The following is a 72,089-nucleotide window of genomic DNA, read 5'->3' as shown; positions in this document are numbered from 1 at the left end:
GAGAAAATTCTATGATCACATCTTTCCAAGTCTTGCCTTATTCCAAAGCTCTCATATTTAAAATCAGCAATAACAAATGGTTCAGGTGTTTCTGAGATTTGTGAGTAGGAAAATAATTATTTCTGAGAGGCAGTCTATGCCCAGAGTTGTGGGGGAGTAAAAGCACTTTCTGAATATCTAGAAGGCTACAGAATGGGTGAATGACCAGGGTAAAACCGCACAAAACAAACTGGCAAAAGGACCCAATTACAATAGCAAATAAGGTTTGTGGAACTGATAGCTTTTCATGAATTGGGTGTGTAACGTGGCAAAGTCATTGGCTTGTATAATGTCATGTTTGTGTATACTCACACTTACACACGGACATGCATCTGTTGTAGTGACTCGGAAAAATACCCACAGGGTATGGAAATTCCAGCCTAGACTGGGGTTTACAGACATGCTTCCTTTATTCTCAACACCCATGCTCATGAGAAACTGCAACTTGAGCACAGACCTGGCAGGCAGAACCTGTTCACTGTTTTCTTCAACACTCTTCTTTCTCTTCAGTGGTCCCTATTTGAGGGGCACTAAGCAGACTCACGCTCGCCTCTCAGTCTTCCAAGGGGTATTGAAGACTTGTTTGGAGGACATAATTTATGCTGCGCTGAAAAAGAGCCGAGACTGTAATGGAGCCCTGAGGAGCCAAATTCTCCAAAGCCCAGGATCATATTAATATGCAGTATTTCAATTACAACCCCCTTCTAAGTAAGTTTGGGAGGATAATGCCTTGTTTAAATAATAATATGCCACATTTTACCATTCAAAGTACTTACACACAAATCATCTATCTCATTTTCTTTTTGAAACAATGAAGGAGGTAAGGCCAGGATAATTACCTACAAGAGAATCAGGAGCTCAGAAAGGTGAAGTGATTTACCCAGAGTCACACTGCAAGTTCTCAGCAAAGCCAAGATGAGAAGCTATGTCTTCATTCCCAGCTCTAGTCTTTTTACCAGAATGTTAGTGCCTGCAGCTTCATGTGTAGAATGCTGAAATTCTCAGCACAGCCTTTTGCCTCCAAGCATTCTTTTTATGGTTGGCCTTTAGCATCATTTAGATTTTGTGACCTTATGAGATGACAGGGAATTTTGAAGACAAGTTTATAATTTAAACTTTTGGACTTGAAAATCTGACCTGGAATCGTATCAATTTCTTAAACTAAATTTGCAAAATTAGATACAAGTTGCACATAATGACAGTGATTTTTGCTCTCTGCTTTTCATCCTTAGGCAAGGTTGTGAGTTTTATGTGAGATGGGAAAGAATTTGGTGGTCTCTAAAGTAGTGAACCTGGAATGTTAGGTCTATGAATCAAGGCAAATTGGAAGTGGTCAAACAGGAGATGGCAAGAGTGAACATAGACATTCTAGGAATCAGTGAATTAAAATGGACTGGAATGGGTGAATTTAACTTAGATGACCATTATATCTACTACTGTAGGCAGGAATCCCTTAGAAGAAATGGAGTAGCCTTCATGGTCAACAAAAGAGTCTGAAATGCAGTACTTGGATGCAATCTTAAAAGCGACAGAATGATTTCTGTTCATTTCCAAGGCAAACCATTCAATATTACAGTAATCCAGGCCTATGCCCCAACCAGTAACGCTGAAGAAACCGGAATTGAACGGTTCTATGAAGACCTACAAGACCTTTTAGAACTAACACCCAAAAAAGATGTCCTTTTCATTATAGGGGACTGGAATGCAAAAGTAGGAAGTCAAGAAACACCTGGATTAACAGGCAAATTTGGCCTTGGAGCATGGAATGAAGCAGGGCAAAGGCTAATAGAATTTTGTCAAGAGAACGCCCTGGTCATAGCAAACACCCTCTTCCAACAACACAAGAGAAGATTCTACACATGGACATCACCAGATGGTCAACACTGAAATCAGATTGATTATATTCTTTGCAGCCAAAGATGGAGAAGCTGTATACAGTTAGCAAAAACAAGACCATGAACTGACTGTGGCTCAGATCATGAACTCCTTATTGCCAAATTCAGACTTAAATTGAAGAAAGTAGGGAAAACCACTAGACCATTCAGATATGACCTAAATCAAATCCCTTATGATTAAACAGTGGAAGTGAGAAATAGATTTAAGGGACTAGATCTGATTGATAGAGTGCCTGATGAACTCTGGACAGAGGTTCATGACATTGTACAGGAGACAGGGACCAAGACCATCCCCATTGAAAAGAAATGCAAAAAAGCAAAATGGCTGTCTGAGGAGGCCTTACAAATAGCTGTGAAAAGAAGAGAAGTGAAAAGCAAAGGAGAAAAGGAAAGATATAAGCATCTGAATGCAGAGTTCCAAAGAATAGCAAGGAGAGATAAGAAAGTCTTCCTCAGTGATCAATGCAAAGAAATAGAGGAAAACAACAGAATAGAAAAAACAAGAGATCTCTTCAAGAAAATTAGAGATTCCAAGGGAACATTTCATGCAAAGATGGGCTTAATAAAGGACAGAAATGGTATGGACCTAACAGAAGCAGAAGATATTAAGAAGAGGTGGCAAGAATACACAGAGGAACTGTACAAAAAAGATCTTCACGACCAAGATAGTCACAAAAACGTGATCACTGACCTAGAGCCAGACATCTTGGAATGTGAAGTCAAGTGGGCCTTAGAAAGCATCACTACGAACAAAGCTAGTGGAGGTGATGGAATTCCAGTGGAGCTATTTCAAATCTTAAAAGATGATGCTGTGAAAGTGCTGCACTCAATATGCCAGCAAATTTGGAGAACTCAGCAGTGGCCACAGGACTGGAAAAGGTCAGTTTTCATTCCAATCCCAAAGAAAGGCAATGCCAAAGAATGCTCAAACTATTGCACAATTGTACTCATCTCACACGCTAAAAGCCATGCTCAAAATTCTCCAAGGCAGGCTTCAGCAATATGTGAACTGTGAACTTCCAGATGTTCAAGCAGGTTTTAGAAAAGGCAGAGGCACCAGAGATCAAATTGCCAACATCCGCTGGATCATGGAGAAAGCAAGAGAGTTCCAGAAAAACATCAATTTCTGCTTCATTGACTATGCCAAAGCCTTTGACTGTGTGGATCACAATAAACTGTGGAACAGTCTGAAAGAGATGGGAATCCCAGACCACCTGACCTGCCTCTTGAGAAACCTATATGAAGGTCAGGAAGCAACAGTCAGAACTGTACATGGAACAACAGACTGGTTCCAAATAGGAAAAGGAGTACATCAAGGATGTATATTGTCACCTTGCTTATTTAACTTGTATGCAGAGTACATCATGAGGAATGCTGGGCTGGAAGAAGCGCAAGCTGGAATCAAGATTGCTGGGAGAAATATCAATAACCTCAGATATGCAGATGATACTACCCTTATGGCAGAAAGTGAAGAGGAACTCAAAAGCCTCTTGGTGAAAGTGAAAGAGGAGAGTGAAAAGGTTGGCTTGAAGCTCAACATTCAGAAAACAAAAATCATGGCATCTGGTCCCATCACTTCATGGGAAATAGATGGGGAAACAGTGGAAACAGTGTCAGACTTTATTTTTTGGGGCTCCAAAATCACTGCAGATGCTGATTGCAGCCATGAAATTAAAAGACGCTTACTCCTTGGAAGGAAAGTTATGACCAACCTTGATAGTATATTAAAAAGCAGAGACATTACTTTGCCAACCAAGGTCTGTCTAGTCAAGGCTATGGTTTTTCCCGTGGTCGTGTGTGGATGTGAGAGTTGGACTGTGAAGAAAGCTGATCGCCGAAGAATTGATACTTTTGAACTGTGGTGTTGGAGAAGACTCTTGAGAGTCCCTTATACTGCAAGGAGATCCAACCAGTCCATTCTAAAGGAGATCAATCCTGGGTATTCATTGGAAGGACTGATGCTAACGCTGAAGCTGCAATACTTTGGCCACCTCATGCGACGAGTTGACTCACTGGAAAAGACTCTGATGCTGGGAAGGGTTGGGGGCGGGAGGAGAAGGGGACGACAGAGAATGAGATGGCTGGATGGCATCACCGACTCTGTGGACATGAGTTTGAGTGTACTCCAGGAGTTGGTGATGGACAGGGAGCCCTGGCGTGCTGTGATTCATGGGGTCGCGGAGAGTCGGACACGACTGAGCGACTGAACTGAACTGAACTGAAAGTAGTGAATAAGGAGAGCTGACCTGGGTGCTACTAGTGTCAGAAATTGTTTCACTTAATTTGTAATTTTTTAAAAACAAGTTATTTGTTTGACTGTGCTGGGTCTTATTAATCGTTGCTGTACTGGGGGTCTTTTAGTTGTTAACCGTGGCATGCACACTCTTAGTTGTGGGATGTGAGATCTAGTTCCCCAACCAGGGATTGAATCCCAGTTCCCCCTGCATTGGGAGCATGGAGTCTCAGCTACTAGACCATCAGGGAAGTCCCTGATTTGTCACTTTAGTAGTTTCAACCTGTTAGAAGTAGAATTTTGACTTGTTCACACACCGCTTTTTCACTCAAACCCACCTTTAAATATCCATGTATTATTTTGCATAATGTATAAACATATATATATATATATACACACACACACATACGTATAGCTGTATGTAAGCTAGAGGTTTATAGTACAGAACTATTTTCTTATACTTTTCTACTTGTGATCCCTTTTCTCTTTTCTCACATTTTCCCCCCCACATCCAGTGGCCCATAAAAACCACATATTCATTCATCTTTTATATATTTGACCACATCCATGTAATTGCAAAAAATACACAGATATACATACATGCATATGCAAATATATACATAATACACACACACACAGACCTATGCACATGAACAATGGGGATTTTTAAATCATTTTTATTAAGAGATTGTATCAGAACCTTTCTGCATTTTACTTGCTAAATTACCAATAACACATGAAAATACTTCTACTCTATCAAATGGTCTACTTCTATTTTCTGATCTCTGCTGCTGTTGCTGCTGCTGCTAAGTTGCGTCAGTCGTGTCCTACTCTGTGAGACACCATAGACGGCAGCCCACCAGGCTCCCCTGTCCTTGGGATTCTCCAGGCAAGAACACTGGAGTGGGTTGCCATGTCCTTCTCCAATGCATGAAAGTGAGAAGTAAAATTGAAGTCGCTCACTCGTGTCCGACTCTAAGCGACCCGATGGACTGCAGCCTACCAGGCACCTCCGTCCATGGGATTTTCCAGGCAAGAGTACTTATCTCTAGTGGCTGCATAATATTCCATGATAGAGTTACGCCACATGGATTCAATCACTGGCTTATAAGCAGACTTTCATTTGTTTCCACTTAGTCTTCTTGTTACTACTTGAAACAATTCTAAGTGAAATATATTCAAACAATGTTGCCTGAGATACTTATATAATGTATATATTTTTTTCTATAGGATGACCAGGCAGAATTTTGTATTGAAGAGTATATTTAATATAATAAGTTTTGCCGCATTGCTTTCTAAAAGAGACTGCAGTCCTTCATCTTTCCAACACTGTGTGTGTGTGTTCACTTTTTATTCAAATTGTATTATTTCCTTTTATCCAAATCTGTAACAAGTGTTCTTATTCATAACTGTGACTAGTTTGAGGGCAAATTGATAAAGTAATACATTATTTTCGCATTAAGTTTCCCTTCCTGAATGCTAGTGAAATTGAGCATCCTTTCACACAACTGTCATTTGGATTTGCTATTCCAATAAGCTGCCTACAATTATCCCATTCCTATAACTCAGTAGTTCTTTTTTTCTTTTATTGGTAATATCTCCCTATCTATGGGGCTTCCCAGGTGGCTCAATGGTAAAAGAAACCACCTGCCAATGCAGGAGACTCAGGAGATGCGGGTTCGATCCCTGGGTTGAGACCATCACGTGGAGACAGAAATGGCCACCTTCTCCAGTATTCTTTTCTGGAAAATCCCATGGGCAGAGGAGCTTGATGGGCTACAGTCCTTGGGGTTGCAAAGAGTCAGACATGACTGAGAGACTGATCATGCACCTTTCTATCACTTGTTTATCTATATATCTATCATAATGAACATTATGTATTTGCCCCTTTTTACTTGACTGAAAGCTATTTTTTCCTATTCTAAGTTGGTCCTTTGACTCTAATATCTTCTGTTTCCTGTGTTGCTTAAAATTGCACAAGGTATTCTAAATTTTCTTCAAATATGTTTTTATCAATGTATTATTTACTATTGTCTTTACTCCATCTGAACTAAATGCTACGAGACTGATTTTCTTTCTCTGTGTCATTGTCAGTGATTAAGTAACCCATTCTCTCCCCAATGAATTAAACTACTACTTTGTCTTTATTAAATTCTCATATGTACTGGAATTCTTTCACTTAATTCTCTGATGAATTGTGTGTGTGTGTGTGTGTTTTATCATCTTAAAACTGATAGAAAATATATCCTTTAATTCATAGTCTAGCACCACAATCTGCCTGATGGTAACTCCTGGAGTTTCTGGTGTAGATTCTAATAAATAGTAAAATAATTCAAGGGGCCATTCTCAAAATCCAAAAGCCTTCAATTAAAGGCAATTACCTGACAGTCAGAGGAAAATGAATGCATTACAACCCACAAATGTAAAGTATAGGATTCACATCATAAACAGCCCGAGGACAAAGAAGTGTGAGGGAGCCATATCACTGGCCACACATTTCGTGACTGTGAGCACAATAGCAGTGATCATATTACTGTCAGCCAAGACAGGGGTGTGAAGACATGTGTTGCGCTGGACCTGAGGTGACTAGCATTGTTCTTTTTGTTCATGAGTTTTGACCACATCAGTTTTTATGATTGTTTTAGCTCAATTGTGCAATTGGTGTCAGCTCTGAGGCTGGTGTCATAGTAACAAATTGACAGTGGACTCAAATATATCTTTGTCAGCAAAGATTTGACAGAGTTTTGGAATATCCTTGCATGTATCAATCAAAGAAGGGCAGGATAGATAAGAATATAACTGCCAACAAAAAGCCCACATTCCAATGCTGTTGGTTGTTGTTATTTAGTGGCTAAATCGTGTCTAACTCTTTGTGATCCCATGAACTGCAGCATGCCAGGGTTCCCTGGCCTTCACCATCTTCTAAAGTTTGATCAGATTATGTCCACTAAGTTGGTAATGCCATCCCACCATCTCATCTTTCATCGCCCACTTCTCCTCTTGCCCTCAACCTTTCCCAATCTCAGAGTCTTTTCCAGTGAGTCAGCTCTTCGTAACAGGTGGCCAAGGTGTTGATCTTCAGCATCAGTCATTCCAATGAATATTCAGGATTAATTCCTTTAGGATTGACTGGTTTGACCTCCTTGCAGTCCAAGGGACCCTCAAGAGCCTTCTCCAACATCACAGTTTGAAAGCATCGATTCTTCAGCACTCAGACTTCTTTATGCTGTCAATCAGTTAAATGAACTTGTTTTCATACTACTGCATTCTTCCCTTGGCCATGGACTTAAAATTTTTATCAAAGTCTTGCCAATACCGTTGGCAGAGTTATCACATACCTGGGTGAAAAAGAGTGGTGAGGAGTAATTCCATGGCAGGGAGAAAAATCAAGATTCAAAACACGTCCTTAGGTTATAATCAAATAGTGACATTTACTTGGGATATTAGTAGAGTTCCTCATGTCATTAAAATAAGTCACACTGCTATATTTAAAATGAATAATGAACAGGGACCTACTGGAGAGCACATGAAGCTCTGTCCAGTGTTATGTTGTAGCCTGGGTGGGAGGGGAGTTTGGGGGAGAATAGATACATGTATATGTATGGCTGAATCCCTTCACTCTTCACCTGAATCTATTACAATATTATTAATCGGCTGTATCCCAATACAAAATAAAAAGTTTAAAAAAATGTAAAAAAAGTCATGTAGGTTAACACCGCATTTGATCAAGGTTGCTATGACCCAGAATAGATATGATAAGGTTTTTATGCTTTTATGTCATCTTTTTTAGCCGCAAATGAGCTGTATATTCTGCCTAGAAATACCTAGGTTAATATAAAATTTATCTATTTCAGTTTGAAAGTATGATTCAACCTCAGTACTCTATGTATTATAGGAGATAGTTTATAAATATTTTTGTTCCAAATCATTTAATGTCAGTTCAATTGAGTAAATGTGTGACAGGTGACTACTGTGACTCAGACACTATGGAATATTCCAGGAAAAAGGTTGCGAATAAGATGTCCTCTCTGACCTCAAGGAACTCAGAGCTTAATTGGGAAGGCAGACCTGAAAAATAGATGATGTAAACATACTCACAGGAAAGGCACTGTGGTTACCTAACTATTGGTTGTAAAAGTTGTTAATGGATTTTCATTTTTATTTATTCTGCTTTCACCTGAAAGATGTCCCTGGCTCCCTTTTCACTTTGCCACTTAAGAGTGAGGCAGTGAGTTATTCTCACATGGCTATGGAGTCATAAGTCTCGCTTTCCTGGACTAATGGCTATAAAGCAGCAAGAGTTTCCTGACTAATTGGCGTTTCAAAGAAAAATAAGGATCATTTCAACATAATATATTTATTTATAAAACTATTATCAAGTACAGGTTTGGTTTGTCTGACCTTCTAGTAACTGGCACTCATTTATAATAGGGTTCGGTTCAGTTCAGTTCAGTCGCTCAGTCGTGTCCGACTCTTTGCGACCCCATGAATCACAGCACGCCAGGCCTCCCTGTCCATCACCAACTCCCGGAGTTCACTCAAACTCATGTCCATCGAGTCGGTGATGCCATCCAGCCACCTCATTCTCTGTCATCCCCGTCTCCTCCTACCCCCAATCGCTCCCAGCATCAGAGTCTTTTCCAGTGAGTCAACTCGTCACATGAGGTGGCCAAAGTATTGCAGTTTCAGCTTCAGCATCAGTCCTTCCAATGAACACCCACGATTGATCTCCTCTAGAATGGACTGGTTGGATCTCCTTGCAGTCCAAGGGACTCTCAAGAGTCTTCTCCAACACCACAGTTCAAAAGCATCAATAGGTTAGGGTGCTTCAAATACATTTATTATTATTATTCCTATGGCAAAGAACCAAAGAAAACAAAGCCAAAGAGTATGGTTGACTCTTGAACAATGGGGGATAGGCCCTGCAGTCAAAAATTCGAGTATATAGAAAACTAAAAACAGAGTTACCATAAGTGCCTGCAATCTCACTCCTGGGCATCTATGTAAAAAAATACATGCACCCCTATGTTCATAGCAGCATTATTCACAATAGCCAAGACATGGAGACAACCTCAATGTCCGTCGGCAGATGAATGGATGAAGATGTGTTACATATATACAACGGAATACTACTCAGCTATAAAAAAGAATGAAATAATCCCATTTGCAGAAACATGGATGCAACCAGAGATTATCACAGTGTAAGTCAGAAAGAGAAAAGCAAATACCATAAGATATAACTTATAGGTGGAATTTGAAATATGGCACAAATGAACAGAAACAGGATCAGAAACATAGAGAATAGATTGGTGGGTGCCAAAATGGAGAGGGATGAGAGAGAGTTAGAATGGGAGTTTGGGATTAGCAAAAAATTAGCAAAAATTGGTGTATATAGGATGGATAAACAACAAGGTCCTACTGTAGAGCACAGGAACAATATTCAATATCCTGGGATAAACTGTGATGGAAAAGAATATGAAATAAAATATGTGTATATATATATATATATATATACACACACATACCTGAGTTGCTCTGCTGTATAGCAGTAATTGACACAACACTGTAATTCAACTATACTTAAATAACAAAGAAATAAAAGAAGATACCATTTAATAATAAAGGGATCATAACAGAAAAAAAATCCAAGAATAACTTTGTAGTCTTCCTTCCATGTTGGAGGTTCCTCTCTTGCAGATTCAACCAACTGGACATGAGTTTGAGCAAGCTCCAGGAGATGGTGAAGGACAGGGAAGTCTGGCTTGCTGTCATCCGTGGGGTCACAGTCAGACACGACTGAGTGACTGAACAACAACAATAGCTTAGGTCTACTGTAACAGCAACTGTATCTTCTTGGTGGAAGTAAGAACATGAAAGAATACCTGTCCATTTATCTTAATCTCCTTTCTAAAGGGAAATTCTCACTCTCCATCAGTCTTATTCGGATGGGACATAACTTTCCTGTTATTTAAAAGGCCACACATTCATTCACCTTTCTCAAACAGCAAAAGTCTTTCAAAACCCTTTAGATGAGTATTTCCTCAATTGTTTTCTCGGAATAAGAAGTCTGAGAGAATTCAGTGGTAAATGGATCCGAAAAAGTTAGCAAAACATTAGATTTTCCTCTCTTAGAATTTCATAATGCATATTATCATATTCAAGCAAGTCATATTACTGGATTTAACCAAATATGTTCTGAAATGATATGATCAAAGAGCTCTGTACATTAAGCACCTATGAACATACTTGGGAACTTGGAGAAGCCTACTTTAGATAATAGAATATAGGCATCTTGACAGTTTGATAATTAAAGTACCAAGAAGCACTTGTGGAATTACCTTTTGATTTTGCACTGCTTTCAGAAGTTTAGCATTACTGCTATTGACTACATTATCAGGGAGGAAATTATACAGGGAAAAGTCTTCAGAATTCGCAGTGGGAAGGGGAAATTGTGTGGTGTGTATATATATGTGTGTGTGTGTGTGTGTGTGTGTGTGTGTTGGGTGGGATGGAAGTTGGGTGAAAGGATGTGAGAAAATATTGTAATTGTTTTTTCCTTTACCTCTAGGGACTTTGCTATTTATGGAAATTAAAATATGATAGAATTAAAACCAACTTAAGCTAAAGTATTTCTTTGACAAATAATGTCATTCATTTACAAACTTTTCCAGCTCGTAAAATGTATGTAGTGTTCTTTTCAATGGGTCAGCAGTCACTTCTGAAGAATGTTCAGGAACCTTAGATTCCTGGCAGTGGGTTAAAAACCAATATCCCAGTTTTGCAAATTAACAGGCGCAGAGAGGTTAAGAGACTTGCCCAAGGCCACAGAGGAAGTAACAGGCTGAATCTGGAACAAACTTTCTGTTCTCCACGCCCAGAGGAAACCACTAAACCATACTTCTCTTGACATGGAAGCTTAGAATATCTGACATGGTCATCTGGCCTTTTTTTTTTCTTCCCAATGACCATGGAAAGCCTTTCTTGATGACGTGGTTCAAAACCCATTTTTTCTTTTTCAGCCTTCCCCGCGCTTGGCTCACTGGGGCTGCCATAGCAGTCTGTGTTTCCCCTGCTTGGTTTAGGAAGCCCCTTCTTCGGAGTTTCTGAATGGCTGGCCTGTGGGTGACATTTGAAGCAATCACCCTCTCTACCTGCGACTCACATTCCTGACCTCAGTGCCCAGTGAACTTTTTATTTACATGCACAGTCAAATTAAATTTGCCCAGCCTTTGAAAACTTACATCTGTTGAGTGTCTAATTTGTATTGCCATTTGTTCCACAGATGTGTAACAAGACAAATACCTGTCCAGGCTTACATGGGATTCAAAAATGCTTACGTTAATCATGCGGGTGGAAAGGGGGTTAAGGGCTCTACAATAAATCAGCCTCCAAATGGTTTCACTTGGAAAGGCCTGGGAGAACAGGGTTATTTTTATCCTAGGATGCTTTTAATTTGAATCAAAAATGCTTTACCACATGTTCTGCCACAAGTTCAAAAGGATTGGTAACAAACATTTAATCTTTTTCTTCTCGGATTGGCGCTAAGCCCTCATCAAAAAGCGTATGCCGTCAAGTAGCTTATCTCCACGGAGCTGCTTCCCTTAATGTGTTCCTAATTATAGTCGTATATATGGCTCACTGTGGCCGATTGAACAATATGGCAGTAATTTCTTTACAGGCCTCCCTGCTCTTTGAACTGTGAGTACAGAGGGCTGGAACCGAACCAGATCAATGGGATTTGAGTGCTGGCAAATCAAGCCAGATGCGCTCCTTAGAGAATGAATCTCCAGCTGTTTCCCAGAAAGGAATTTAAGCAGACAGCTGGGGACCTTATCATTATCGTCGTGATTATGATCATCACGATTCCCACAAAGTGCACCCACACGTCTGAGAAATGGGCAGCTCTTCGCATCTCTTCCTAAATCACTACCCACCGTAGAGTCTCCTGAAGTCTGAAAAGGATGCTGCGTAACACAGACAAGGCTGTGACTGAAGATAATGCAATGGAAACCTAATAATATTATATTGACACGATATATTTGTTCGTGCTGCCTGGTGGCTGAACGCAGTCTCTCAAAGTCATTTTCAAATACCCAAAGCTCTGGGCTTCCCTGGTGGCTCAGAGGTTAAAGCGTCTGCCTCCAATGCGGGAGACCCGGGTTCGATCCCTGGGTCGGGAAGATCCCCTGGAGAAGGAAACGGTAACCCACTCCAGTATTCTTGCCTGGAGAATCCCATGGACGGAGAAGCCTGGTAGGCTACAGTCCACGGGGTCGCATAGAGTCGGACACGACTGAGCGACGGAACGGAACGGAATGCTCACAGCATTTCCGAGCATTTGTAAGAGGGAGATAAGTGAGTCCTCTCTCCTTCAGCCAAAATGGCATGTTACTGCTTTGTACATACACCTCTGTGTCCCCCGCATGACTGTCACTGGCCTTGTTTGAGGTACCATCCAATAACTCCTTCTGGAAGGACTAACTTCTCACTTTATATTGAGCCTGTGCTAATTGGGAAGAAGCTGAGCTTAAAAAATCAGAAGGAAGTTGCCATGACCATCCAGAGGGACTTTCAATCTAAGAGAATCCATGAGTTTAAAATGATTAGCAGGGATTTCCTTGGTGATCCAGTGATTAGGAATCCACCTGCCAGTGCAGGGGACATGGGTTCTATCCTTGGACCTGGACAATCACACAAGCCTCAGGGTACCTAAGCCCATGCACCTAGAGCTGAGGCTTCAGAAGAAGAGAAGTTACTGGAATGAGAAACCCATACATCACAACAGAGAGTAGCCCTGCTCACCACGACTACAGAAACCCGTGTGCAGCAGCAAAGACCCAGCATGGTCAAAAATAAGTGAAAATAAAATTAACATAAATAAAAGATAATTACTTTGAATAATTTAAGAATCATTCAAGAGAAAGGAAACATCCAACAGAAATGGGACCCACAGGGTTTCCTGCCTGCGACTTTCAGAGCTTGCTGCTGTCTGTGAAATTATTTTTGTTTCTCTCAGAAGCCTATCTCATAAAAATCCTTCACCTCTTGCCTACTCTGGCTTTCCCAGTTCCTGCCCCTGGCTTTCCTCCTTCCAGTTTTGTGTGGATATCTCATTTCTGTTGAGTTACCCTGTTATATTTCCAGGGAAGAACTTCAGAAAGGCCAGGATTAATCAAACTGTTGTTGTTCAGTCACCAAGTTGTGTTAGACTCTTCACGACCCCATGGACTGCAGCACACCAGGCTTCCCTGTCCCTCACCATCTCCCAGAGTTTTCCCAAGTTCATGTCCGTTGAATCGGTGATGCCATCCAGCCATCTCATCCTCTCCGGCCCTATTCTCCTTCTGTCTTTAATCTTTCCTAGCATCAGGGCTTTTTTCAGTCAAATTAAACTCATTATCATCCATTGTCACCTAAATAAGGTTGGTCAGGTAAAATACATACAGAGGGGGCTGAGGAGTGGCCAAAGAGGTCAAAGCAGTGGAAATCTGAAAGAAGGAGCAGAGAGGGTTAATCTTGGAGAAACTACAAGGTTTTGTTCATATCTTGCTTAAAACTTTCTCCATTTTATTTCAGTTTGCGTCTTTTTGCCACTAGCCTCTAAATTCCATAAAGATAGGAATCACCAATTCTACTTTGTTCATCACTTGATCTCATTACCTAATGTTTGAGAGAAGGAAATACTAAATAACATTTATTAACTTTTGTATCTTCAGTGGATCATACTAAATGCTCCACAAATATTTGAAGACTATATGATTATAATTTTAGCTTGACTACCCTTAATTGAAAACTCGTCTAGATTCTGATTCTCAAAAACCAACAGTCTTTAGGACTGAAAGTATATTGTACAATTAGCCCTTCCACGTGGCTTTTGGCACTGAGGGTAAAACAGTGTTTTAAATTGATTGCAAGACCTCGAGTGTGCAAGTGACAAATCAGTAAAGTTTAGTTTTATTTACTTAACTAAAAATTCAAGGAACTGTATCACTTTACATGGTTATAGAGGAACATAATTTATTTTAACCTGCCAAATATGTGTGCATGTGCATGCTTAGTTGCTCAGTTGTGTCCATCTCTTTGCGACCCCATGGACTGTAGGCCACCAGGCTTCTCTGTCCATGAGATTCTCCAGACAAGAATACTGGAGTGGGTTGCCATTTCCTCCTCCAGGATCTTCCCAACTTAGGCACTTCTCCTGTGCCTACTGTATTGCAGGTAGACTCTTTACCACCTGAACCACCAGGGAAGCCCCCATATACATATATATGCATATATATTTATTCATAAGTTGTACATGTACTTCTATTGGTATTTAATCTATTTCTTCTTTAGATGAAAATAAATTTAAATAACAATTCAAATGGCATTTGTCCACAGTCTGCAGGCTCGACTTGCCCTGTCCTGGGTGAGGACGTCCCACTTGGGAACAGACCATAGCTCTACAGAAGTGATTGGACAGTTGTGGATCTCATTATTCTTGATCCATTCTCTCTTTAGAACAATGGTAGAGAGTTAGAAAAGAGCAGAAAGATGCCTTTGGCCATGTGGAGAGAATGCTTTATTATTGAATATCTTTTTTTAATGGACAAAGAGAGAGTAGATATTATCCTGGAAAGAGTGTTTTAAACGAGAAAATTCTAGAATTGTGTTTACTAGCATAATTTAAATAATCAGATATATAGGGGTTTGGAGACACTTAAATGACTGTGAATGACTTGTTGTAATGAGACGCAACTTGATGGAGCATGTTGTTAGAGAATTTGTTCTTCTTCCTTTTATGTCCAACTTTGGAAGGGTGAACACTGTGGTATTAAAAAAATATGTTTAACTTCCTTTTAGGAGTACATACCAGTTCTTATAGCTTGTATAAATACTCTCTTTTATGCCAGTTGGATAGTCACTGGTTCTATAAAATCCTCCATTATAATTTTCATGGAAAACAAATCAATTCTAATTCAATTCAACAATCACACATTGATCTCCTAAAATGTGCCAAACATAATACTAAACATGCATTTTACAGGAAAATTGGAACTGCACTAAGATATGCAGTAAATCATCTGCAATTTTATGAAAAGGGAAGCCAGGCACGTTAATGGAGTTTGTTTTCATAAACATGAAGTGTTTGGGCATGTTTGATTTTTCAGTTGGGCTGCTCAGCCAAGCTTAGTTAACACCTTGTAAAAAGTGAGTTGCTTCTCATTTCCTTAATGGAAAGCAGGGAGAGTCATAGTTAAGATCCCCCCTATCAGCTGGAGGCCTTCTGCAGCATTCCTTAAGCCTCTGAGGTTGGATCTAGGATGCAAATCCATCTGGATACTTGAGAGCAGAAAGTATGTTTCTCCGGAGACTTCAGATTCTCTCCCCATCAATCTTAGATGAGTAAACTATCTAAAAGCAGATCTTTGTTTCAAATTGCTACATTGGAATAAAGGTGCTATTGATAAGCTTTTACATCTTAATAATTTCTTGAAATATGTAGCTGGATTCTCATTTTTACTGTCCGTTTGGCCTTCAGTACATACCATATTTCTGCATCTGTGTAGATATCACTTTTCTCAGTAATATAATGTTAACTTAATAATGTGATAAAACAGGAAACATGCTGGAACTTTTCCTTGTCCTGTGGCCTTAACAAGCCACAGCTGTATCAGCAGCTGGTCATTGAAGGAGCCTGGCCCAAGCCTCTCCCAGCATCCTTTCTCAGCTAGATCAAAAGGCAATAGATGAGGCAGAAGGTTTTATCATCAAAGCCGATAGAAATCTGTGGGAACCAATATTTCCATTTAGATTGCTTTATCCTCATCAGACTGAAGAGATTTTTCTCTAGCAAGAAGAGGCTGTTAAATCAGCCAATTTGAAAAGCTTTTTTTTTTTTTTCCTTACAAGTTTATCCTTTCTGAGTCTGTCAAAGAAAAGCAATATGGTTCCAAAAAGTTTGTTCACCTCCCAACATTCTTTGCTAAGTTGTCAGCTTATTCTCATACCAATTATTTTAAAAGTTGTATTAAATACTGCTAGTGATTGCTTGGATAGCATTTTCACTGCAAGTAGCATCCCAGAGATTTAATAAATGAACATCAAATGTCTACTGTTTCATTTGCAGGGAGAGCTAAGGAATAACCACTCTGAGAGAACAATCAGTAACGATTTCTAGAAGGAAGTCAAACAGACCGTTCATTTGAAGCTGTTAAAAATGTCTCTCAGATGACACTGTCCAAATGCAGTTGTTGGTCCATTCCCATAGGTTCAATTCAACCCATTCAACAGACTCACTGTGGCCATAAATAAATGCTGAGAAATATTGTTTACGTTTTTTGATCTTTTTTTAAAAGACTTCATTATAGAGCAGCGTTAAGTTTGCATTAAAATTGAGAGAGAAGTACAGAGCTATTTCACATACGCTTGGCCCCTACACATGCACAGCTTTCCCTATTATCAACAACCCCTTCAAATGGTACATTTGTTACAATTGATGAAGCTACATTGACATACCATCATCACCTAAAGTACAAATGTTAGGGTTCACTCTTGGTGTTGTCCACTGTGTGATTTGGGAGTTGTTGGGGAGACTGTGGGGAAATTGGAACCCTTGGACTTTATTGATGTGAATGTAAAATGATGCACATGCTCTGAAACATAGTGTGTTTGTGTGTGTGTGTGTGTTAGTCTCTCAGTCATGTCCGACTCTTTGCTACCCGCTGGACTGTAGCCTGCCAGGCTCCTCTGTTCGTGAGATTCTCCAGGCAAGAATACTGTATTGGATTTCCATTCCCTTCTCCAAGGGATCTTCCCAACCTCAGGATTAAACCCAGGTCTTCCACATTGCAGGCAGGTTCTTTGCCATCTGAGCTACCAGGGAAGCCCCAAACATAGTATAGACATTCCTCAAAAGAAAAGGTCTATAGAATTACCATATGATCTAGCAATTCCACTTCTAGGTATATAACCCAAAGAATTGAAAGCAAAAACTCAAAGATCAAAGAGATATTTGTACACCACGTTTATAAGAGCATTATCCACAATAGGTAGGGACTGCCAACAACACAAGTGTCTTATCAAGAGACGAGTGGGTCCACACAATGTGGTATATACATATAGTAGAATATTATTCAACCTTGAAAAGGAAGGAAATTATGGCACATGCTATAACATGGATAAACCTTGAGGCTATTACATTAAGTGAAAGAAGTCAGTTATAAAAGGACGAATACTGTATAATTCCACTTATAAGAGGTACCTGTAGTAGTAAAATTCATAGAGGCAGAACTTAGAAGAGTGCTTGCCAGAGGTTGAGAGGGAGAAAACAATAAGGAGTTATTGTTTAATAGGCATAGAATCTCATTTTTGCAATGAAATGAAAAGAGTTCTATGGATAGAGTGGTTAAAGTTGCCTAACAATGTAAATGTGGGGCTTCCTAGATGACTCAGTGGTAAATAAACTGCCTACCAACGCAGGAACTGCAGGAGATACAGTTCAATCCCTGGGTTGGGAAGATCCCCTGGAGGAGGAAATGGCAACCCACTCCAGTATTCTGGCCTGGATAATCCCATGGATGGAGGAGCCTGGTGGGCTACAGTCCATAGGGTCATAAAGAGTTGGACATGACTGAGACTGAGCACAGCATACCACAACAATGTAAATGTACTTAATGCCACTGAATTGTACACATAAGAACGGTTATGATGGTAAATTTTATGTTATTTGTATATATTACAATTTTTTTAAAGTAAAACAAGATCTTTAATTTTTTCACTGAAGTATGTGAGCGAAGTCGCTCAGTCATGTCCGACTCTTTATGACCCCATGGACTGTAGCCCACTAGGCTCCTCGGTCCACGGGATTTTCCAGGCATGAATACTGGAGCGGGTTGCCATTTCCTTCTCCAGGGGATCTTCCCGACCCAGGGATTGAACCCGGGTCTCCCTCATTGTAGGCAGACGCTTTACCGTCTGAGCTATCAGGGAAGCCCCCTCATTGAATTATAATTGACTCAAAATATGGTAATAGTTTCAGGTATACAACATAGTGATCCAATATTTTTATAGATTATACTTTATATGAATTTATTATAAAATAGTTGCTATATTCCTTGTGTGATATACATCATATCCTTGTAACTTATTTGTTTTATACCTAGTAATTTGTACCTCTTAATCTCTTTCAGCTATCTTGCCCCTCCTCCCATTCCTCTCTAGCAACCACTAGTTTGTTCTTTGCATCTGTGAGTCTGTTTTTGTTTTGTTGACATACATTCTTTGTTTTAAATGTTTCGATTCCATGTATATGTGAAAACATACAATACTTGCCTTTCTCTGTATGATTTATTTCATTAAGCATAATATCCTCCAGATCCATCCATGCTGTTGCAAATGGCAAAATCTCATTCTTTTATGTGGCTGGGTAATATTCCCTTGTATATGTATACCACATCTTCACCCATTCATCTGCTAACAGACACATGTTGCTTCCATGTCTTTTCTATTATAAATAATGGTGCCATGAACATTGGGATGCAAAAAAGCACTTTAAAAGCAAAACAGAACACAACATATAGTGTTCAGATCTTGTTTTTTAAATACCATTCTCCAATAAATAGAACCAAGACTCTTCTAAGGAATGGCTGTTTCTCGGACTGGACCAGTAAAAGTACAAGATAAACTTGGAGAACCATGCCAAAAACTAATGAAATATTCAAAGAGGCAAAAATAATGAATGAAACAGAATAACAGCAAATGATGGGGCATGTCAAGGGACACTGGAGTCAATTGAGAAAGCCAACTGGCCAAAACTTGAGAACAATTTGAACAATAAGATAAATAATGTAGTACTATGGCTTCCCTCCAAAATCACTGCAGATGCTGATTGCAGCCATGAACTTAAAAGACGCTTGCTCCTTGGAAGGAAAGTTATGACCAACCTTGATAGTATATTAAAAAGCAGAGACATTACTTTGCCAACCAAGGTCCGTCTAGTCAAGGCAATGGTTTTTCCCGTGGTCATGTATGGATGTGAGAGTTGGACTGTGAAGAAGGCTGATCGCCGAAGAATCGATGCTTTTGAACTGTGGTGTTGGAGAAGACTCTTGAGAGTCCCTTATACTGCAAGGAGATCCAACCAGTCCATTCTAGAGGAGATCAATCCTGGATGTTCATTGGAGGGACTGATGCTAAAGCTGAAACTGCAATACTTGGGCCACCTCATGCGACGAGTTGACTCACTGGAAAAGACTCTGATGCTGGGAAAGGTTGGGGGCGGGAGGAGAAGGGGACGACGGAGAATGAGATGGCTGGATGGCATCACCGACTCGATGGACATGAGTTTGAGTGAACTCCGGGAGTTGGTGATGGACAGGGAGGCCTGGCGTGCTGTGATTCATGGGGTCACGGAGAGTCGGACACGACTGAGCGACTGAACTGAACTGAACTGAACTGAACTGAATGGCTTCCCAGGTAGCACAGTGGTAAAGAATCTGCCTGCCAGTGTAGGAGACGTGTGTTTCATCTCTGGGTCAGGAAGATTCCCTGGAGTAGGAAATGGCAACCCATTCCAGTATTCTTGCCTGAAAAATTCCATGGACAGAGAAGCTTGGCAGGCTACAGTCCATGGGGTTGCAAAAAGTCGGATACAACTGAGCACACAGCATGTAAACTGGAATCTAACCCAAAGTATGAAGTGAATATCTATGAGTCCATACTAATAGAAACCAGTATTTTGTGAATCAATAAATGGAAGAAATGGGACCAATCTTCCTTACAGAATAATTTTAAGTAATATATATCAGTATTTTCTCCTCCAGAAGGTGAAGGTAGGCTAGATTTAATGACTGGCTTGGTGAATAGAGTATGGAAGAGGGAAGAAGTAGTAATTTTGCAGTGGGGAAACCTAGCAAACACTGCCTTAAGCAAGGTTAATACCAGAGACAAGTGAGGCTGATAGAATGTACTAACTTATATGATGTGATAAGAGGTGGGTTTGTCTGTGGTATTCTTTCCCCAAGCCCATAACTCTAATCATGAGAAAAACATCAGAGAATGTCAAATTGAAGAGCATTGATGAAAATACTTGACCAGAACTCTTCAAAGTTATCAGGTTCATCAAAAACGAGACTGGGAAATTGTCACAGACTATAGGAAATGAAGGAGACAGAGGACTAGGTGCAATGTGGTACCCTACATGGGACCCTGGGGCAGAAAAAGCAAATTAGTGAAGAAACTGGAGAAATCTGAACTAAATTTTGAATTCATTTAATGAATATACCAGTATGACTTCCTTAGTTTTGATAAATGCGCTGTGATTATGTAACTGTCAAATTAGGGGAGATGGGGTGAGGATATATAGGAATTCATAGTACTAGCCTTAGAATTTTTCCGTAAAAAAATTTTTTTTAGTGAATTTGCTTTCAAAGCTTTTGCAGAATGAAGGAAACTATAAGCAAGGTGAAAAGACAGCCTTCAGAATGAGAGAAAATAGTATCAAATGAAGCAACTGACAAAGAATTAATCTCAAAAATATACAAGCAGCTCATGCAGCTCAATTCCAGAAAAATAAACGACCCAATCAAAAAATGGGCCAAAGAACTAAACAGACATTTCTCCAAAGAAGACATACATATGACTAACAAACACACGAAAAAATTCTCAACATCACTCATTATCAGAGAAATGCAAATCAAAACCACAGTGAGGTACCATCTCACCCTGGTCAGAACGGCTGCTATCAAAAAGTCTACAAAAAATAAATGTTGGAGAGGGTGTGGAGAAAAGGGAACCCTCTGACACTGTTGGTGGGAATGCAAACTAGTACAGCCACTATGGAGAATAGTATGGAGAATCCTTAAAAAACTGGAAATAGAACTGCCATACAACCTAGCAATCCCACTGCTGGGCATACACACCAAGGAAACCAGAATTGAAAGAGACATGTGTACCCCAATGTTCATCGCAGCACTGTTTACAATAGCCAGGACATGGAAGCAACCTAGATGTCCATCAGCAGACGAATGGATAAGAAAGCTGTGGTACATATACACAATGGAATATTACTCAGCTATTAAAAAGAATGCATTTGAATCAGTTCTAATGAGGTGAATGAAACTGGAGCCTATTATGCAGAGTGAAGTAAGTCAGAAAGAAAAACACCAATACAGTATACTAACGCATATATATGGAATTTAGAAAGATGGTGACGATGACCCTATATGGGAGACAGTGAAAGAGACACAGATGTAAAGAACAGACTTTTGGACTCTGTGGGAGAAGGCGAGGGTGGGATGATTTGAGAGAATAGCACTGAAACCTGTATATTACCATATGTGAAATAGATCGCCAGTCCAGGTTCGATGCATGAAACAGGGACAAGGTGCTCAGGGCCAGTGCACTGGGATGACCCTGAGGGATGGGATGGGGAGGAATGTGGGAGGGGGGTTCAGGATGGGGAACACATGTACATCCGTGGCTGATTTATGTCAGTGTATGGCAAAAACCACTACAATATTATAAAGTAATCAGCCTCCAATTAAATAAATTAATTAAAAAACTGAATTTACTTTTCTTAGCATAATAAACTATATCCATTTCAAACCAATACCTAATCAGATACTAAACTATATTGGAGATATTTTTAAAGTAGGAAAAATTCTAGGAAATGATGAACTAATAAATAATATATAATGTTTCTGAGGCAATTAAGATGGCACCTAGCACTATTTCATGCTTAAGAAGTGATAAATGTTATCATTTAATGTTTGTTTGGATGTACTTGAATGACGAATTAATAAAAGTTATGTTTTGGGGAAGGAAAAATATTAATTCTATTCATTATTTTTATTATATATTATTTGTACACTCTTGTAAACAGTAAAGAATCAACTGACTATTATTTGTAGAAGCTACAATTATTTTAAAAGTTTAGTGAACTGACTTGGCATAAGATAAATAACATTTAATAATTTGTCTATGCTTCAGCAAAAACAATGTACATAAACATAGTAGAAAAAGAAACTATTAATTGTATTAACACAACATAATCTATCTAGAAATAATATAAGTGCCTAACAGTAGAGAAATGAAAGAAGTAATTTATAGTTTATCTGTGTGATGGAGTATTAGGCACGTATTTATACTTTTAAGGAAAATTTGTGATAGTAAGTCAGGTGTCTAAAGTTAAGTAAAAATTCAAGATTCCAAATCAAATACTAAGGACATTAACAACTGAGAGGAAATTATGCAAATATAAAAACTCTAAAATCAATCCACTTGCTACTTAGATCAAAATGGCTAAAGAGTAAAACCTCTCAGTAGTAGAGGGAGAAGAATGAATCCTTTTCAAAAAATATAAAAAATACACATGTACAATGAAGGTTTTTCATGTGAGCTGATGTGTCAATCTAGCTGTGTATAATTATTAGCTTTACTATGAATTTCAGGTAGCCAGTATAGACATGAGAAGGTGAATGAGAAGCACATTTAAACATACAATATTGAAAGGCAGTATAGAGAAGCGGATGCAAGTATGGCCTTGAAGCAAATATGTTGGTTTTGCATAAACTTTTTGATCTTTTCTTTGCCTCAGTTTCCTATCCCTCAGATGGAACAATAATCTTTCTATGTATCTGTCTGTATATGTATTTATCTTCTAAGGCTGCTGTGGGGTTGATGAGTCAGTATAGGCAAAGTGGTTCGAACATCCCTTGCATGGTGTTAGTGATCAATAAATGTTGGCTATTGTTTAAAAAAACATACAAAAGGAGATTCCAAATAGGCAATTGAGTGAGAAGCAGAAGAGAGGTCAGACCTGGTGACAGGAATTTGGATGTTACCCAGCAGTGGGAGGTTACCCAACAGACCTAAGTGAGATTCACTAACGTCAGGACAGAAAAAAAACGAGCTGATGACTGAGCCAAGATACTTCATGAATTTTCCCTTTGACTTCATCTCAATAACTTCACAGGGAAGTGGAAACACCCACTGCTTTTGCATATTTCAAATGAGCTCGCATGTTTAAAATTATGAACGATATCAGACCTAAATTGGCAAGTGTGTAAAACAACAGAAACACATACAAAATGCTGGTAGAAGCACAAGTTGGCACAACCACTTTGGAAACTGATTTGGCCTTATCCATGGATCACAACTCCAGTGTTCTTACCTGGAGAATCCTAGGGACGGGGGAGCCTGGTGGGCTGCCGTCTATGGGGTCGCACAGAGTTGGACACGACTGAAGTGACTTAGCAGCAGTAGCAGCAGCATGGGATCACAAAAGAGTTAGTCACAACTTAGCAACTAAACAACAACAGCAACTATTTTGTGCAGGCTTGTCGTTTCACTTTTATGTTTGTTTTTGTATTTTTTTCTTCTTTTGAAATATAGTTGACTTACAATATTATATTAGTTTCAGGTATACAGCAAAGGATTCAGTTATATATGCATCTCTCTCTCTGTTTTTCCTATTCTTTTCCATTATAGCTTGTTATAAGATATTGAATATAGTTCCCTGTGATATATAGTGGGTTCTTATTGTCTATGTATTTTATTATTTATAATAGTGTGCATCTGTTAATTCCATACTCCCAATTGATCCATCCCCCCTTCCCCTCTGGTAATCATAAGTTTGTTTTCTATGCCTGTGAGTCTGATTCTGTTTGATAAATATGTTTTCTATATTCCACATATAGGTGGCATCATATAACATTAGTCTTTCTTTGTCTGACTTACTTCACTTACTATGATAATCTCTAGGTTCATCCATGTTGCTGTGGATGGCATTGTTTCATTCTTTTTTATGGCTAAGTAATATTTCACTGTGTGCATGTATGTGTATATGTTTGTGTGTACACATATATATTTATACCTCATCTTCTTTATTCACCTGTTGATGGATATTTAGGCTGCTCTCATGTCTTGGCTATTGTAATAGTGCTGCTGCGAACATTGGGGGCTTCCCTGGTAACTCAGCTGGTAAAGAATCCACCTGCAATGCAGGAGACCCCAGTTTGACTCCTGGTTCAGGAAGATCCCCTGGAGAAGGGATAGTATACCCACTCCAGTATTCTTGGGCTTCCCTGGTGGCTCAGATAGTAAAGGTGCCAGGGACCTGGGTTCGATCCCTGGGTTGTTTAGATCCACTGGAAGAGGGCATGACAACCCAGTCTAGTATTCTTGCCTAGAGAATCCCCATGGTTAGAGGAGCCTGGTGGGCTGCAGTCCACGTGGTCACAAAAACTCAGAATTGATTGGGAGACTAAGCACAGCCCAGCATGAACATTGGAGTGTATCTTTTCACTTTTTTTTTTATAGTAGTACTACTCAATTTGTATCCATAGACAAAACAATAATTTACTATTATCTGTATAATTGAACTAGTTTGAATGTTCCTGCCTGCCTTAAAAAAAAATCCTTTTTGCCTAATTCATTATAGCTTCAGTTCAGTTCAGTTCAGTTCAGTTGCTCAGTCGTGTCCGACTCTCCGTGACCCCATGAATCACAGCACGCCAGGCCTCCCTGTCCATCACCAACTCCCAGAGTTCACTCAAACTCATGTCCACAGAGTCGGTGATGCCATCCAGCCATTTCATTCTCTGTCATCCCCTTCTCCTCCCGCCCCCAACCTTTCCCAGCATCAGAGTCTTTTCCAGTGAGTCAACTCGTCGCATGCGGTGGCCAAAGTAAGGAGGGGGAAAGGGGATAATAGAATGCTATAAAATCAAACCATATGATATAGTTCAAAGATTCTACAAATCCAGCTGACTTACTACAACTACTAAATTTTAAGATTTACACAGTAAGAGTTGATTAGTGGTCTACCGTTTAGTGGGCAGTGGCTGATCCAGAGACTGTAGGTTGGTTGGAGTATGACTTATATGGCAAGAACGGATGTGTTGGAGCATCTGTCCTGAGGTTGTGGCATCTATCCTGAGGTTGAAGGGAAAACTGAAGAGTGACAAAATATCTTGACAACTCCAGTGCTACCCCTCAAGCTTTGCATTTTCTCCCAAAGATTATAACATATTCATAGTCCATCAAAGTTACTTTTAGCAAATTCCTGCTTTACCAAAAGCTGACATAACGTTTTATACTAAGAATGAACAAACAAGCATTTGTACAGTAGGAGCCTCCCAGAGAAAAATCTTTGTGCCAGAGGATAAAATTGACTGAAAGTTTGTGTCCCATGCATGCACAATTTTGGCTTTTTGCAATTTCTTTCAGAAGATGTTGAACAGAAGTGGAAATTTGCTGGGACATGGATTCAATAATAACATTGTCCCTCACGTGGACATTGCACTTGAAATTAAGCTGTAGAACCTTAACCATGTGGTGCAATCTGACACTATCCCTCAAGGCTGGTCTGAGCCTTAAGTCATTACATCAGCCCAAGTAAAACTTCTCCTTTCCTCTCCATGCTCTTCACCTCTGTGAAACTTCTTTGTAACTGTGCTCTGTAAAGTTAAGAGCAGGAGAATGCCAGTTGTGCTGCAAAGAATGAAGGGTTCGTAAGCTTAGAACAGAAAGCAAATTACTAAACTGTTAAGCTTAATTAACAAGCGAAAAATAAACTAAGTGTACCAGAGTGATTTTTAATTCTGTCAAATAAAGAGGAACCAGACTGCAGGGTAAACTCTTATTTATTAGTTTTGGTTAATGAGTTTTTCCATAAGCAGAATTTCTCAAATTTTATTGAATCAATAAAATCACCATTTGGAAATCTGGTTTTTCCCACCAGAGTATGACTTTAATTGAGCATACAGCAAACACCCCAGTGCTGTAAAGTGACTGGACGCAGGTGATACTGGTCTGGCAGACAGGGTTACAGAAGTCCTTGATTTGAATGCAGTCTCTACCGTGTACCTCTTGTGCATTCATTTTTGTCTTCAGGATGATGGTATTTTCCTTTATTACCAAAGAATCGTTGTAAGAATAGTAATGTCAGGGCCTCCCCTTGATGGAGGAACACTATAGCCTCCCTTCTAGCCTCTGAGTGGACAGAGCATCCTTGATCACTGTGTAGGGCATCTCCAACCTCTCCTAAGAAGGACCAAGTCTGGGGTGTGGCTGTCTCGATATAGTACAGATGGCTTTGCTGAACACATCCAGTTCTGATCAGCTGCTTTGTGAATACCTGTTGTTTTTGTTTTAAATAACAGAGGCAAGGGAGAAAAGTGTGAATCTTTCCCCATAATTTGGAAGCAGTATGAAACCTGTGCTTTGCAGATAACTGGTCAATACAGCAGTCCCCACTCATCCAAGGGGGATACATTCCAAACCCCCAACGGATTCCTTAAACTACAGAAATATACTGTGTTTTTCCCTATATATGCTATGTTTTTCCTATACATATATACCTAGGGTAAAATTTAATTTGTAAATTAAGCACAGTAAGAAATTAACAATAACTAATAATAGCACAGAATACGGAGAAGGCAATGGCACCCCACTCCAGTACTCTTGCCTGGGAAATCCCATGGACAGAGGAGCCTGGTAGGCTGCAGTCCACGGGGTTGCTAAGAGTCGGACAAGACTGAGCGACTTCACTTTCAGTTTTTCACTTTCATCCATTGGAGAAGGAAATGGCAACCCACTCCAGTGTTCTTGCCTGGAGAATCCTAGGGACGGGGGAGCCTGGTGGGCTGCCGTCTATAGGGTTGCACAGAGTTGGACATGACTGAAGCGACTTAGCAGCAGCAAAAAGAATAATTATAGCTATATACTGTAATGAAAGTTATGAGGATGTGGTGTCTCTATCAAAATATCTTATTGCACAGATGTAATGCCTTTTCCACCTTAATTAAGTACTTATCAAGTACCATGACTGTAACTTCTGCATTTTGAAGTAAGACAGCAAAACTAGCACCAATTTCTTTTTCCTTCTTTACAATTTCATGGATGGAAGATCCATTCTTACCATGTTGTTGCTGTTCTTCAGTTGCCCAGTTGTATCCCATGGACTGCAGCATGTCAGGCCTCCCTGTCCCTCACTTACCATCTCCTGGAATTTGCTCAAGTTCATATTTCATTGCATCAGTGATGCCATCCAGCCATCTCATCCTCTGATGCCATTCTTACCATAGAACTTAGCAACCTCAGCATATGATTTTTTCTCTTAAGTCAAGAACTTTCACCTTTCCCTTAAAGAAAAGATGTTATGGCATTTCTTTGGCATAACTGAGTTGCCAGCATCGCTACTTTTGTGGTTTAGGGCCATTATCAAGTAAAATAAGGGTGACTTGAACACAAGCACTGGAATACCATGTCAGTTAAGCAGATAACACAGTGGCCACAGAGTGACTAACCAGCTGAATAGTCTGGAAAAGGACATGGTTCACGTCCCTGGCTGGATGAGGCAGGATGAAGCAAGACAACATGAGATTTTTGTCATGCTACTCAGAACGGCATGCAACTTTAAATTTATGAATTGGTTATTTCTGGAATTTTCTAGATAATACTTTCAGACCATAATTGACCACAGGAAACTGAAACCATGGAAAGTGAAGCTGTGGATAAGAGGGGATATTGTATTTTCTTCCTTGTTTCAGAAGTTTGTTGGTGGAAAATAAACTTCCTATAATGTGTCCCCAAGTCCTCACATTTGTTTGCATTATGTTTTTAAAGACCAAAAAAAAAGAGAGGTGATAAGACTTGGGGCTTATTATGTGACCCTGGACGGAGGAGCCTGGTAGGCTGCAGTCCGTGGGGTCACTACGAGTCAGACATGACTGAGCGACTTCACTTTCCCTTTTCACTTTCACACATTGGAGAAGGAAAAGGCAACCCACTCCAGTGTTCTTGCCTGGAGAATCCCAGGGACGGGGGAGCCTGATGGGCTGCCGTCTATGGGGTCACACAGAGTCGGACCCGACTGAAGTGACTTAACAGTAGCAGCAGCAGGAGAATCCCTAGACTAGGCAGAAGGCTTCTCCATGGGTCCTTTGTTAAATGAAAGTTTTCTAATGTCTCATAACAGTCGTATACCAAGGATCAGAAGAATTGGATTTTAGTGCTCTTCTCCAGATCATGTATTTACCAACCAATTGGCCTTGTGTGAATTCTACAGGGCCTCAAGCCAGACATATCAAGAAAGCAAATGTACTTCCCTTCCTCTCCGAAAACTCTCTCTGTAGTTCCACCTCACAAATGGTAATCCCAGGGATGGGTTCAGGTTTCATGGAATCTGGAGATTATACAATTTGGGGATGCTCTTCAAGAGGTTCACTTGAAATGGCTGTCTACTGTACCATGCTAACTATGGGGACAGCGTAGATGTTAGATTTGTACCACTGCTCCAGGGAGCTGTGCTGTCATCGTGCTTCCTCCAGCCTGGTAAGCCAGAGGGCCACGGTCCTCAGAAGATGTCCCCAGGCGTGAGAGGACAGTCAGGCAGGGCTGCAGCCAGGTAGCAGTGGCTGAAGGTGACAATGGCCTCGTCATCACTGCCTGCTTGAGGGTATGTGTCATCATGGAAACTTCTGTGTCCTGCATTAGGATTGTATATTTTTTTTAATTTATTTTAAATTGAAGAATAATTGCTTTAAAATATTGGTTTCATTTTTGCCATACATCAATATAATTAGCCATAAGTACATAAGTCCCCTCACTCTTGAATCTCCCTCCTATCTCCCTCTACATCCCACCCCTCTAGGTTGTTACAGAGCCGGGGTTTGAGTTCCCTGAGTCATACAGCAAATTCCCATTGGCTATGATTTACATATGCTTCCATGCTACTCTCTCCATTTGATCCACCCTCTCCTTCCTTCCCCTACCCCGCCCCCCCAACCCCCCACCCGTGCCCATAAGTCTGTTTTCTCAGTCTCTGTCTCCGTTGCTGCCCTGCAAATAGGTTCATCCATACCATCTTTCTAGATTCCATACATGAGTCAATATATGATATTTGTTTTTCTCTTTCTGACTTACTTCACTCTGTATAATAGGCTCTAGGTACATCCACTATATCTTATTTACAGAGACTTGACTGGCTCTGTTGCTAGCTTGTAAGCACATTTCCATCCTCTGGTAACTTCTGGCAAGTGTCCTCAGAGGTACAAGAGAGGCTACTCAGCCCCCTTTGTTAGTACTTCCGGGTCAAACCCAGAAAGTCAGGTTGAGAGTTCTATAGTGGCCTCCCTCAGCTACTCAGACACCCCACTGGATGTGCGTCCCAGTCCCCTGGGAACCCTGTCCTGTTACATATACTTTATTTCCTGAAAAGGATTAACTCTCATTTTACATTATAACACACAGTCATTTCAGCACTATCAAAATAATTCTTGCCTTCAGATTCTTCCACAATTATTTCCCACTGTCACTTTTTTATTCAAGAGAGAAAAGGATACTTTTTAAAAAATTCATCCATTTGATTGGAAAGGAAAAAGCAAATATCCAAAACCGGATATTAGTTTCTTATGGGTCCGTCCTTCTTTCCATGAATAACAGCTTTTTGTTTTTGCTCAGCATAAGCTAGAAATTTCTCCGCAGTCTTTCTTTTTTTTTTCCTCTCCAGCTCTTAATACTGATGTTGGTGTCATGATCGTTTTCCAAATTTGCTTTAGAAACCAGGTTATTTATTCTCAGGGTTCCTTTCCAAGACTCAGAACCTAGGGCTAATAGAAGCTTTAGAGAGGAGATGATTGGGGGGGTGGGGGGAGGTAAATATTTACATTCTAACCAGTACAGCTGAAGATGACACGTACCTAAATCGGTATCACTCACAAAACCAACTTACTAAAGTACTAACAATGCACATCACCAGCCTTTTAACGATGGGTTGCCTCCAGACTCTCCACATTGGTTGTCTGGCGTCACCCTCCTGAACCTCTGGACTTGCAGGGCCCCAACTGATAAACTGAGAAGCTTTTCATACAGTGTGAGTGCCCTGATGCCGGCCGACAACCACTGTCTCCAGCCTTGCCTGTGGGATATTCTGTTAAAGGTCAGGCCCATAAAATGGAAACATGGCTGGTATGAAAATAAACTTCTGAAAATAATTTCTGTCGCTCGAAAAAAGAAACCATTAATTCCAAGCTTCAGAACTTTTCTAATTCTGTTGGCAGCTGCGACATGAGCTCTCTCCTTTGAGGTGACGTTTTCTGCCCTCACCTTATATTGGTTTGGTTCCTTCCAGAAAAACGCACTTTCTCCAGCCTATCTTCCAACGACCTGCTAGGAAACAATCTGGCACGTATACCTTCCGGGGTTTCATGATTTCTCTAATACATTCTAATAATACCTGGAATACAAAATGGACAGATCTATTACCAGTGCTTCCTTTTTAAGTTACCTAATTGTTTGGGTTGTTCTCATACTCTTAAAAAAGTCCTTTTTGCTATTTTCTCCTACTTTATGAAGGCACTTAAAACTGAGGAAGAATACTGGACTCGGCCCCCGCCATTTTTTTCTGATTATCGGACATTACAGGCTTCTGCTATGTTTTCTCAGTTGAGCTCCTCTTTGATTTGTGAGCAAAGGTTTAAAAGGCTAAAAAGGGGGAAATTGGTTCAATATTTCAGGCACAATGAAACATTTCTTTTGTCAATTTATTTCCCTGCTGTATTAATTTGTGGTTACTCACCTTCTCCTCAGAGATCCCCCAGGAACCCCAAATCTGACTCTCTATGATCTGACACATGAACCCAAACATTTCTCCCAATAAATTACATATCGTGTGTAATAAAGCAAAACTGGCTTCTTTGGAGTCTTGAAACATGTTTCAGGCACCACTGGGCCATGTTTTCGTTTGTGGGGTCACATACATCCTGACTAGGAGGCTCTCCGTGGCCCATGCTCGCCTGGGAAGAGGAACTTTGGGTTCACTTTGCGGACCGAACAATGCTGGAATGTTTTTTTTTCCCTGTCCATTCACTTCAACAATGTGCCATTCTCTACCTCCTAAGCACTTAATTTATTCCAACTCTTTGGCCTGACCTGTAATCCCCCTCTCCTTACCACCTGACCCATCTGTGTTTCATTTCCCACTCGTCAGCGTCCAGAGAGCTAGGCCCAGGCCCTGTTTGGAACCATTAGACAGAGATTGGCTCTCTTCCCTCTTCCTGCACCACATCCTCCGCTGGAAAAAAAAAAAAAAATGACCATCAGATCAGAGAACAGAGCCTGCTTTGTCCCTTGCAATGGGGATCTGGAAGCATTTTCAATCATTTGCACTCCATACTCACTCAAACGCATTAATGTGATCAACATTGGGCCTGTTGTGGGCATTTTTTCCAGCAAATAGCTTGCTAACATTCCAGGCATGTACTCCCCTGAAAACAAGACTGAAACAAGACCCTGAATATTCAATTGGAAAATCACCAAGAGCAAAAGCTTAGCTTGGCACTGCTGGTGTTGATTCTTAATAAGTGACTTCCTAAAGCTGAGGCATGGGGCTTACAGCGTCAATGACTTGTTTGAAAAATATTTTGTAGGTGCCTCATACCACTCTATTTCCTGTGGTATGCGTCATATTGTGAGCTATTCCAAGCCAGCCTGGTTAAGCACGCTAACTTTTTTTCTCCTCCCCCTGCCCCCCAAGATTGTGGTGTTTCACTAAAAATGTCTTTATACAAGATGAGCTCATAGCTATTAGTGCTGATGTAGTTTTAACTGCTTGGATACCAACGGCCGTGGGTTGGAAATGTGCTGAAAAAAGGGTAAGCCTGAGCAAAAACATCTCTCACCCCGTCTAAAATGGCGGGATGACAGTCCCAGTGGCAGCGTTTCTTCAGGAGGAAAAAGTTCCAGATTTAAGTACAATGCATACCTTTCACTTTCATTAAAAAGACTTACTGTTCTTAGTGTATTACTGAAGTCAAGATGCTGAAGACATCTGGAACGTTGGAATAAAATTAACCCTTTTTATTGCTTGGGGTACTTTGTAAAACTTGCCCAAGAATAGAGCGAAGGTCATTGGAGAAAACAAGCATGTCCTTTCAGTAGTGTTTCCTTAAAGGAAACAAAAAGAAATGCAGAGACCTAAAGTTCTGCCTCAAAGATTAAAATATTTGTGAGTAGGATTTGTGTAAAGGATCAAATAAGATCATGTCAGTGAGGTGTCTTGACAAGCATTTAGAGTTGTAGAAATGGGGAAGGGAACTTAAATTGTTGACTGCCTATTATATGCCACATAGAACTTTTGGTACTTCTACACACTAGAGGAAGTATTCTTCGTAGCAGTTAGGATATCATTATCATTATTTTCATTTTGCAAATAAGGAGAGAGAATCCCAGAAAGGTTCTGTAAACTCCCCAAAGTTACACGGTTGATTAATTATAGAGGTTGGATTCACAAGATGAGGGTGAATATCAAGCTTGTGTGTGATCCCTTTACCTTGCTATTCACAGGTCACAGGGGTTTCACTGGTGGCTCAGATGGTAAAGAATCTGCCTGCCATGCAGGAGACCTGGGTTTCATCCCTGGGTCGGGAAGATCCCCTGGAGAAGGAAATGGCAACCTGCTCCAGTATTCTTGCCAGGAGAATTCCATGGATAGAAAAGCCTGATGGGTTACAGTCCATGGGTCACAAAGAGTTGTACATGACTGAGCAACTAACACACACACACACACACACACACACAGGTCAAAACAGTCTCATGTCTATTATGATTGTAATTGTTTACTGGTTTGAAAGGATGTGTGCCTGCCATGGTGTGAAGTGCTAGAACAGGAGATGAATACAAATCTGTGTCACGTTCTCCCCTGCCTTCCTCTGGTGAATTAGTTACAGACAGTGTCTCGTTTGGGCCCCATATCCAGTGGGTGCCCAGTAGCTATTAAGTGATTAGGCATTGTACATGCCATCTCCGAGTGATTTGTGTTTCTACAATAGGGCCTTTTATAACACAGAAGAGAGGGATTGATACTTTGGACACTGCCCGGTCTGTCTTTGCCTCTCAGGGCAAAAAATTTTCCTTGGTGCCAGGAGCAGCTCTGACGTGGCTGCTCTACCCTTGTGTGGCCTAGGGCTTTGAGTTCTCCAGCAAGGGCTTGGCTGGACCTGGGGTGAGGCAGGCCTGTAGCAAGGTGAAGCCAGGGAAGCCAAATTGTTTGTTGGAAGAGGCAAGTATGGATGCTTCTATTTCCAGGACCTTGAGGGTGCTGGAGATTGTCTCATTGGATATGACCAAGAACTTTTCTGGGACAAGAGTTATGAGACAAATGCAGTATTACAGTACTGTAAAGACAAAGAAGAGCCTGTATTTCCCTCCACACTTAGGAAAGCATGTAATGAGGCTTTACCCATGAAGTGGAAAAGGGAGCTCTGTGTTGAGTATTATCTATAAGAGATTTGGCTCTGTCAAGCTTACAGGCTGTAGAATTATGTACTGGGATGGTAAATTGTCAGTTTATCCTTTGTCTGATATTTAGTGCATTGCTGTCGTTCAGTCACTAAGTCGTGTCCAACTCTTTGGGACCCCATGAACTGCAGCACGCCAGACTTCCCTGTCCTTCACTATCTCCTGGAGTTTGCTCAAAATTCCATGCCTTATCTAAAGAAAATAACTTGTTTCATCATTGAGATTTGCAAGCTGGACTATTTTCTTTTCATAGTATGGTTTTTTAGAAATAATTTTAAAAATTTAAAATTCTAGGACCTCCCTGATGGTCCAGTAGTTAAGACTCTGTGCTTCCAATGCAGGGGGCACAGGTTCAATCCCTAGTTGGGACTAAGATTCCACGTGCTACAAGGCACGGCCCAAAAAATAAAATAAAATAATTAAACAATTTTTATAAAAGAAAGAAAAGAAAGCAGCCTTCTCTCTTGCCCCAAGCATCTTCCTCTCTGGATTCATCCTAACCCAGCCTAGAGATGGTGCCTCCCAGGTCCCAGCCTGGAGCAGAGGTTGCCACATTTGAAAAAAGAAGTTAAAATTCTGTGACTACTCCCCCATCTCCGTACAGTTTATATAAGTTCACAAAGCCATAAATTCAACATGCGTAGCTGGTAGAAGTGTGGACATGGAATTCACCTCTCCTCACAAGTACATCAAAAATACATCTACAGATGGAACAATTCACAGAGCACCTGCTGAACACAAGCAGAAAACTCGGGACACCTAAAAGGACAAGAAAAATGCTCTGGCAACTGGGTACAAGGAAAGAAAGAAAAAAAAGAAAAGAGGAATAAAAAAAAGGGAGCAGAGGAGTGCTGAAGGTAAAGGAAGGTCCCCATGCTTGAGAAACCCCCCGATGGTAGAAATATCAACTGGGACAGAAAGGGACCTTCAGGGTATCCAAGGGGGACACCATGGAGGATGGTCTGTGGAAGGCAGGACAAGGGAAGAACTGCGCATGTGGTCTGTGCCACAGCCCTGTGCATCCCAGCTTGAGCCCTGTATCTCCTGCTGCAGAGGAGGTCTGGGTGCTGGAAAGTGGGTTTGGAGAGCCGACCCAGGGAAGAGGGAGCTGTTGGCTGTGAAAAGACAGCCTGAAGGGACAGCATTAAGGATCTCCAGAATTAGGAATGTTTGTGGAAGAAGCCCAGGACACCACAGAAGCAAGGTGTCATTGTTGAGTGGCGCAATGAAGCAGGATGACCCGCCTTTCATATACCCCACCCACCACGATTGCTCTTGCACCCAAGTTTGACCAACAAAGGGGAACGCAGGGTGTGCACCCAAAGTCAATCCCCCATGGCACATAGTGAGGACAACCACGATGAGGTGGCACCTGGCCCTACAGTGGGGGAAAGGCAGGCACACCTCCATCACTGTCTCCATTCCCCCCACCCCCACCAAGAGGGCCCCTCACGGGACTTACCACCATGGGCAGGGACCCAAGAAGCTTGCTGGGAAAAGGAAATGACTCCACTGTTCAGCCTTGGGGGGACACATCCTTAGAATCGTGTGATATTTTGATATTTTCAAAGTTTCCATTGCTAATCCTTGAATGAATAGTGATGTCTCATTGTGATTTTAATTTCCATATTTATGATTACTAATGAGGTTGAGCACAGTCTCATATGCTTATGACCACTTGAAAGTTCCATAGTTTAATGAGCCTTTTGAAATCTTCTGTCAGTTTTTCCGAACATTGGCTTGCCTATTTCTTACTGAATCACAGTAGTCTTTGTATATTCTGAATATAAGCCCTTTATGAGTTATCTATGTTGCAATCATATTTTGTCACTTTAAGGCTTGCTTTTTCACTCTCTTAATGGCAAGTTTTGATGAACAGAAAGTTTTCAATTTTTTATAGCCCAATTTATTAGTCTTTTGTTTATGGTTTCTGATTTTTGTGTCCCTTAAGAAAAAATTGTTCCGCTCCATGCTCAACATCACTCATCAGAGAAATGCAAATCAAAACTATAATTAGGTATCACTCACACCAGTCAGAATGGCCATCATCAAAACATCTACAAATAATAAATGCTGAGAAAGTGTGAAGAAAAGGGAACCCTCATATTGGTGAGAATGTACACTGATTCAGCTACTATGGAGAACAGTATGGGGATTACTTATAAAACTAAAAATAGAACTACCATAAGACCCAACAATCCCACTAGTGGGCTTATACCTGGAGAAAACCATAATATCAAAAGAAATATGCATCCAGATATTTGTTGCAGCACCATTTACAATAGCCAGGGCATGGAAGCAACATAAATATCCACCAGTAGAGGAATGGATAAAAAAGATGTGGTACATATATGCAATTGAATGTTTTTCAGCCATACAAAGAAGTGAAATTGTGTCATTTGCAGAGACGTGGATGGACCTAGAGTCTGTCATACACAGTGAAGTAAGTCAGAAAGAGAAAAACAAATATTGTTTATTAACACATATATATGGAATCTAGTAAAATAGTATAGATGATCTTACTTGCAAAGCAGAATTAGAGACACAGATGTAGAGAACAAACATATGGATACCAAGAGGGGAAAAGTGAAGTGAAGTGAAGTTGCTCAGTCATGTCCAACTCTTTGCGACCCCGTGGACTGTAGCCCACCAGGCTCCTCCGTCCATGGGATTCTCCAGGCAAGAGTACTGGAGCAGGTTGCCATTTCCTTCTCCAGGGCATCTTCCCGACCCAGGGATCGAACCCAGGTCTCCCGTATTGCAGGCAGAGGCTTTAACCTCTGAGCCACCAGGGAATCGCAAGCAGGGAAAAGAGGGATGGGAAAAACTTGGAGATTGAGATCGACATGTATACACTACTGTATATAAAACACATAAGTAATGAGAACCTGCTGTATATAGCACAGGAAGCTCTACTCAGTGCTCTGTGGGGAACTAAATGGGAAGGAGCTCCATGAAAGAGGAGATATATATATGGATCACTTTGCTGTACAGCAGAATCTGGCAAAGCAGGTAAAACAACTATATTCCAGTAAAAAAAAATGCCCAGCTGAATGACAACTATGAGACTGGTTTCTGCTCTCAGGTTGTACGTAGTTCATATTTGCTACATGAGGCATTAGAAGAAAGCTTCCTTCAAGGGAATAGAAAAAAAAGTTGCTTACTATTTTAAAGCAATTCTGATTTCAGAACTTTATCACCTCTGGATAGTGATATCTGGGGAGAAGTCATATAAATCTATTGCTGAACTAAGAAAACCTTGAGAGCTTTTAGAATTACATAAATTTCTTTTATTCTCACGGCTTACATCATGGGGGTGACAGAGGATGAGACGGTTGGATGGCATCATTGACACAATGGGCATGAGTTTGAGCAAATTCCTGCAGTTAGTGAAGGGCCGGGAAGCCTGACGTGCTGTAGTCCATGAGGTCGTGAAGAGTCAGACACGACTAAGTGACGGAATGACAACATTTAATAAAAAGGCAGCCTTAGGAAAGGAAAATAGATCTTTCTAATGAAAATATATAAAGTGGGCAGCAGTCAGAAATCACTCAACTTAAGGCCTTTTGTGACCTCAATCAAAAGTCAAAATTTTTTGGTTGCACTAGATACTGTTGTATTATTGTTATGTTTCTTGAAGGCTGATTTACTCTCTCTTGTTAGAGAGATTTTCATCCTTAACAAAGTAATGGGAAGGAAACATGTAAGAAAATGTCAAAAGACTAAAATTGCATGATCCATCATGGTGTTTAAGCATAAATTTGGAAATATTGGCTGGGAACAGCCGAAGTCCTTGACTCATGACGTTTGAGCTGATTTGAGTTTTCCCTAAGCTGACTCTATAGCAGGCTTTCATGTTTACCACGGACATAAATTCACCAGGGCTCTGAAGTAAGGACTGCGTCTGAAAGAAGTGAATAGAATGCTAGGATTTTCTCCCAAGATTACATGTACCCCTTCAAGTAAAGTTCCATGCAACTTTCCTTCCCAGAGCTATGCACACAAAATTTCAGGAAACAGCAGGTCTTAATTAGGCCTCCAGTTTATAGTTTCACCTGAAAAAATACATTTAAAAAAAATCATATACGTTTGGCTGTTGAGATTTTTCACGTCAATAAATTCTTGCTAATTAATCACATTAACGGTGCTCCTTAAAAGTTGAAACAGAATCAGAAAACAAACCAAATTCCCCATAAATATCCAACATAAAGGCCTATTCACTGATGTATTTTCAGTTTCTAAGAATTTTACAAGTGTTTTTTTCTCCGTAACAGGACACACACACACACACACACACATACACTGTGACACTATCTGTAGTCATATTACATTATCCGCGTAGGAAAACAATTCTGGTGACAAATTTTAATACTTCACCATTCATTGTGTACACAAACTCTGCTGCTAAGTGCCTGTGCATGTGACTGTCTTAAGAGATTAGAGGCCCCAAACACTCAGCAGCAACATATCACCTCATCTTGGAGCCCCCTCAAAAGGAGAAATTAACAATGAAGGGGATAAAGAGATGATGAACTAACAAAGCAGAAGCTTAGGGGGGCAAATAGACTTCCTCCTGCTTGTCCACCATTGCGTTCTTCAAAAGGACCATAACCTTTGGTATAAACATGCCCCACGAATATCCTAGTGGCTGCCTTGGTCCGGTAGAGCATGTACTGTACAAAATCGGATTGCTTAAATCCCCTTTGGAAACATCAACAAATAGATCTAAAATCCCACCTCCCCCTGTGGTATGCTTTCTGAGAATAGTGCTACTGTTGTTCGTTAAGAAAATAACCTTTCACACTCATAAACCTTAAGCTGCCCAAATTTCTTTGGTGTGTGTTTATCAAGATGCTGGATTTGAACATACGCTGTAATTTCAAATCTTGTTACTACTCTGTGTTCAGTAGTCAGGCATTTCTCTGAAAGGATTTCTGAATGTGGTAGATCTGTTAGAGGGAGAGACGGCCAGTTACTGTCTTCAACAGGTAATTAATTTTTAATTCAGCAAAATGAGAGAATTCCACTTTCAAAGAAATTTAATTTCTTTTAAATGTTTCATACATTATGAGGAGGAGAAGGTACTTATTATATATATATATATCTGTAGGAGAAAATGGCTGTAAGTACTTCTGTTCTAATTCATCCCTTAAGCCCAAATAGTTGATCACAGCAAAAACACAGCCTTCTCTAAGATGCCTTTTCAGAGATTTGAGAAGATTTGCTGTTGTATTGACAAAGAGAGAAACCATATTATTTTACTTTCAGATATATGCTTTTGGATTTCATTTTTGAAGCTCAGTTTTTCCTTGAGGGGAGAACTTTTGATTTATTATTTTTTCCTGACTCCCTTCTTTGCATTTGGTCTTATATTCTAGGCTCTGCATTACCATGAAGGATGACTAGGTAAAAAGCAGAATGTCATGTTGTAAAGAAAACTTGACCTGGTCCTAGTTAAGCATCTAACTTACTATTTTACTTGGGCAATATATTTCACCTCAGTTTCTTTACCAATAAAATAAATAAATCACTTCATAGCAAATAGATGGGGAAAAAAATGGAAACAGTGACAGACATTTTTTTCTTGGGCTCCAAAATCACTGCAGATGGTGACTGAAGCCATGAAATTAAAAGATGCTTGACCGTGGAAGAAAAGCTAAAACAAACCTAAACAGTATAGTAAAAAGCAGAGACATCACTTTGCCAACAAAGGTCTGTCTAGTCAAAGCTATGGTTTTTCTAGTAGTCATGTACAGATGTGAGAGTTGGACAATAAAGAAGGTTGAGCATCGAAGAACTGATGCTTTCAAACTGTGGAGCTGGAAAAGACTCTTGAGAGTCCCTTGAACGGCAAGATCAAACCAGTCAATCCTAAAGGAAACCAATCCTGAATATTCATTGGGAGAACAGGTGCCGAAGGTAAAGCTTCAATACTTTGGCCATTTGATGAAAACAGCTGACTCATTGAAAAAGACTTTGATGCTGGGAAAGATTGAGGGCAGGAGGAGAAAGGGGCAGCGGAGGATGGTTGGATGGCATCATCAACTCAATGGACATGAGTTTGAGTAGACTCCAGGAGACAGCGAAGGACAGGGAAGCCTGGTGTGCTGCAGTCATAGGGTCACAAAAACTTGGACATGACTGAGCAACTGAGTACCAACAAATCAAGGAGATCCCTTGGTTCATTCAACACACTTTCAGTGAGTGTCAATTTTAGGCAAAGTACTGGGTTATATGCAGTTGATGCAAATATGTGTTACAGAGTCTCTAACTCTTGAGGGTCTATTATATGGGCAAATGTGTCAAAGACTGGAATGAGCATAAGTCCCCTTTTTGATCAGCAGGTTTGCTACGCTTTTACTCACCACATGGAAAGAAGACAGAAAATGTGTGTAAAGTAGTTCATGACAATTCCTGGAAGGGGGAAAGAATTGAAGGAGACAGCAAAAGAGAGGGAGGTGAGAGAGGAGCAGCAAGCTTCCTTTGTTCTTCAGTTTTTTCATTAAAACTCAAGGTGAAGAATGGAGGCAAAATAAAAATAGGTTAGCTGTGAAACCAAAGCCAGGATGGGCTTGTATCCATTTCTTTTTTTTTATTTTCAGTAGTTTATTTATTCAGTTGGCTGCACTGTGTCTTAGCTGTAACACACCGGATCTTCATTGAATCTTGCAGCATTTTTATTTTGGCTACTGACTGTCAGTAGTTGCAGCATAGATACTTAATTGCTCAGCAGCATGTGGGATCTTCCTAGACCAGGGATCAAACCCGTGTCCCCTGCATTGGCAGGCAGATTCTTAACCATTGGACCACGAGGGAAGTCCCTTGTGTCTCATTTCTGATTTGGGACTCCGGATAGAGATAGGTGGCAAATTGTTCTCTGCCAACAAGAAATAGCCACAGTGACTATAGAAGTGGTGGCATAGTATGAGAGAGAGAGGATATTCTGTTCCCTAGCACCTGTTGTTTGCACTGGGGAAATCCAGAATTTCCTACAGGTTCCCAGTGATGAGTGAGCTAGGGAGCCAGTGCTGCACAGAGGCTGAAGAGAGGACAACCTCACCAGAGGTCAGCTGGAGTCCAGGGCCAAGATTCAGATGATATGACACTGAGGAAACTGTTTCTCAGAGGAAGCTGAGGTCAGGCTGAGGTGCAGAGTGTGGACCGCTGGACCATGGCCAGACTGAGAGAAAAAACCAGCATGACATCAGCTAGAGAACTTCATGAGCAGGTGTAGAGAGGGTAGAAACCAATATGGGGATGGGAAAAATGAGTTTAGGGTTTCCCAGGTGGTGAAGCGGTAAGGAATCCGCCTGCCAGTGCAAGAGATTCAGGAGACGCGGGTTTGATCCGGGATTGGGAGGATATCCTGGAGAAGGAAGTGACAACCCATTCCATTATTCTTGCCTGAAGAAGTCCATGGACAGAGAAACCTGGTGGGCTACAGTCCATGGGGTCACAGAGTCAGATACAAGTCAGGGGCTGAGAACAAAAAATGAGTTTACCTCAGCCTAAGGCCAAGGAGCGGAAAAGGCAATGTCAAGCCACTCCAGTACTCTTGCCTAGAAAATCCCATGGATGGAGGAGCCTGGTAGGCTGCAGTCCGTGGGGTCGCTGGGGGTCGGACACGACTGAACAACTTCACTTTCACTTTTCACTTTCACACATTGGAGAAAGAAATGGCAACCCACTCCAGTGTTCTTGCCTGGAGAATCCCAGGGACGGGGGAGCCTGGTGGGCTTCCTTCTATGGGGTCACACAGAGTCGGACACGATTGAAGTGACTTAGCAGCAGCAGCAAGGCCAAGGGGGGCCAGAAGAGATCAGGGTTGGGTGAACACCAGGGTCCCTCCTATGAGGCCATAAAAATCCTTAAGCATCCCCTGTGCTCATTTGTTATCTGGGAACAGAGTGGTGGGATCTGTGAATCAGGGGTGACAGTTATGATGGGGAGTTGCAGCTTTACTTTGGCTCTGCTAAAAATGGTCCAAATTAACCTAAAAGGAGTTTATTTAAAGCTGGAAGAGATTGAGTCACTCCGAGGTGGCAGGCTTAGGTCTTCTCCCACAGTCCATTATTGAGGGGCCTCAGAACAAGATGTAGATCTGATATGAATACTATGTACATCTTTTTGCACATCTTTTGCACAATACCTTACAATATTGTAAGGTATATGGTAAAAATGTGTCCTCTTTTATGATACTATAATAACAAGTTACCTTTGATTTCTAGTTTTTCAGGCACTCTTCTATCCATTATTCTATTTAGTCCTCTTGGTAAAGATATGAGAGATTGGCAGGTGAGCAGTATCATCTCCATTATACAGATGAGAAATCTGAAGCTCAGTGAGGTCACCTTGCACCTCATCTATAACTTGTAGACAAAATACTTACTTGGCCTAAGTTTCATTTTTTTTTTTGTGAAGATCACATAGGAATAGAGATCTCGTAGGAAGATATGATTTCCTGTAACATCTAAAAGCAGATGAAGCAAGATGATATTGTAGTCAAAATGACTAAAGTGCAAATAGTGTCAGAATCCTGGAATGTTTCACCCCGTGAGAGGATACCTATAAAGGTCTCAGCATTCAAGCATGTGATGTTCTGGTGAATGCTGTGTTAAATGAAACGCTGGAGTACTGTGATTGGGTTCAAGGAAACCAATCATCTTTCATGATGTTATACAATGATTTGGAATGTCTGATTAAAGTTTTAGCTTCAGCACTTCAAGGATGATGTGTTTGATAGGGATATTAAATACATTTTTCTTGGAAGATTAAGTTTATCTTATTTTTCAGTTATCTTAAATCTGTTAAAGCTATGATAACCGCGTGCTTTTTAAAGAATGTCATTTAACTTCCTATCGCAATATTTGCAATGCAATAGAAGTGTGGTGCTCAATTAACCCAAGATTTGGATCAATGGTAGGTCAAGGCTGCCTCCAGGCATTTCTATTTTCTCAGGCTAAGCTTCTCAAGGCACAAGGAACGGAGAAGCCTCGGATCTTGTCCATTATGGCCCTGTGTGGTCTGGTCCCTGCTGATGTCTCCAATTTGATTTCACGTCCCTTCCCGTTCACTTACTAGGTGCTAGTCACAGGCCCTTCATTCTGCTCCTCGCTTCCCTGATTGAGATTTGAGTCTATGATCTTCCTTCTGCAAGGAAGGTTTTCTCTTCCCTGGATTTTTGACTCCTTCTCATACATTCGTCCTTCCAGCCCTGCCCCCTCATCAGTGAAGCCTTCTTTAATCATTCCTTCTAAATACAGTCCCTTGCCCTTCTCCACTGTAGCACACTTTCTGCTTTTATTGCACTTCATAATTTGTAAATATTTATTTGATTGACTATCATCTCACCAAGCTATAGGGGGCCAGTTTATTTCACTCACCACTGCACAACCAGCCACTGAGACATGGGACAAAACTGATGAATGAACAGGTAAGTAAATGAATGAGCCATCTGTATAAGCTCCTTCCTACCCTTGAATCTGTGAGCATTTTGTACACTATTTTATCATTTTTGTCATGCATTTTAAGGATCTGTACTATCTCACTTGCTTCACAGTGTTAGTGTGAAATTAAAGGAGAATTTATGTACAGCGTTTAGCTCACTGGCTGAAGTGTATGCAGGTCTGGGGGGCTTGGAAAAACACTGTGTTTAAAGAAGAAAAAGCTTTGCACATAATATTTTAGAGACAAGAAATTATCTACAGTTTCTCTTCTATTTCCTAAAAATGTTCATCTCATACTGCAGACTGCACACACAATAAACATTCAATTCTTCTAATAATTTCAGTGAGAGGAATATCTTACTGATTTTCTGTTTATGCAGAGCAGAAGTAGCTATAAATTGATATATAGAAATATCAGGTTAAGAGTTTAATTTCCTAGGAGCCCATGGACTAAGTGAACCAAGAGAGGAAGAGACTTTCACAAACAATTGGAAGATTTCTTTGCTACTTTTCTTTTCAATCTAATTTTCTTTCCATTGAAAGCAGCTGTGCTTTCTCTCATTCTGACAATTCAGAAATCAGTGTAATTCATTCTTCATAAATACTGTATAATATGTTGGCAGAAGCTGCCTCTGACAGTAGGCTGCTGGGTTTTCAATGCTGCTTGATTATATAGAAGGTTAAAAGACCACTGTGATTATTTCCTTCTTTGTAAAACTGTCCTTGTCTTATTACAAAACTGCTAATTCTTCCAGAAACCAGAAATTAGCTAAATAAACTAGAGCAGAATAAGTACTGTGTAACACCATCAGGTTCTACACATTTCTTCCTTTTTTTCTCCCCTGGGGGGATGGTAAATTTTTAAAAACAGCTTTATTGAGACATAATTTCCATACAATGCAAGGCACACATTTAAAGCATACGTCACAATAATTTTTAGGATGTTCAAGTCTGTACATTTCCAGGTTTAGATGCCACCACTATCACCATAGTCTATTTTTAAAGTATTTTTATCACCTCAGAAAGAAGCCATGTACTCTTAGAAATCCTTTTCTACCTCTGATCCCCTCCTTCCAGCCCTTAAACAACCACTAATCTACTTTGTGTCTCTACAGTTTTCTCTTTTCTGGATTTTCATATGAATAAAATCATGTAATATGTAGCCTTTTGTGATTGGCATCTTTCACTTAGTAAGATGTTTTCAAGGTTCATCCAGGCTGCAGCATGTATCTATAGTTCATTTCTGTTTATGGCCAATGGTTGTTGTTCAGTCCCTCAGTCATGTCTGACTTTTTGCGACCCCATGGGCTGCAGCACACCAGGCTTCCCTGTCCTTCACCATCTCCCCGAGCTTGCTCAAACTCAAGTCCATTGAGTCAGAGATGCCAATAATACCCCATTATATGCATACGCCACATTTTGTTTACCCATTGATTAATCAACTGATGAGCATTTGGATTGCTTCCACATTTTGGCTATTATGGATGGTGTTGCTAGAAACATTCATGCATGGGCTTTTCTGTGGACATGTGTTTTTATTTTCCGTGGATATATACCTAGGAGTGGAATTGCTGGGTCTTATTGTAACTCTATGTTTAATCATTTGAAAAATTGCCAGACTATTTTCCCAAGTGGCTTCTTCATTTTCATTCTCATCAGCAGTCTAGGGTGTCCCTATTTTTCTATATCCTTGCCAACTCCTGCTATTATCAGACTATTTGATTTTAACCATCCTACTACTTGTGAAGTGGTATACCTCATAGTTTTGACTTGTATTTAACTGGTGATTAATGATGTTGAGTATCTTTTCTTGTATTACTGACCATTTGTGTATTTTGCTTGAAGAATGCTTATTCAGATTGTTTGCCTGTTTTTCATTTGGTATAAAGGCGTATTTTTTAAGCTTGTTGATGAGGTATCTATTTAATAATATATGCAAAACACTTGGCAGAGTGTAAGAGCAATAATTCTTTTTTTTAAAACCAATTGAACATAATTGAGATTTATACAATTTTAACACAGCAGCACGATACAAATTCTACTCAAGTTCCCATAAACTATAAACCAGGAGACAGTGAAACATATCCAGGGGCATAAAACAAGGTGCAAATATTTCAGAGTCTCAGGGTATTGAAATCATAAAGTCTGTTCTCTTATCACTGTGGAAATAACCCACATATTTTCAAGTAAAATGTGACATTTACCAAGAAAGGTATTTGACTTAGCCATTGAAAGCTCAATAAGTAAAGGCAGATTTTTAAAAATTATTTCTAATTTATAAATATTTTATAAAATCTAACTTCTCCGTGTATATATCATATTGAATAATATCCTTAGGAAACTCAATTGATTAAAAAGAGTAAAAGCACCTGACGTTGGAACCCCTTAAAAACAGTTTATTATGTAGATCCTTCGACCAAAAACCCTTTGCATAATAATGATTAAACATTGTTGATCACCCATGACTTCTACTTTAGTGTTCTCCAAGGTCTCCTATAGGTTTTCCTTTGTGGCCCAGCTGGGAAAGAATCTGCCTGCTACGTGGGAGTCCTGGATTTGATCCCTGGGTTGGGAAGATTCTCTGGAGAAGGGAAAGGCAATGGGAAATGGGAAAGACTAGAGATCTCTTCAAGAAAATTAGAGATAAGAAGGGAATTTTTCATGCAAAGATGGGCACAATAAAGGACAGAAATGGTGTGGACCTATCAAAAGCAGAAGATATTAAGAAGAGGTGGCAACAATATACAGAAGAACTATACAAAAGTGATCTTCATGACCCAGATAACCATGATGGTGTGATCACTCACCTAGAGCCAGACATCCTGGAATGTGAAGTCAAGTAGGCCTGAGGAAGCATCTCTATGAACAAAGCTAGTGGAGGTGATGGAATTCCAGTTGAGCTATTTCAAATCCTAAAAGATGATGCTGTAAAAGTGTTGCACTCAATATGCCAGCAAATTTGGAAAACTCAGCAGTGGCCACAGGACGGAAAAGGTCGGTTTTCATTCCAATCCCAAAGAAAGGCAATGCCAAAGAATGCTCAAACTACTGCACAATTGCACTCATCTCACACACTAACAGAGTAAAGCTCAAAATTCTCCAAGCCAGGCTTCAGCAATATGTGAACCGTGAACTTCCAGATATTCAAGCTGAATTTAGAAAAGGCAGAGGCACCAGAGATCAAATTGCCAACATCCATTGGATCATCAAAAAAGCAAGAGAGTTCCAGAAAAACATCTACTTCTGCTTTATTGACTATGCCAAAGCCATTGGCTGTGTGGATCACAGCAAACTGTGGAAAATTCTGAAATAGATGGGAATACCAGAACACCTGACCTGCCTCCTGAGAAATCTGTATGCAGGTCAAGAAGCAACAGTTAGAACTGGACATGGAACAACAGACTGGTTCCAAACCAGGAAAGGAGTACATCAAGGCTGTATATTGTCACCCAACTTATTCAATTTATATGCAGAGCACACCATGCAAAATACCAGGCTGGATGAAACACAAGCTGGAATCAAGACTGCCAGGAGAACTATCAATAACCTCAGATATGCAGATGACACCACCCTTATGGCAGAAAGTGAAGAAGAACTAAAGAACCTCTTGATGAAAGTGAAAGAGGAGAGTGAAAAAGCTGGCTTAAAACTCAACATTAAAAAATGAAGATCATGGCATCCAGTCCCATCACTTTGTGGCAAATACAAGGGGAGAAAAGTGAAGGCAGTGACATATTTTATTTTCTTGGGCTCCAAAATCACTGTAGATGGTGATTGCAGCCATGAAATTAAAAGACCGTTGCCCCTTGGAAGAAAAGTTATGACCAACTGAGATAGCATATTAAAAGGCAGAGACATTACATTGTCCACAAAGGTCCATCTAGTCATGGCTATGCTTTTTCCTGTAGTCATGTATGGATGTGAGAGTTGGACTATCAAGAAAGCTGAGCACTGAAGAATTGATGCATTTGAACCATGGTGTTAGAGAAGACTCTTGAGAGTCCCTTGGACTGCAAGGAGATCCAAGTACCTGATAGACTGCAGTCTATCCTGAAGGAAATCAGTCCTGAATATTCATTGGAAGGACTGATGCTGAAGCTGAAACTCCAGTATTTTGGCCACCTGATGTGAAGAGCTGACTCATTTGAAAAGACCCTAATGCTGAGAAAGATTGAAGGCGGGATGAGAAAGGGAAGACAGAGGATGAGATGGTTGGATGGCATCACCAACTTGATGGATATGAGTTTGAGTAAACTCCAGGAGTTGGTGATGAACAGGGAAGCCTGGTGTGCTGCAGTCCATGGGGTCACAAAGAGTCTGACATGACTGAGCAATTGAACTGACTGACTGAAGGTCTCCTATGTTACAACGTGGAGTTGTATGTCCCAATGAATATCATTTACCAAAATATTGTATTTGATTTCCACATTTTTCCTTGAAAATTATCACTCTGGGTATAAGCCATGCTCTCAAAGTTTCATTTGTCTGTTCCCCTGACAGCCCTTTAAGAACTCAGAGTTAATGAGAAAGATGTTTTGATTTTTCTTTCTCAAACAGTATCTCATCTTCTCTGTCAGGAAATTCTCTTTGTTACTATAAACAGAAGCCTATTGACCTATAGTAACTAGAAGCTATTGATGTCCAACACTGGGTCTCTGTCACTCTAAGCTTGCCTGGGATGGCAAGGTTTCTCATACCTCAGCATGTCAAATGCTGCCATTGACCTTCCTCACTTTTTATCTATGTGGGTGGTAACCATGAGTCATGGGATTTCCAGTAGAGTTCCAATTTCAAGAAATTGATCACTTTTCCAATGTGTAAGTAGGACTTAATTTCCCTAGTGTTTAAAAATCTTCATATACATAAATTTATAAATCTTTAAAAAAATTTCTTTTTTTATTGACTCAGTGTCTTGATTTGTGTCAGGTATATGTGATCCATCTTAGAAAGAATACTAAAATACCAAGATAAGCTTAGGGGATGTGGAAACCCTCAGTGGGTTAAACTGCTCATGCTGCTGCTGCTTAGTTGCACAGTCATGTCTGACTCTTTCCAAACCCATGGACTGTAGCCCACCAGGCTCCTCTGTCCATGGGGATTCTCCAGGCAAGAATACTGGAGTGGGTTGCTATGCCCTCCTGCAGGGGATCTTCCCAACCCAGTGTTCCAATGCAGGTCTCCTGCATTGCAGGCAGATTCTTGACTTATCCACCAGGGAAGTCCTAATACTTAATATTCCATAAATTTAGTTTTAATATTTATTTGGAATCTAAAGAGAATCTGGTTTCCAATTAACAAAAAATACATGCAACAGGGAATTTTGCACAGTTATTATGGACTTCATGAGAAATAATAATAATAAAATTAATTGGAATATCAGTTTTTCTCAGTCATGTCTGACTCTTTGCAACCCTGTGGACTGTAGCCCTCCAGGCTCCTCTGTCCATGGAATTCTCCAGGCAAAAATACTGGAGTGGGTAGCCATTCTCTTCTTCAGGGGATCTTCCTGACCCAGGGATCAAACATGGGTCTTCTGCATTGCAGGCAGATTCTTAATCATATGAGCCACCAGGAAAACTCCTTTCACTTTTTCATTCACAAATTTTAACTGAAATATCAATTATAATAGATATAGTGTATAAACAACTGAATATTTATCACTAGGAGTTTATGTAGTAATTATGAATAAACCATACAATACAATACAATGTGAGCCTTTAAAAATATAAAATTCTGTATTTATGATATGGAATTGATGCTTTCAAATTGTGGTACTGGAAAAGACTCTTGAGAGTCCCTTAGATTGCAAGGAGATCCAACCAGTCAATCCTAAAGGAAATCGACCTTGAATATTATTGGAAGGACTGATGCTGAAGCTGAAGCTCCAGTACTTTGGCCACCTGATGTGAAGAGCCAACTCATTGGAAAAGACCCTGATGCTGGGAAAGATTGAGGGCAGGAGGAGAAGGGAGTGGCAGAGGATGAGATGGTTGACTGGCATCATTGACTCAATGGACATAAGTTAGGGCAAACTCGGGAGACAGTGAAGGGACAGGGAAGCCTGGTGTGCAATAGTCCATGAAGTCGTAGAGTCCAACATGCTACTGAACAACAACAACATGTTCTCCAGGTGTTTTAATTGAAAAAATACGAAGTATATAATGACATATATAACATGTTGTGAGTGAAGTGAGTGAAGTCTCACAGTCGTGTCCAACTCTTTGCGATCCCATGGACTGGAGGCTACGAGGCTCCTCCATCCATGAGATTCTCCAGGCAAGAGTACTGGAGTGGGTTGCCATTTCCCTCTCCAGGGGATCTTCCCAATCCAGGGATCAAACTCGGGTCTCCTGCATTGTAGGCAGATGCTTTACCCTCTGAGTCACAAGAATCCCTTATATAACATGTTGCTATCTATTAAATATTTTTGTGAATAAATTTACAAATGCATGAAATATCCTGAAGTTTACCCAAGGAACTGGAAACTGGCTATCTCTGAGGAATGAACTGGTAGTTGGAAGCAGGGGAAAAATGGAGACTTCTCACTGGACACCATGGAGTATCTTTCCACCTCATATGTACTAATCCTCTTTAATAATTCACAAATCTTATAAATAAGTAAAGCAAACTCAGGAGTTTATCATATGTTTTTGTTACATGCTATTTCTCACATCATTCATCTTCTTTGGAGGCATTGTAACTCCAAAGATTTAGGTAGTCAAATAACTTCTTCTTGGTAATATGGACTAGGTTCACATTATTAGCTTTCAAATATTCTGCTGAGATGGCGAACTTTGGGCAACTATGTGCAAGCTGACTCCAGAGATTATGGTGCTCTTTATAGAGGGAGTGCCAGTGAGGACTTAAAAAAATCTGTTTCCATTCAATGTCCTTTTATTTTTCTGGTTATTTAAGAAGTTAAATGAGGAAACCTGAATTAACTGGCACCATATTTCTGATTTATTCTGGTAAGTTTTATTGACCTTTCAGACTGGAGCTCTGGGACCCAGCCGTCTAGTTGCTTCTTAATCCTTCTGTGGTTTCAGATAGATGTGAGAGTTTACTAATGTTATATGACTTAAAACTTAGTAGAAAGTAAAATAACAAGAGAATCTAAAATTTCATTTCAATTTTAACCCAAACAGAAGTTTAAACTTTTGGGATCCCTTTACTGAAGGTCCTCTTTTTAAATCCATTTTAAGATATGACCATTTAAAATGTCTTCTTAAACATGACATTTAGTGAGAAAGCAGGCTATCAATAAAGAAACATAAAAGATGTTAGAGAATTTGTAACAAGAAGAATTCAGAGTTATTTCTTCATATCTTCATGGTTTTGGTTTAATTTCATTTTAGTTTAATGACTCTTGTCATAAGTAGTGTTAATAATAATGAAAAATCATCATACTATAGGAAAAAAAAGACCTTTATCCAGCTGTTATGACCGTAGACCCTTTCTCCTTTTACATATATGTGCTTCGTGTGTGCATGTGTGAATATGTTATAGTCCATTTGCTTTGTTACAAACGAAATCTGATTTTTTCCAATTACCAAATAGTTTCTGTATATATGACCTAGTAAACTTTCACTGAAATGATTTGACCTTACTTGAGAAAGACGCTGCATACTATTTTTCTCCAGAAAATGGAGCTAAATGCATATATACCCTTAAAATTGTGAAGAACCAACTAAAGTTTCAGTAGGAAAAATTATGCCAATTCCCTATTATTTAACATTTTAGCTATATTGTTTTTCATAGATCCAACTAATCTTACACTCTGGAGCCTGCAATATAATCCATGTTTGCACTCAAGAAAATCTAGTCCAAGAGGGTCACCTGTGAAAAGTAGGGGAGGGAAGAGGAAGGTCACAACAGTACAGAAACCTGACAAGCAATCCTTCAGCCAGGTGATCAAGTAAACATCACAGGGACAAGGAATGCTGATAGTATGTGCCCTTGATGTGGTGAGATGAATATGACACCTCATCTCTGTGTTTTTTCTCCCCAAACCGACAGCTCCAGTTTAACCATGAGAAAAATTAGACAAATCTCAATTGAAGGAACTTTTACAAAATACCTGTCTGATACTTTTTTAAAGTGTCAGAATAATCAAACACTAAGTCAGAGAAACTCTTAGAGCCAAGAGAAGACTTAGAGCACACAGTGTTAATCACTCAGTAGTGTCTGACTCTTTGCGACTGCATGGACTGTAGTCCACCAGGCTCCTCTATCCACAGAATTCTCTAGGTAAGAATACTGGAGTGGCTTGCCATTTTGTTCTCCATAGAACACATAACAACAAAATATAATAATGCATCCAGGATGAGATCCTGGAGGATAAAACTAATATTTTCTTTTCTGTTCAGTCGCTCAGTCGTGTCCGACTCTGTGACCCCGTGGACTGTAGCCTACCAGGCTTCTCCATCCATGGGATTCTCCAGGCAAGAATACTGGAGTGGTTTACCATTTTCTTCTCCAGGGGATCTTCCCGACCCAGGGATCGAACCCGGGTCTCCCGCACTGGAGGCAGACGCGTTAACCTCTGAGCCACCAGGGTCATTGAAATAAATGGACCTTTAGTTCAGTTCAGTTCAGTCGCTCAGTCGTGTCCGACTCTTTGCGACCCCATGAATCACAGCATGCCAGGCCTCCCTGTCTATCACCAACTCCCGGAGTTCACTCAAACTCATGTCCATTGAGTCGGTGATGCCATCCAGCCATCTCATTCTCTGTCGTCCCCGTCTCCACCCACCCCCAATCACTTTCAGCATCAGAGTCTTTTCCAGTGAGTCAACTCATCGCATGAGGTGGCCAAAGTATTGCAGTTTCAGCTTTAGCATCAGTCCTTCCAATGAACACCCAGGATTGATCTCCTTTAGAATGGACTGGTTGGATCTCCTTGCAGTCCAGGGGCTTTAGTTAATATTAATGTATCAATTTTGGCTCATTAGTTGTCACAAAGCTGAAAAACCTAATGTAAGGTGTTAATAATAAGGGAAACTGATGGCAAGGTATTTGGAAACTCTCTGTACTATTTCTCAATATTTCTATAAGCCTGGAACTGCTCTAAAACTTTGTTTATTAACAACATAGTTTACCAAGACTTAAAAGAAATAATATATTCCTTTCGCTCAGCAGGAAATATTAGCACTACTAACAGATTCTACTGTCGTTAATTTAACACCAGACATTATACAGGTAATTCTTTATTATTCTTTTTTTAGTTTAGATAAATGTAACAGGAAAACTCAGCAGTGTCCACAGGACTGGAAAAGGTCAGTTTTCATTCCAACCCAAAGAAAGGCAATGCCAAAGAATGCTCAAACTACTGCACAATTGCACTCATCTCACATGCTAGTAAAGTCATGCTCAAAATTGTCCAAGCCAGGCTTCAGCAATACATTAACCGTGATCTTCCAGATAGATGTTCAAGCTGGTTTTAGAAAAGGCAGAGGAACCAGAGATCAAATTGCCAACATCCGCTGGATCAACAAAAAAGCAAGAGAGTTCCATAAAAACATCTACTTCTGCTTTATTGACTATGCCAAAGCCTTTGACTATGTGGATCACAACAAACTGTGGAAAATTCTGAAAGAGATGGGAATACCAGACCACCTGACCTGCCTCTTGAGAAACCTGTATGCAGGTCAGGAAGCAACAGTTAGAACTGGACATGGAACAACAGACTGGTTCCAAATAGGAAAAGAAGTACGTCAAGGTTGTATATTGTCACCCTGATTATTTAACTTATATGCAGAGTACATCATGAGGAACGCTGGGCTGGAAGAAGCACAAGCTGGAATCAAGATTGCCGGGAGAAATATCAATCACCTCAGATATGCAGATGACACCACCCTTATGGCAGAAAGTGAAGAACTAAAGAACCTCTTGATGAAAGTGAAAGAGGAAAGTGAAAAGGCTGGCTTAAAGGTCACCGTTCAGAAAACAAAGATCACGGCATCTGGTCCCATCACTTCATGGCAAATAGATGGGGAAACAGTGGAAACAGAGACAGACTTTATTTTGGGGGGGCTCCAAAATCACTGCAGGTGGTGACTGCAGCCATGAGATTAAAAGACGCTTACTCCTTAGAAGAAAAGTTACAACCAACCTAGACAGCATGTTAAAAAGCAGAGACATTACTTTGCCAACAAAGGTCGTCTAGTCAAGGATATGGTTTTTCCAGTGGTCATGTGTGGATGTGAGAGTTGGACGGTGAAGAAGGCTGATCGCCGAAGAATTGATGCTTTTGAACCGTTGTGTTGAAGAAGACTCTTGAGAGTCCCTTGGGCTGCAAGGAGATCCAACTAGTCCATCCTAAAGGAGATCAGTCCTGGGTGTTCATTTGAAGGACTGATGTTGAAGCTGAAACTCCAATACTTTGGCCACCTGATGTGAAGAGCTGACTCATTTGAAAAGACCCTGATGCTGGGAAAGATTGAAGGCGGGATGAGAAAGGGAAGACAGAGGATGATATGGTTGGATGGCATCACCGACTCAATGGACATGAGTTTGGGTAAACTCTGTGAGTTGATGATGGACAGGGAGGCCTGGTGTGCTGCGGTTCATGGGGTCGCAAAGAGTCAGACATGACTGAGTGACTGAACTGAACTGAACAGGAAAAAATGAATCATGCATGTCTTCATACACTCTCCCATTTTTGTCCTGGATTACACCCAACACTCCAAGGAGGAAAAAGGAAAACGATGAAAGTTATGCAGGCAGATTTTCACTACAGAGGAATTCAGAACTGAGAATAGTGCTCTCTGGGACGTGTTCATGGTGGGATGGTGTGCATATGTGTGCATGCATGGGTACATGTATGTGCCTGTGTCTCTGTGTTGGGAGTATTAGAACAAACTGTAAGATGTTCTGTGGCAAAAGGCAGTGTGGAGAAGACTTGAGCGATTAGAATACTAAGGGAAGAGATGAAGCTCTTTAGCGGAAGGAAATGTTTCCCAGGAATTTCCGAGACCCAAAGAGATAAGAATTTTTAAAAATTAACTCACTACAGGATTGAATGAGATATAGGAGTAAAGACTGGAATATCTATTTGACTGTTCTTTGAATATAATGTATTCTGGTGTGGAAAGTTGTGTGTTATATATTTATAAGCATTGGAATTATATATGTATTTCTATTTTAAATTGTTTTAAAAAGGAAGCAATTCATTACAATGTGGATTACAATAATAATATCTTGTCAAAAAATAAAATGTTACCTATGGTGCAAATGTATTCTCAGATGTAAATATATAGTTCTATTGCAAAATAGAATAGTATAATTATGTGAACTTATTTTGAAACAATAAATTTAAGTATCATATCCATTATTATTTTCTTGCAGGGTTACTTTGAATATTCAGGATAAGTTGTTGCTTTTCTAATTTATTTACATGTGATATATATGTACTAGAAATGAAATTCAGAAAATTCAAACTTTCTGCGTTCAACTCTGAGTTTTCTTTCTGATAAAAGAATCACAGGAAATTGATTCTCAATTTTGTATTTAATGCTTACTTTTAATTTAAAAATAGATGTTGCACTAAATGTAAAGTTTAATATACACTTACAAATGTCTTTTTCTCATTAATAACCCAAAATTTTTGAGGATAATAAAACAAAATTGATCTCATTTCTAATAGATTTTAAAGTGATTTTATCACTATAGTGACTAATTCATAAATGGCACATACAATTATGAATACAGGAGAAAAGAGGTTGAAATACTCCTACCAGAGAGGTAGCTAATTGCTGAGACATTCTGTTGATAAAATATGAATTATAAATAAAAAGTTGGTAAGGAATATAATACATGGAATATAGAGTTTATTCATAACCGCTAACAACTCAAACCCAGTACTGTCTGCTTTGGATGCCACGTCCACCCCTAAAACACAAAGAGGCACAGAGAAAATAAAGCAGAAGAGTCATTCCTGTCAATCAATTTTCTGTGGGGAGAGAAGGCATATTCGGATCCAGCTATGGTATATGCGTTGTTGTTGCTTGGTGGCTAAGTTGTGTCCGACTCCTTTGCAACCCCATGGCAGTAGCCTGCCAAGCTCCTCTGTCCATGTGATCTCCCAGGCAAGAATACTGGAGAGGGTTGCCATTTCCTTCTCCAGGGATCTTCCCCAACCAGGGATTGCACCCATCTCCTGCACTGGCAGTTGGGTTCCGTACCACTGAATCACCAGGGAAGACCAACTATGGTATCAGTTCAGTTCAGTTCAGTCACTCAGTCTTGTCCTACTCTTTGCGACCCCATGAATCACAGCACGCCAGGCTTCCCTGTCCATCACCAACTCCCGGAGTTCACTCAAACTCATGTCCATCGAGTCGGTGATGCCATCCAGCCATCTCATTCTCTGTCGTCCCCTTCTCCTCCCGCCCCCAATCCCTCCCAGCATCAGAGTCTTTTCCAGTGAGTCAACTCATCACATGAGGTGGCCAAAGTAGTGGAGTTTCAGCTTTAGCATCAGTCCTTCCAATGAACACCCAGGATTGATCTCCTTTAGAATGGACTGGTTGGATTTCCTTGCAGTCCAAGGGACTCTCAAGAGTCTTCTCCAGCACCACAGTTCAAAAGCATCAATTCTTTGGCAATCAGCTTTAATCACAGTCCAACTCTCACATCCATACATGACCACGGGAAAAACCATTGCCTTGACTAGACGGACCTTGGTTGGCAAAGTAACGTCTCTGCTTTTTAATATGCTATCTATGTTGGTCACAACTTTCCTTCCAAGGAGTAAGCGTCTTTTAATTTCACGGCTGCAATCAGCATCCGCAGTGATTTTAGAGCCCAAAAAAATAAAGTCCGACACTGAAGCCTATATGCAGGTCAGGAAGCAACAGTTAGAACTGGACATGGGACAACAGACTGGTTCCAAATAAGAAAAGGAGTATGACAAGGCTGTATATTGTCACCCTGCTTATTTAACTTATATGCAGAGTATTGACTATGCCAAAGCCTTTGACTGTGTCGATCACAATAAACTGTGGAACATTCTGAAAGAGATGGGAATCCCAGACCACCTGACCTGCCTCTTGAGAAACCTGTATGCAGGTCAGGAAGCAACAGTCAGAACTGGACATGGAACAACAGACTGGTTCCAGATAGGAAAAGGTGTACGTCAAGGTTGTATATTGTCACCTTGCTTATTTAACTTATATGCAGAGTACATCATGAGGAACGCTGGGCTGGAAGAAGCACAAGCTGGAATCAAGATTGCTGGGAGAAATATCAATAACCTCAGATATGCAGATGACACTACCCTTATGGCAGAAAGTGAAGAGGAACTCAAAAGCCTCTTGATGAAAGTGAAAGAGGAGAGTGAAAAGGTTGGCTTGAAGCTCAACATTCAGAAAACAAAGATCATGGCATCTGGTCCCATCACTTCATGGGAAATAGATGGAAAAACAGTGGAAACAGTGTCAGACTTTATTTTTTTGGGCTCCAAAATCACTGCGGATGCTGATTGCAGCCATGAAATTAAAAGACGCTTACTCCTTGGAAGGAAAGTTATGACCAACCTTGATAGTATATTAAAAAGCAGAGACATTACTTTGCCAACCAAGGTCCGTCTAGTCAAGGCAATGGTTTTTCCCATGGTCATGTATGGATGTGAGAGTTGGACTGTGAAGAAAGCTGATCACCAAAGAATCGATGCTTTTGAACTGTGGTGCTGGAGAAGACTCTTGAGAGTCCCTTATACTGCAAGGAGATCCAACCAGTCCATTCTAAGGGAGATCAATCCTGGATGTTCATTGGAGGGACTGATGCTAAAGCTGAAACTGCAATACTTTGGCCACCTCATGCGACGAGTTGACTCACTGGAAAAGACTCTGATGCTGGGAAAGGTTGGGGGCGGGAGGAGAAGGGGACGACCGAGAATGAGATGGCTGGATGGCATCACCGACTCTGTGGACGTGGGTTTGAGTGTACTCCGGGAGTTGGTGATGGACAGGGAGGCCTGGCGTGCTGTGATTCATGGGATCGCGGAGAGTCGGACACGACTGAGTGACTGAACTGACTGACTGACTGACTGACATCATGAGGAACGCTGGGCTGGAAGAAGCACAAGCTGGAATCAAGATTGCCGGGAGAAATATCAATAACCTCAGATATGCAGATGACACCACCCTTATGGCAGAAAGTGAAGAGGAACTAAAAAGCCTCTTGATGAAAGTGAAAGAGGAGAGTGAAAAAGTTGGCTTGAAGCTCAACGTTCAGAAGACTAAGATCATGGCATCTGGTCCCATCACTTCATGGGAAATAGGTGGGGAAACTATGGTATAGAGTCATGTTAATACAATCAGAGGTGGGATAAATTACTTTTCTCTAGTACAGATAAGCTATATTTGAGTTGGATCTTAACCATAAGTAGGATTTGAATTTGCAGTGTTGGTAAAGTAGGACCTTCTGGGTGCAGTTAAGACTCATGAGCAATAACACCAGAACAAAAAGGAAGAAGAAAGCTGTGGCAAATGAAATGAAGAATTAAACTTGATTGAAGTGTTTGAACAGAAGTAGTTTGAGATAATGTATAGTAAGGGTAATGTGGTAATGATGCAGGGAAAATGGTTGTAAAATGAGACAAGCAGGTAATAAAATCCATAGCTATCTAGATACTTAACTGAGTTGATCCATTGTTTAATACAGTCACTTATTCATTCAAGCATTTCTTGATTGCCTAGTATGTGCTGAATCATTGTGTACCCCTTGTGCAGAAATCAGTTTCTGAACTTAACTTTATTACAAAATGATTTAGGATTTAGGAAGAGTTAACCAGGATGTAAACCAAGTTAACAAGTTAACCAAATTAACCTAGAAGTAAACAAAGATAGGAAGTCATGGCTTCTTGAAGCCTTTCATGTTCCCTGATAGAACAATCAGAGGCTGCACAGAGTCCATTTGTGAGTGGTCTCACTTTCAGAAAAGCAACACAGGGACATCCCTGGTCATCCAGTGGTTAAGAATCTGCCTTCCAGTGCAGGGGACGCGGGTTTGATCCCTGGTCTGGGAACTAAGATCCCATATGCCCGAGAAACAAGTAAGCCCAGGCACTGCAACTAGCAAGAAGCCCATGCACCACAATGAGGATCTGATGCCATGAAACAAAGAAAGAAAGAATGAAAAATATATATTGAGTAAAAAATAACCATTAAAAAGAAAAGAAAAGCAATACAATGTGACCAAGACCACATAGAGCATGAGCCAGCCTGACTGACTTGGGACTCTTTCTGTGTGGGGAGAGGCAGTCTAGCATGTGGCTTCAGGGCAAGAGTTCTGGATGCGAGTCTGGCTTAGTATCCTCACTGTCACTAGCTAGCTCTGTGGCCTTGGGCATATCACTTCATCTGTGATTATGTTTCCTCTGTGTCATAGTTTCTTCATCTGTAATACAATAAAGTGCTTGCTTAGACCAGCCTGGTATAGGGCAAGTACTTAAACATCAGTTATCAAAGTTATGATAGCATATTTGATCTAAATAACAAGGGATGACTCTCTAGAGAGTCTTGGGCATTTTATTTTTAAGTCTAGTATCTCTCGGGGCCCAGGGAATGGGGTTCACGGCCTTGCTTCCTTCTGTTCAAGACCATTGTCAGAGAGTTGAGAGTTGTCTTGTTGTTCAGTTACTCAGCTGTGTCCAACTCTTTGCAACCCCATGAACGGCAGCATGCCAGGCTTCCCTATCCTTTACTATCTCCCTGAGTTTACTCAAACTCATGCCCACTGAGTCATTGATGCCATTCAACCCTCTTATCCTCTGGCACTGCAACTAGAGAGAAGCCCATCACCCCCTTCTTCTTCTGCCCCAAATCTTTCTCAGCATCAGGGTCTTTTCCAATGAGTCGGCTCTTTGCATCAGGTGGCCAAAGTATTGGAGCTTCAGCTTCAGCATCAGTCCTTCTGGTGAATATTCAGAACTGATTTCCTTTAGGATTGACTGGTTTGATATCCTTGCAGTCCAAGGAGCTCTCAAGAGTCTTCTCCAGCACCACACTTTAAAAGTATCAATTCTTTGGTTCTCAGCCTTCTTTACGTTCCAACTCTCATATCCATACATGACTACTGGAAAAACCAAAACTTGACTATACAGAACTTGGTTGGCAAAATGATGTCTCTGCTTTGTAATACACAGTCTAGGTTTGTCATAGCTATTCTTCCAAGGAGCAAGCATCTTTTAATTTTGTGGCTACAGTCACCATTCCCAGTGACTTTGGAGCCCAGGAAGATGAAATCTGACACTGTTTCTACATTTTTCCCATGAAGTAATGGGGACCAGATGCCATGATCTTCGGTTTTTGAATGTTGAATTTTAAGCCAGCTTTTTCACTCTCTTTCACATTCATCAAGAGGCTCTTTTGTTCCTCTTCACTTTCTGGCATTAAAGTGATATCATCTCTATATCTGAAGTTGTTGATATTTCTCCCAGAAATCTTGATTCCAGCTTGTGATTCATCTAGGCTGACATTTTGCATGGTGTACTTTGCATATAAGTTAAATAAGCATGTAAGTTATATAAGCAGCATGACAACATACAGCCTTGATGTACCCCTTTCCTAATTTTGAACCAGTCTGTTTTTCCATGTCCAGTTCTAACTGTGGCTTCTTGTCCTGCATACAGATTTCTCAGGAGGCAGGTCAGGTGATCTGGTATTCCCATCTCATCAAGAATATGCAACAGTTGGTTATGATTCACACAGTCAAAGGCTTTAGCATAGTCAGTGAAACAGAAGTAGATGTTTTCCTGGAATTCCCTTGCTTTTTCTGTGATCCAATGGATGTTGGCAGTTTGATCTCTGGTTTCTCTGACTTTGCTAAATCCAGCTTGGACATCTGGAAGTTCTTGGCTCACATAGTGCTGAAGTCTAGCTTGAAAGATTGTGAGAATAATCTTGCTGGCATGTGAAATGAATGCAATTGTATGGTAATGTGAACATTTTTTGGCATTATCTTTTTTGGGATTGGAATGAAAACTGACCTTTTCCAGTCCTGTGACCACTGCTGAGTTTTCCAGGTTTGCTGGCATAATGAGTGCAGCACTTTAACAGCATCATCTTTTAGGATTTGAAATAGCTCAGCTGAAATTCCATCACCTCCACTAGCTTTGTTCACAGTAATGCTTCTTAAGTCCCACTTGACTTCACACTCCAGGATGTCTAGCTCTAGGTGAGTGACTACACCATCATGGTTATCCAGGTTATTAACTAGATAAGAGCTGTCTTACCTCTGCCTTTTCTGTTTGTTTTATACCACATCTGTTTCCATTTAGTCTGGACATCCAGGTTAGGTAAGTAGATGCTTAAACATTTGAAAATACATCATATCTAATCCAAGTCTAGTTCCTTTATTGTTCAGTTCAGTCGCTCAGTCGTGTCCTACTCTTTGCAGCCCCATGAATCGCAGCATGCCAGGCCTCTCTGTCCATCACCAACTCCCGGAGTTTACCCAAACTCATGTCCATCGAGTCAGTGATGCCATCCAACCATCTCATCTTCTTCTCCTCCCCTTCTCCTCCTGCCCCCAACCCCTCCCAGCATCAGGGTCTTTTCCAGTGAGTCAACTCTTCACATGAGGTGGCCAAAGTAGTGGAGTTTCAGCTTTAGCATCAGTCCTTCCAATGAACACCCAGGACTGATCTCCTTTAGGATGGACTGGTTGGATCTTCTTGCAGTCCAAGGGACTTTCAAGAGTCTTCTCCAACACCACAGTTCAAAAGCATCAATTCTTTGGCACTCAGTCCAGCTCTTACAACCATACATGACCACTGGAAAAACCATAGCCTTGACTAGACAGACCTTTATTGTACTTTATCATAAATATAGTACTAATGAGGATTGTAAGGAAACATCAGTGTTTCCAAGAAGAAAATCAATTGATTGGTTTCAAATTATCTTCAGAGAATTTAACATTTCAGATCCAGTGCTCATCTTTTTTTGACCCAAATTCCCGGTCACATTATTAGCTAAGAATCCAAATACTAACTATTCTGTCACCTACCCCTTCTTTTTTTTAAAAAATAAATGTTTTCAGAGCAGTTTTAAATGAACAAAATTGACTGGAAAATGTTAGAGTTCCCACTTACCCTCTCACCCCTTCACCCCTCTCTGTTTTCGCTCCTTTATTTATGTGTCAGTTATACAATTTTTAGAATTTTTTTTGGTGATTGATCTAAACTTTATAGTACGCATTTCAACTCAATCCAAGACCATATGGAAAGGGGGAGTGGGGCATTAGTGTTTAATGGGGACAGAGTTTTAGTTCAGGAAGGTAAAAATTCAGCAGATGGATAATGGTGAGAATTGCACAACAATATTGCAGCCATGATATTAAAAGATGCTTACTCCTTGGAAGGAAAGTTATGACCAACTTAGATAGCATATTAAAAAGCAGAGACATTACTTTGCCAACCAGGGTCCGTCTAGTCAAGGCTATGGTTTTTCCAGTGGTCATGTATGGATGTGAAAGTTGGACTGTGAAGAAAGCTGATCGCCGAAGAATTGATGCTTTTGAACTGTGGTGCTGGAGAAGACTCTTGAGAGTCCCTTGTACTGCAAGGAGATCCAACCAGTCCATTCTAAAGGAGATCAATCCTGAGTGTTCATTGGAAGGACTGATGCTAAAGCTGAAACTGCAATACTTTGGCCACCTCATGTGATGAGTTGACTCACTGGAAAAGACTCTGATGCTGGGAAGGATTGGGGGTGGGAGGAGACGGGGACGACAGAGAATGAGATGGCTGGATGGCATCAGCGACTCGATGGACATGAGTTTGAGTGAACTCCGGGAGTTGGTGATGGACAGGGAGGCCTGGCGTGCTGTGATTCATGGGGTCGCAAAGAGTCGGACACGACTGAGCGACTGAACTGAACTGAACTGAATGAATGTACTTAGTGCCACTGAACTGTACGGTTAAATATAATTAAAATTGTATGTTTTATATTATGTGACTTTTACTACAATTGAAAAAAAATGTTATACCACCTCACAGGCAGTACGACTATCTTATAATAACCAAATATCTTCAGTTCCCCCACTTCCATCCTTTTTACCTTTGCCGTCATTCATTACAGCTACACATAAGCATATAGGTATACATACATTCTTAATCAGATACATTGTTGCCATTATTTTCTATACAAATTATTATCTGTTAGATTAATTAAGAATAAAAAAATAAAAGTTTTTATCTTACCTTCACTTATTCATTCCCTGATGTTCTTTCTTTCTGTATGTAGACCCACATTTCTTACCTATGTCATTTTCCTTCTCTCTGAAGAACTTTCATCCTTTTTTTGAAAGGCAGGTTTACTGGCTACAAATTCCCTCTAAAGTCTTTATTTCTTCTTCACATTTGAAGGATAATTTTGCAGGCTACAAAATTCTAGGTTTTTTTTTTTTTTTAATGTTCTAAATATTTCACATAAACTCTTCTTGAGTGCATGATTTCTGAGGAGACATCAAGAGCACTTCTTTGCTTCTTTAAAAGTAGAATTTTTTTCCTCTTCTGTTTTCTTTCCAAATTTTTGCCTTTATCTTTGATATTCTAAAGCTTGACTACTATATATTTCGGGTAGGTTTGTTTGTTTGTTTTCATTTATCTTGCATGGTGTTCTCTGAGCTTCATGGTTATATAATTTTGTGTTTGACATTAATTTGGAAAAATTCTCAATCATTATTGCTTCAAACATTGCTTATGTTTCTTTCTCGGTTTCTGCTTTCTCTGGTATTCCCACTACCTGGGACACTCTGTTTTGTTTTTTTTTTTTTTCCTTCTTTTCTTTGTTCATTTTGGGGCAACTTTCTGTTGTCATATCATCAGACTCAGAGATTCATTCCTCAGCTATGTCATGTCCTACTGAGCTCATCAAAGGCACTTTTCATTTCTGTTATAACGTTTTTGATCTCTAACATTACTTTAAAATTCTTTCTTAGAATTTCCATCTCTCTGCTTATATTATCCATCTGTTGTATGTTTGCTTTTTCCATTAAAACCCTTAGCATATTAATCATTGTTTTTTAAAAATTTCTAGTCTGATAATGCCAACATTTCTGTCATATCTGACTCTGGTTCTGATGCTTGTTTAGTCTCTTTAAACTGTGTTCTTTGTCTTTTAAAATACTTCATGCTTGTTTGTTTGCAGGTGGGCAAGGTGTAGGTGGGCAAAAGATCTGCAGTAAATACAGCTTTATGCTGTAACATTAGTGTGGGGGGAGGAGGGGAAATGTTCTCTAGTCCTGTGACTAGATCTCAGTCTTTTGCATAATCCAATACCCCTGGACTGTGAACTTTTTCAGTGCTTCTCTGTCCCATCAACTCTCTTAGGTGGAGCAGGATGGGTAGAGGGAGGTAGATTGGATAGTTCTGTTTCTGCCAGGTAGGTTAGGCTTTGATAAAATCTCATCATATTGCATGCCTACTCAGTCACTCAGTCATGTTCAACTCTGCAAACCCATGGACTATAGCCTGCTAGGCTTCCCTGTCCATGGGATTCTCTAAGGCAAGAACACTGGAGTGGGTTGCCATTTCCTCCCCTAGGGGGATCTTCTTGACCCAAGGATCCAACCCATATCTCTTGTGTCTCCTGCATTAACAGGCAGGTTCTTTACTGCTATACCACCTGGAAAGCCACCCTCCCCCCAATCAGGTTAAGCTCTGATAAAAATATTTTCTCTGAAGAGCAGGTCTTATTAAGAAGAACAGAATATTCTGACGTATTTCCAAATAGTTCCTTTTTTCCTTCCTTTTCCACAAGTGTGAGGGGATTTTTCTAAAATATTCACTGTGACAACTTGATAGAGCTCCAAGAAGTAAAATTATCTATGATTTTCTGTAGTTTGAAAATGATATATGCCTAGCTTAGGTGTAGTGTTCCTTTTTTTCTTGTACTTGTCCAGCTTGGTGTTTGCACAAAAGTGTGAGACTCCCCTGTGTCTTGTTTCCCTGAGAATCTTTAACTCTCAGAATTGTCTGCACTGAACCTCCAGCAATTTGTCAATTACCGCTCAGATTTTCCTACCCAGGCACTGGTACCATGGAGGCTTCTGTTTGTAGATATCTATTATAATAAGGTGTGATTCTCTGTCTCCATCCGTCTCTCCAGTTTTAGGGGCAGTGGTTTTCCCTGTGACCTGACTTAGCTGACATATCTAAGAAGAGTTGTTGACTTTTCAGTTCATTCAGCTTTTGACTTGTTAGGATGGAATGGTGACTGCTAAGCTACTGACATGTTGGACCAGAAACCAGAAGTCAACCTGTCCTACACTAAATACTCACACTGATCCACAGCATCTGTGGAGCCCCATAAGTTTTGATTATTGACGGCTTACTGTAGGCTGGGCTTTGATTTTTCCGTTTTGCAATATTTGGGTCATCGGGGATATTTTTTGTGTGTCTGTGAAGTTCTAGTACATCTAGTTCTCACTTTGTCCAATAAATTTCAACAGTAATACCCTGTTGGCCTCTGAGGCAGCAGAGGTTTCATTGTGGAGCATGAGTCTGCCTTGCCTGTCCCTCCCAATAAACAATTGCTCACTGTGGCTCTGGGGCCCCCACCCAAGGTAAATGACTCAGTTGCAATTGCAAAAATGTCATAAGCAAGCACAGAATATTTGTCAAGGAAACGGGACAATAAAGCCTCCTTTAACCAAATTATGTCTAGTTGAATTACTATGGTGTTGAAAGGCATTGAGCAGAATCCTAAGAGCAATAAAAGAAGCTTTGTCATAACCATTAGTAACACTGTTCAATGTTGAGCATTTTCTTTTATTGCCTCTTTCCATTCTCTTCTTCTACAGATTTTGTCCCAGCACTGGTTTCCAGACATTTATTTTGTCTCATTCCAATTTGTCCCCTGATAAGGTGTATAAGCTCTGATAAGAACTTTGAAAATGCTGGATTTCAATGTTCACCACCAAATTTTGAAATCATAGAATCCCTGACATTTCTTCCTTCTAGCTCAAAAGTATTTACTAAACTATGGATTATTGAGCAAGTGACCCATTTTGAGTGATGTTAGGCAGAGAAAGCAACTGAGAAGGCTCAGACCTGGAGTACTGTCTCTCACCTTTCTTCCACTGTCCCCCTTCTCTAGGAAGTTTCGGCTGTGGCTTCCAGACCTGGTTCTAGGTTCACCTGCCCTGAGAGAATGTTCCTAACTTTTCCTGTCGTGATTCCTCTTTCCTGTCCCCCAAGTCTCTGATCTGGCTTAATAGAAACATTCTATGGCTCTCAAGTTTACCTGTGTACCTGCTGCTTCTCCCCATTCCCACCTCATGCACCACGAGCTGCACAAGAATAGGAGCCATATTTCACTCACCTTCAGATGAACAGAGCTCATCCGCCCTCTGGGTGCTCAGTCACTAAGTCACGTCTGAGTGTTTGCGACCCCATGGACTGTAGTCCACCAGGCTCCTCTGTCCATGGGATTTCCCAGGCAAAATACTGAGCGGGTTGCTGTGCCCTCCTCCAGGGGATCTTCCTCACCCAGGGATGGAATGTGCATCTCCTGTGTTTCCTGTGTTGGCAGGTGGATTCTCTACTGCTGAGCCACCTGGGAACTCCACCCATCTTCTAATACATGCCATTTATTTATTTCAAATAATTTTGGTAGTATTAAAATCTTATGTTTTATCAATGCTATGTAGGTTCCAAACAAGCCTACAAGTGTGCTCAGCAAGCATGTGTGGGTACCTTCTTTTTGCGTTTGCTTCAGTTCCGGGTGCACATCAAGGGGTCAGTGTATCAGTTCTGGGTGGACAGCAAGTGGTCAGTAAGTAGATGTTATAAATCTCTGAATTGGAAGAGGACAGAGGATCGTATTCTTGATGGGTCCTTTCTTAAGGATCTCCCTTTTTAATCATCATTTAAAAGCAGTAACTTAGTTGCATGTCATTCATATCAAGTAGAGTTTTAAACTAAATGGTTTAATCTATGACTTTAGGCAACTAAAACTAGATGCACAATCATTCACTCATTGAGGGTAAAGAAGGTTCCAGTTTATCTAGCATTAAAGAGTACATTAAACAGCTCAAGGTCTTATAGCTGTTTTTAAAAACACTCTTTTCTGACAGGGCTGAATCCAGGGCCTAGGGAACTGATGTGAGCAGGCAGTTCCTTTGCAGTTCAGAGAGCAAAATACACATTAGAACAGGAAAGCTCTCAATGTTGGGCTTCCCCGGTGGCTCATTAGTAAAGAATTCTCCTGCCAGTGCAGGAGACTTGGGTTCGATCTCTGGGTCAGAAAGATCCCTTGGAGAAGGAAATGGTAACCCACTCCAGTATTCTTGCCTGATGAATTCCATGGACAGGGGAGCCTGGTGGACTACAGTCCATGGGGTCACAAGGAGTCGGACACGACTTAGTGACTAAACAACTCTCAGTGTCAATGTGCTTTCTCCAACCCAAGCTCTCCACCACAGCACTCTCATTGTGACTCGACTAACAGAAGAAGAAATTTGCCCATGTTCTCTTGTGCACTTTCGTTGGCAGTGGGTCCAGTATTAATCCATCCTTGGGCCTGAAGATCAGATGGGACCAGAGGTGGGTCCTTGAGTTCCTGACTATTGAGACAGGAAAGGTAGTTGAGAATTTTGTAAATTGTTAGGTGAATTCATTTAGGCTAACACGAACAAAGTTTTCTTTACCTAAAAGAAACAGAAGTATTTTTAATTGAGTTGCTCAGATAATTGCTTAAGTATGTTTGGCAGCTTTGGAGTTTTTCATTCTTGCCTATTTGTTGATGATATGGTCAGTAGATCTCATGGAAGACCTCAACACCTGACCAACAGTCATCTTCTCCGCCCTCAGGCCTGACATCATTCAGGGTGACTCAACATGACAATCTTGCTTCATGGTTCAATGCCTGCCTCACTTTCAAGAAAATCATTCAGGCCCTACTCCATGACCACACCCTGGACCTGTCACATTGATCTTGCTGCCATTCAAAACATCACACTCATTCTTTTTGAAATAAATACATACTATTTTAATTTAAAGATAGCAAGGTGGAAGAGTGATACACAAAACATAAATGTCAATGCTACAGAGTAAACCAACAAAAATACTTGGGACAGTCCCTCGCAGTCCAGTGGTTAAGACTCTGCACTTCCAAGGCAGAGGGTGCAGGTTCAGTTCCTAGTTGGGGAACGAAGATCCCACAAGCCACAGGGCCAAAAATGAATACATAAATAAAAATTTAAAAAAATCCTATAAAAATGCTTAAACTTCAGATAGATTTGCCTGAAATGAGTTTGCAGTGCTATCACAGTCATTCTCAACCTGTGTTCCCCATCCTCTCCTTCTCCCTCCCCAGCCCCTCATTGATCCCAACACATCAGTTCTTTGACTTTTGTGTATCTTTATTTAGAGCCCTTTGTCCTTTTCCCCATTAGGTCCCACTTCTCTTCACTTAGCTCCTGACCCACGCCATCATTTCATCCCTTTGCTTACCAGTACCATGAAGCCTCTTATTCTGTTGTTTCCCTTACCACACTGGATGGGAGAAAACTCCACAAACCTTACTAAAGCCAATCGCTTCCTTCTCTACTTTTGCATTCAACTCATTGACATTTCAAGAGAAAAGTCACACAGTAGCTAGAACTGGTCCACTGCAGCTCTGTGTCTCTAATCTTGATGGGCACCTGTATCCCCCTGATATGTATTATGTTTATATATATATTATATTATGTTGTATATTGTATTTTTCCTAGCCAACACACTCCTATTTCATGTGGCGTTTCAGACAATAGCTATATCTCTCAAAGGGACAAACCTTCCCTCCCCAGCTCCCCTTCACCTTCAGCCGCCTATCTTCTGTTTCACAGAGAAAACAAATATGTAGTTAAACAGTAATTCCTTCAGTTTACTTATACAGATCCCTACCTTTTCCTTCTCTCCCCTGTTAAAATGAAACAGATCCTCTTCCTTATGCTTAGGAGCTTAACTTAAAAAAAAATTATTGAAGTATAGTGGATTTGGAATGTTATGTTAGCTTCTTCTGTATAGTAAAGTGAGCCAGTTTTACATATACCCATTCTTTTGTAGATTTTTTTCCCATATGGGTCATTAACAAGTATTGAGTAGAGTTCCCTGTGCTATATAGTAGGGGGCTCCCCTGGTAGCTCAGCCGGTAAAGAATCTGCCTGCAATGCAGGAGACCCTGATTCAATCCCTGGGTTGCAAAGTGATCCTGGAGAAGGGATAGGTTAACCACTCTAGTATTTGTGGGCTTCCCATTTGGCTCAGACAGTAAAGAATCTGCCTGCAATGTGGGAGAAATGGGTTTGATCCCTGGGTCGGGAAGATCCCCTGGAGGAGGGCATGAGAACCAACTCGAGTATTCTTGCCTGGAGAATCCCATGCACAGAGGAGCCTGGGGGGCTACAACCCATGGGGTCGCAAAGAGACGGACACGACAGAGCAACCTAGCACAGCACAGCATATAGTAGGTCATAGTTCAGTTCAGTTCAGTTCAGTTCAGTCGCTCAGTCGTGTCCGACTCTCCGCGACCCCATGAATCACAGCACGCCAGGCCTCCCTGTCCATCACCAACTCCCGGAGTACACTCAAACTCATGTCCACAGAGTCGGTGATGCCATCCAGCCATCTCATTCTCCGTCGTCCCCTTCTCCTCCCGCCCCCAACCTTTCCCAGCATCAGAGTCTTTTCCAGTGAGTCAACTCGTCTCATGAGGTGGCCAAAGTATTGGAGTTTCAGCTTTAGCATCAGTCCCTCCAATGAACATCCAGGATTGATCTCCTTTAGAATGGACTGGTTGGATCTCCTTGCAGTATAAGGGACTCTCAAGAGTCTTCTCCAACACCACAGTTCAAAAGCATCGATTCTTCGGCGATCAGCTTTCTTCACAGTCCAACTCTCACATCCATACATGACCACGGGAAAAACCATTGCCTTGACTAGACGGACCTTGGTCGGCAAAGTAATGTCTCTGCTTTTTAATATACTATCAAGGTTGGTCATAACTTTCCTTCCAAGGAGCAAGCGTCTTTTAATTTCATGGCTGCAATCAGCATCTGCAGTGATTTTGGAGCCCAAAAAAACAAAGTCTGACACTGTCACGATAATGTGATCACTGACCTAGAGCCAGACATCTTGGAATGTGAAGTCAAGTGGGCCTTAGAAAGCATCACTAGGAACAAAGCTAGTGGTGGTGATGGAATTCCAGTTGAGCTATTTCAAGTCTTGAAAGATGATGCTGTGAAAGTGCTGCACTCTATATGCCAGCAGATTTGGAAAACTCAGCAGTGGCCACAGGACTGGAAGAGGTCAGTCTTCATTCCAATCCCAAAGAAAGGCAATGCCAAAGAATGCTCAAACTACCGCACAATTGCACTCATCTCACACGCTAGTAAAGTCATGCTCAAAGTTCTCCAAGCCAGGCTTCAGCAGTATGTAAACCGTGAACTCCCAGATGTTCAAGCAGGTTTTAGAAAAGGCAGAGGCACCAGAGATCAAATTGCCAACATCCGCTGGATCATGGAGAAAGCAAGAGAGTTCCAGAAAAACATCTATTTCTGCTTCATTGACTATGCCAAAGCCTTTGACTGTGTGGATCACAATAAACTGTGGAACATTCTGAAAGAGATGGGAATCCCAGACCACCTGACCTGCCTCTTGAGAAACCTGTATGCAGGTCAGGAAGCAACAGTTAGAACCGGTCATGGAACAACAGACTGGTTCCAAATAGGAAAAGGAGTGCGTCAAGGTTGTATATTGTCACCTTGCTTATTTAACTTATATGCAGAGTACATCATGAGGAACGCTGGGCTGGAAGAAGCACAAGCTGGAATCAAGATTGCTGGGAGAAATATCAATAACCTCAGATATGCAGATGACACTACCCTTATGGCAGAAAGTGAAGAGGAACTCAAAAGCCTCTTGATGAAAGTGAAAGAGGAGAGTGAAAAGGTTGGCTTGAAGCTCAACATTCAGAAAACAAAGATCATGGCATCTGGTCCCATCACTTCATGGGAAATAGGTCATAGTTAGTTATCTATTTTATATATAGTAATGTGCATAGGAGATCCAACCAGTCCATTCTAAAGGAGATCAATCCTGGATGTTCATTGGAGGGACTGATGCTAAAGCTGAAACTGCAATACTTTGGCCACCTCATGCGACGAGTTGACTCACTGGAAAAGACTCTGATGCTGGGAAAGGTTGGGGGCGGGAGGAGAAGGGGACGACGGAGAATGAGATGGCTGGATGGCATCACCGACTCTGTGGACATGAGTTTGAGTGTACTCCGGGAGTTGGTGATGGACAGGGAGGTCTGGCGTGCTGTGATTCATGGGGTCGCGGAGAGTCGGACACGACTGAGCGACTGAACTGAACTGAACTGAACTGAATGTGCATATGTCAATCTCCATCTCCCAATTTATTCCTCCCCTCTTTCCCCTCCTGGGAACCCTAAGTTTGTTTTCTATATCTGTGACTATTTCTGTTTTGTAAATAAGTTCATTGGTACTATCTTTTTTAGATTAGGGTCTTAACTCTATTCCACCCCAGTCTTCACATGTAATATTAATGCCTCCCTCTCCACTGGCAATTTAAATACACATATATATTTCCAGTGGTTGAGGGGGAGCTCTCTCGTTTCTAATTTCTGCTCACTGTTGTTGCCCTAGTTGTTTTCTATTTAGAGGACATCTTCTTGAAAGTACTGTCTTCACTGATACACCCACAGCACCCCTGCTGCCAAGTCACTCCAGTTGTGTCCGACTCTGTGTGACCCCACAGACGGAAGTCCACCAGGCTGCCCCGTCCCTGGGATTCTCCTGGCAAGAACACTGGAGTGGGTTGCCATTTCCTTCTCCAATGTGTGAAAGTGAAAAGTGGAAGTGAAGTAGCTCAGTCGTGTCCGACCCTTAGCGACCCCACGGACTGCAGCCTACCAGGCTCCTCCGTCCATGGGATTTTCTAGGCAAGAGTACTGGAGTGGCTTGCCAGTGCCTTCTCCTGACAGCACCCCTACCCAACCACAACTCAGCTTGGTCCTCCATTCTTAATGCTCTACTCAAACAGATCTTTAAAAGGTCACTAACTATTTCCTTGTGCTATGTGCTTAGTTGCTCAGTGATGTCCGACTCTTTGTGACCCCATTAACTGTAGCCCACCAGGCTCCTCCATCCATGAGGATTCTCCAGGCAAGAATACTGGAGTGGATTGCCATGCCATCCTCCAGGGGATCTTCCCAACCCAGGGATCGAACCCAGGTCTCCCACATTGCAGGCAGATTGTTTACCATCTGAGCCACCAGGAAAGCCCAAGAATACAGAAGTGAGTGGCTTATCCCTTTTCTAGGGGATCTTCCCAACCCAGGAATTGAACCAGGGTCTCCTGCATTGCAGGCAGATTCTTTGCCAGCTGAACTACCAGTGAAACCCTTGTAGCTAACTTTAAAAAATGTTTGTCAGTCTTTATCTTCCTGGATCTCTCACTGATAAAATTATGACACTGATTGCTCTCTCCTTCTTTAAATACGTTCTCTCACATTTTCCATGACACAGCACTGCCTCGTTGCCCCCCACATCTGTATATGTCCATTCATGGTTACCTTGCTGTCTCCTCTCCCTCTTCCCCATAGCTTTTAGTTTTTTTTTAATTTATTTTAATTGGAGGCTAATTACTTTACAATATTGTGGTGGTTTTGGGGATGGGGAGGGAGATTAGTGGGAGGGTCAGGATGGGGAACACATGTACACCCATGGCTGAGTCATGTGACTGTATGGCAAGAACACCATACCTTTTAAATCGATGCTACTCCAAGTGTTGTCTTTGATGCTTTTCCACTGTCATTCCACACCTGGCAGGAGGCAGAATAATAGCACCCTCCCCAGGGATGTCCACATCCTAATTGCCAGAACCTGGAAAAGAGTTACCTTACCTACAAAGTGGACTGTGTGGATATGCTTAGGTAAGGACTGTGAGATGGAGAGTGAGCCAGTGTAATCACAGGAGTCTTTATAAGGGAAAAAGGAACGCTGGAGAGTCAGTGGAGGAGTTATGGTGATGGATGCAGCATTTAAGCCTCCTGAAGCTGGAAAAGGTAAGGACATATATTTTCCTCTAGGGCCTCCAGGAGGAACACAGCTTTGCTGGCAGCTTGACACTCTAAGACTCACTTCAATCCTCTGACTTCCAGAACTGCAACACATTCGTCT

Source organism: Moschus berezovskii, chromosome 13 (genome assembly GCF_049115385.1).
Source record: "Moschus berezovskii isolate FMDL1 chromosome 13, NW_MosBer_1.0, whole genome shotgun sequence".
NCBI classification, from domain to species: Eukaryota; Metazoa; Chordata; class Mammalia; order Artiodactyla; family Moschidae; genus Moschus; species Moschus berezovskii.
This window is presented reverse-complemented; position numbering follows the sequence as displayed.